At 44.0% G+C, this 71,543-nt stretch overlaps 4 protein-coding genes across 8 annotated transcripts; 1 reads left to right on the plus strand and 3 right to left on the minus strand.

Annotated features, from left to right (window-relative positions):
- Positions 1-9,567: 9,567 nt before the first annotated feature.
- LOC134871794 (zinc finger MYM-type protein 1-like) lies at positions 9,568-12,471 on the minus strand. The gene is made up of 2 exons (XM_063894703.1): positions 10,753-12,471; positions 9,568-10,659 (listed from the first exon to the last, which is right to left on the minus strand). The coding sequence occupies exons 1-2, from the start codon at positions 12,206-12,208 to the stop codon at positions 9,878-9,880; spliced, it is 2,238 nt and encodes a 745-aa protein (XP_063750773.1). The 5' UTR covers positions 12,209-12,471; the 3' UTR covers positions 9,568-9,877.
- A 2,474-nt stretch (positions 12,472-14,945) lies between these two features.
- On the minus strand, positions 14,946-21,602 carry LOC134871797 (vasodilator-stimulated phosphoprotein-like). 4 transcript variants are annotated; one of them, XM_063894710.1, is made up of 13 exons: positions 20,990-21,596; positions 19,565-19,736; positions 18,786-18,966; positions 18,277-18,325; positions 17,693-17,954; positions 17,396-17,499; positions 17,276-17,324; positions 17,120-17,156; positions 16,877-16,919; positions 16,645-16,731; positions 15,985-16,045; positions 15,576-15,633; positions 14,946-15,485 (listed from the first exon to the last, which is right to left on the minus strand). In XM_063894710.1, exons 1-13 carry the CDS (start codon positions 20,992-20,994, stop codon positions 15,439-15,441), a joined length of 1,155 nt encoding a protein of 384 aa, XP_063750780.1. In that variant the 5' UTR covers positions 20,995-21,596; the 3' UTR covers positions 14,946-15,438. The 4 variants fall into 4 exon arrangements, with proteins under 4 accessions (XP_063750780.1, XP_063750778.1, XP_063750782.1 ...); XM_063894708.1 differs by having other exon boundaries at positions 16,877-16,937; positions 20,990-21,593; XM_063894712.1 differs by lacking the exon at positions 16,645-16,731 and having other exon boundaries at positions 20,990-21,602.
- Positions 21,603-34,049: 12,447 nt separating this feature from the next.
- LOC134871795 (uncharacterized) lies at positions 34,050-37,874 on the plus strand. 2 transcript variants are annotated; one of them, XM_063894706.1, is made up of 6 exons: positions 34,050-34,124; positions 34,810-35,391; positions 35,614-35,757; positions 35,907-36,159; positions 36,635-37,320; positions 37,580-37,874. In XM_063894706.1, exons 1-5 carry the CDS (start codon positions 34,083-34,085, stop codon positions 37,297-37,299), a joined length of 1,686 nt encoding a protein of 561 aa, XP_063750776.1. In that variant the 5' UTR covers positions 34,050-34,082; the 3' UTR covers positions 37,300-37,320; positions 37,580-37,874. The 2 variants fall into 2 exon arrangements, with proteins under 2 accessions (XP_063750776.1, XP_063750775.1); XM_063894705.1 differs by having other exon boundaries at positions 36,635-37,874.
- Positions 37,875-55,442: 17,568 nt separating this feature from the next.
- On the minus strand, positions 55,443-60,049 carry LOC134871646 (putative SCAN domain-containing protein SCAND2P). Its single transcript, XM_063894436.1, has 2 exons — positions 58,989-60,049; positions 55,443-55,609 (listed from the first exon to the last, which is right to left on the minus strand). Exons 1-2 carry the CDS (start codon positions 60,042-60,044, stop codon positions 55,607-55,609), a joined length of 1,059 nt encoding a protein of 352 aa, XP_063750506.1. The 5' UTR covers positions 60,045-60,049; the 3' UTR covers positions 55,443-55,606.
- Positions 60,050-71,543: the final 11,494 nt, after the last annotated feature.

Genomic DNA, 71,543 nt, shown 5'->3' on the forward strand with positions numbered 1-71,543 from the left:
GCCATCTCTGATAATGAACAAAGCAGCATGCATAGACGCGACTAGGCCAAATTACTGCCTGATGAAAATTTGACTATTTCAAAGTGTGCTCGTTTTTTGCGGATGTAGGTAACAATATTTAACAATGTATATATTTTTTCATTTGATTGGTTCAACTGCCACCCGCCCGAATTTAATTAAAATATTATTTTTCGTCACGTAATCCGCCCGATCCGTGGTTTAGCCGCGGACTCCGCCCCAGCTAACAGTTAGGTCGCCGCTACATTGCGGCTACGTAACTTTATGAACAAACATACGTTGCCGCCACGTAAGTTCTAACGTTGCCGATACGTGCGGGTGAAAGACACAATAACGTTGCCGCAACATATCTTGGCGACGTTGCTCGTCCATAAATACAAATTTAATACACCACATATTCCCCCCTTCGAGACTACACAGAGTCTCGAAACTAAAAGAATAAACCATACATGAATACAATTCTGATATAGATAACAATTCCTCCAGTACATGCTTTCTACAGCATCATTTTAACACTACTACAATTTTATGGAGTGGGGAAGCGAAAAACCCGTCCAGCAGCCATCTTCCCAAGTTACCCTCAAACAATCTAGACAGGAAAATTCTCCCACGGCCCCTCTGCCTTAGGCGACCACACAAAGTACTCCAGACTTATCAAAAGGAGGAACTCTAATTATTTATAACAATATGTGTAGGATGTAACTTAAGCAAATACATATGGAAACCTCAGAAACCAAAATCAAAACAATGTCCAAATTCGGGCTGGTCGACCCATCGCACCTTCCAATGGACCTTTCCCTGCCTACACCCAATTTCCCTAGGCGTTAAAGAAACAGAAAACATCTGAGGTCCCAATATATCTACTCAATATCAGATAACATCATTCCTCACACATTGGTACAGAGACAATATTATGGACGTTTAAGTATAACTCATACAAATATATGTAAGAAAAAGACACAATAGTGGTTCACACTGCAGCTCCTCTGCAGCAGCGTTGACGACTCTCAGTGTAGTGTCGCTCATATGTCGAATCTGAACACTTTGTCACAGCGTCCTTGTTCAGAATCCTTCAGTCCATTTTAATTGTCCATTTTGAGTGTCTGGATCCCTCCAGTGTAAATTCCCCCTTGTCCTTATGGAAGGAAAGAAAAACAAAAACCAGTATCTTTGCAGAAAACAACAGATGCAAAGTAAAACATCAAACACTGATTATAATGTCAGATTCACGATATCATATTATTATAGGTTATGATTATCATATTCCCCCTAAACCTAAAACCCCTAATATAACTACCAAATGACAACACTCTAAAAGATATAAATGTCATGATTATATCAGAATCGGATGTTCAATATGGATATTTCTCCAGTAACTTCCCTTCCATCCACACTTCCGCCTCATCGGCATCTATACTAGCCATCTGAGATGGATCACCAGGCATCACAACACCAACCCATCTCAGTATCATAGCCTTTGCAAAGGTCAATAACAGCGTACAGAAACAAAACATCGCACATAATGATATGAGAACTGCCACCATGACTTGAACCAATACTGCTCCTAGCGGTCCGAATTTGTCCTGCAACCAAGCGTTTGCAGACCATCCTGCTCCTTGTGATGGGCCAAACGCATCCCTTATGCTTCAATGCGTCTATCACACTAGTCATATTGTCCAAATTATCTGGAATTAACGTGTAACAAGTGTCTCCGGTTAAATTCAACGCCACACATAGGCCACCTTGTTTGGCCAAAATATAGTCCAGCGCCATATCATGCTTTAACAATGTCAGCCTATGGCTCTTTTGAGTATTGGATAAGAAGTCAAACCCCCTTATGGTTTCATTAGCAAACCCCTGCAAGGTATAATGATATTATCAATGTGATCCGCCAAAAATGTCACACCATACCATGGAAGTAGACCTAACCCTGATGAGCTATATGGTCCATATAAACACTCTTCTTCATGCTTCCTAGACCAACCACTTCGGCTAGTTTACTCCACACTGGTTGAGGAAGCCCCTTCAGTATTTTGGCTCGTAAAATTGACTGCTCCATTCGACCCAGATCCGGGTCATTTCCAGTAATGTTTGTCCACTTTTGAATGTGTCATGATCCTTGTTTCGTGTCTGTTGTGTTTTATTTTTAAATGTTTTCCCCTCTTGTGTCACTCGTTAAGCTTCACTTCCTGTCTGTGTTTCCCCTGTGCCTGATTGTGTCATTGTGTTCACCTGTTGCCCCTGTCTTTCTCCTCCCCCTTCCGGCTGTCTCTTGTCTTGTGATTACCCATGTGTATTTAGTCCCTGTTTCCCTTTTGTCTGTTGTGTGGTCGTCGTCATTTCTTCCCTGAGCTTGTCCATGTTACCTGCCTGTTCCTGTCGCCCTTCATGTCTGGAGCTGTGTTTTTCATGTCCTGTGTTCCCCTTGATTCGTGATTTCATCAACAGCTTTTGACCCTTACCTGCTTCCCCTGGATTTACTGCACGTGGGTCCTGTTTCCCCAACCCTGACAGAATGGCTCTTGACACATAGGCCCTTGGATTTTCTTCTTGCCCCAGTGGTTCAATAAGAACATTGTCGGGGTGTACATTTGTTGGAAATGTATCTCTCAGTGCTCTCCACATTCGAGCTCTATTTGCCGAAAACAGCTCTGGATCATTCACAGCAGTTCCCACATATCGGTTAAGTACATCTCTCTGTAGAATCTCTTCCATAGCTAGAACCCCAAGAAGATAAGCTAACAATCTCTTGATATCTCCCATGGCAAATTGTGTTCCCACCATGAGCTCATCCATCTTTGAAGTCCACGGATGTGCTCCCTCTTGAAGAGTAGGTAACTTCTCCATTATATCTGACATATCCGTATTCTGCCAAGGCTTATACTCCAGATTCTGTCCACGAACCATTACTGGAAGCATCTTCTTAAGTGTTCCTTTTCTTGGGCGAAGTGAATATCTTGCATTTGATTCTCGGGATTGTTTTCCTTGCAGCTCTTCCTTCTCCATCCGCAGTTCTTCTATGCGGCATATCAACCTTCTTTTACGTTCTGATGTAGTGGCTAACTCCAAAGACGCTACACTTTCGTCGATCATTTCTTCGATCTGTTTAATAACCTTCTTTCTGTCTTCCTTCCTTGTAGTACTGGATGTTGATCAAATCCTATGGACGTCGAGGGCTCCTCGCCCCCTGAATATTCATTGTTGTCTCCAATCTCACATTCACTATATTCATCATCTCTCGAGTCCTCTTCTGTCTCTGTGTTATCTCCTCTCTTTTCCGCTTTAGCCAGCATCCGCCTGACTGCAGGTTCATATCCGCCCCTAGCCTCTCCTTGATCACTCTGGTCATCATCCTCGGAGTTCCTTCTCCTGATCCTCAGTTATCCCCCCAGTTTCCAAACGGGTCGTTTTCGTCTTACTTTTGGCACTTGGATACATTCTTATAGTTGTTTTTGCTCGTCCCGTTTCTATTACTTGGTCATCTTCATCTCGGATGCTATGACCACCCCTTTGACTGATCACTGGGAGCTGGGGATAGATTTCCTCAATGTTCGCCTCCTTCTTATAAGGTGGAGGGCTCTTGATTGGTTCTGTATGCGAAAAAGGTGTATTAATTTTCGCCGCCAATTTTTGTATTTCCTTTGCATTTTTCCGAATTACTTCCGTGCCTCTATCATTCTTAACTTTTGTTGCTTTTAACCGCTTCTGTCCCTCGTTTTCAAACAACTGAAGAATGCAAAGCTCTATTTGTCTCTTTTCTTTACGTTGTCTCCCTTTCTTGCCCTTCTTTTGGTCAGTTTTGTAGGTAGAAACGAGCACCTGCATTGTTTTGATTACATCGAGGTTAAGCGTCCCTTCCACTGGCCATGGTTGTTCAATATCAGGCCAACGTTTGTGCCATTTCTCAGACATCTTTTCAATACCTTTAATTAAAGGATTATTCTTCTGTACTACATCCCCAGGAGTAATTACATTTGGATTGGTAATTTTAATGTTCTTTTTCTTCATTTTGCCGAGTGTTTTACGTTCCCAAATCCTAAATTAAACCAAATTGCTGAGACTTCTAAACTACTTAAAGCTATTTAAATCACTTCTCCCTCTCTTTTTATTTATTTTATTATCAATTTTTCCATAAATCAACCACTCAATCAAACCAATCAATCAATCAATCTACCAAATTAAGCAATCAATCAATTAATCAATAAACCAAATCAATCAACCCAATTAATCAATCAGTCCAATCAATCAACCCAATCAATCGACAAAATCAATCAACCAATCAACAAAAATCAACTAATCAATCGACAAAATCAATCAACCAATCAATCAAAATCAATCAATTAATCTTAGGTGTTGTGCACTCAATTCATTACTCGATTGTAGTTGTTGACATATGTGTGTATGATTGACTGAGATGTATTCTGTACTACTTACCTGTTCCACACCATAAGGGGGTGCTATTGATTTTATATGAGATGAATATGATTGGTGACGTCACACCCCCTATATATATATATATATATATATATATATGTTCTGCGCGTGATTTTTCTCTTGGCCCGCACCCAATATGATGAAGGCTGGAAGAGCAGTTCCTTTGTTTGCTATATAATAAATATGCCCTAAAGGCTGAAGGAAGAATTCGCCTCTTCTACCTTTCTAGTGTTGCACTATTGGACTCCTGCTGTGTGTTGGCAGTACTCCTGCAACAAAGGAAAGTGTGGCGACGAACACGTTAGCTAGTTAGCTAAAAGTGTGGTAGCTAGTTTAGTGCGGTAGAACCGGGGAGCTAAGCTAAAGCTGAGAAGAATGGCAAACCAAAAGGCAAATTGGCCGACGTTCGACGGTAGGGCCGAAGAATATGAGCTCTGGGAAGAACGGATGCTGTGTTGCATGCACCGTGTTGGATTAAAAGAGACTATTCTGAATGAGCCTGGTGGACCGCTGACCGTTGAGGAACGAGGCAAGGATAATGAACTGAATGTGGACGCATACTGCGCGTTGGCGCCATTGCTGGATAACGTGAGTTTGGGACTGATATTCAGAGACACTAAAAACAAGGGACGTGAGAGTCTGCAAGTGCTGAGAGAGCACTACATTGGTAAAGGTAGGCCACGGATTGTTTCTATGTACATTACATTGACCTCGCTGAAGAAAGCGGATACAGAGACTGTAACTGAGTACATTATCCGGGCAGAGCAGATCTTTACAGTGCTCAGAGGTGCTGGCGAGGCACCGAGTGAGGGACTGATGATGGCAATGATTATGAGGGGACTTCCAGAAAATTACAAGCCGTTTACGCTGATGGTCACCCATGGTTCAGCGGAGATGAAACTGGTGGAGTTCAAGGCTAAGCTGCGAAACTTCGAGGCGTCGGAGGATGCAGAGCCAGTAGCCGAGATGGCGGGAGAAAGGGTGCTGAAAGCCCGCGCAGCACTGAAGAAAAGGAGCGGTGCGGAGAAAAGGGACATCGAAAACATGAATGCACGAGGAAAGTTTGGTGCGGTTCCTGCAAAAGCACAAGCCACAGCGACAAAGCCTGCAGGAAGAAAGAGCGTGCACAAAGCTCTAGGTGCGCTCGCGCTGAAGATGGCAGCGGCGGCGGTCGTGCAGCGAGTGGTGGAGGACGGATCGGCGCGCGGGGACCCGCGGGAGACGACGTCACATTCCGGGCAGAGACCGAGGACACCTGCAAGCCAGCGCAGCAGCGGCAAAGGAGGGAAAAGGGTTGGTCATCGACACAGGCGCGACATCCTACATGCTGAACGACAGAAGCCGGTTCAAGACCTTCGACAGCACATTCAAACCAGAGGGCCACAGCATGGAGCTGGCCGACGGGAGGCGAACGTTCGGGTTGGCGGAAGGCAGAGGGAACACGCAGGTGTGTCTCATCGACAGCGAAGGACGCAGATGTACAGTGACTCTTAAGAACGCCCTGTACATCCCTTCATTCCCACAAGAACTCTTCTCTGTGAAATGTGCCACTGCACATGGTGCCAAGGTACTCTTCGAGGAAGGTAACAATGTTCTTGTGGCGTCTAACGGCGCAAGGTTTAACATTCAAGTGTGTAACAGAATGTATTACTTGCAAACAGAGTGTGATGAAGATGATGTGTGCAATGTTAGCCATGATATCCAAACCTGGCACGAAATTATGGGGCATTGTAACTATGATGACATACTGAAACTGCAGGATGTAACTAGCCTAGCAAGCTAAACCCCTACAGCAAAAAGCTGTACCGGGGTCTAGTCTAGCTCGAAGGCAGTGTGGGCGGGATCAACGGTTGTCTGTCAAGTTGCCTCTGCACTCAACGCCACGCAATAGGATGGCGAACAACCAATCAGAGCTATGAAGAAGGATTACGTAGTCCGCGCGACGGGAAGTACATGGTGGAGTGTAGTCACTAGTAAACCGAACTTTGTGAAACATGGAACTGAGTGATTGTTGCCGTTTTTGCAAAAAAAACTTGAGAATATCTGGCGTGCTTTCAAATTCGGTACTTATCTTCGACAGACAGAAAGAAGACAAAACGATATCCGTTATCTGCTCGTCTCGCAAAGTAAATTGAATATTCAAATGTTCAAGAGTCGCTGCCAAAGCCAAATCGAAAGACGCTAGGAATTCGCTAGGATTAGCCATTGGGATCAGCCAGTTTACCTCTCTCTAAAACTACACACTGAAACGTTGCACCTCTGTCGTCACTAGGTAGCCCGGCCCCCAATCTCGCTCCTCACGATTTGATTGGTCCGAACCACCGTGGCCCGAGCAGCCTTGCTAACTGACGAGGGTTGACTAGCAGCAAATTCAATTTGCGGTCGCTAGGGGCGTCTAGATTTCTAGGCTAGGATGTAACCGTAGGCATGCACATTAAAGGTGCAAAGCGTAAGCCTGACAAAGAATGTCATGTGTGCATAGAGGGGAAGTTTACTCAGACGAGAAACAGAAATGCAACTGACAAGGTGCAAACACCACTTGAGTTGGTAAACACTGATCTAGCTGGTCCAGTGACAAATGGTTCAATTGATGGTTACAGGTATATGCAATCTTTTACAGATGTGTGCACAGGAGTAGTTTTCACTTACTTTCTGAAAGCGAAGAGTGATGCCGTACAGGCTACTGAAAAGTTTCTGGCTGACGTAGCGCCTTATGGCAGTGTGAAGTGCATCCGGTCAGACAACAGGACCGAGTTTACTAGCAGAGAGTTTAAGTCACTACTAAGTAAGAACAGAATAAGACATGAGACGCCCTGTCCTTACTCCCCACACCAGAACGGGATAGCTGAGAGGGAGGGGCGCACTCTCTTCGAGATGGCTAGGTGTAAGCTTATTGACAGCAAATTACCTAAGACCCTATGGCATTATGCTGTTCAGGAAGCAGCCTACACCAGAAACCGATGCTTTAACAAGCACATTGGTACAACACCGTACACAGCATTGACAGGGAAGAAATGTGATCTAGCTAAGATGCACAAATTCGGGTCAGAGTGTTACGCGTACCAACAAGACATGGGTAAACTAGATCCGAGGTGTAAGAAGGGGCTCTTCGTAGGGCACGACAAAGGCAGCCCCGCTTTTCTAGTTTACCACCCCACCAAGGGAAAAGTGCAGAAGCACAGATTGGTCAAATTTATCACAAAGACCACATGTGACAGTGAGACTCAGACTCAGGACTTAGGATTTGACCCCATTGAAAATAGTGAGAAGACAGACACATCACAGCCCAGTGCTACGAGCACAGACGTACAGACTGACAGTCCACAATCCCCAGGAGATGGTGGTGAGGAGCATACATATGTATTAATACATAGTCCAGCAGTGGCTCAGTCAGTAGGGGCTTGGACTGGGAATCGTAGGGTCGCCGGTTCAAGTCCCCGAACAGACATGAAATATGGAAAGTGGACTGCTACTTGGAGAGGTCCCAGTTCACCTCCTAGGCCCTGCTGTGGTGCCCTTGAGCAAGGCACCGGACACCTCCAATCCCCCCTCCCCACTGCTCCTAGTACTAGGATGGGTTAAATGCAGAGGACCAATTTCACTGTGTGTGCTCTGCTGTGTGCATGTATGTGACTAATAAAGAGGGTTTCATACTCCGATTCTATCTAATACGTAGCTTTTACGGATTAAATAACATTCCGACCATAATAACACAAAACGAAAGTATCAATACGCATCCATAATAGGGCATCTTTGTACTGAATTTATAGATTATGCCTTTCTTAAGTGCAACAGGTGAGGAAAGCGGCAGACAACACAGGAACGACATGTGCGGAGAACTCGGCAGTACTCTAGCTTTCAATACAAACTCACTTCCTGCTCCCGCGATACGCCACTAGATGGCGGTAATTCTCGCAAATCAATAGACTTCTCTTAAAGGCACATTACAATAAACCTCACATGCGAAATATACAAACAAAACAAAACTGAGGGACAGAATAATAACTTTGAAGCTTGTAAAGGCATACTTACAAGCGGAGAACGGAGTAACGTAACGTCACAGTGGGCATAACAACAGCCAGTGTTTCTTGTGAGGGTTTCCCCGGGAAACAAACACAATACACACAAATACAAAAATACACGCACACACATGTATACACTCACACACTCGCGAGCTTCCCCCAGACCAGTAATCCAAAGGAAAATATTTCCCCTCCGTACTACTTGTAGGAAATGTTCTTTTATTCGAAGCCCAGGCATAGGCGCCGATTTATGTTTCTGCCGGTGGGTGCTCTAAAAAGTTTAAAGCCCGACCCTCGACGCCCAAGATAAACCTTATGCAAAAAACATAGCCTACGTGACTTTTTGCCCTATGGATTTGGAAAAAGTAGTCAAACGCATGGATTTCAGCGCCATGTATTCTTCTGTAGCCTAACAATATAAATGGGTAAAACACCATAAGAGCTCTCTTACGGGTCCATTAAACCATACAATTTGTTAACTTTGTGCATGTGCATCCATCCGTAACCAGATCTGAAGTCGTAATGACAAGTTCACGTTCCCACGGTGACATAAACACATTTTCGATACCTTTATCAAAATAAAAGTCTTTTGCATCTAAGACGGAAGGTGGCATAAGCCTCTATGAATTATTCAAATAATAAATGATCATTTAGGCACATATCAAATTAGGCACAAATGAATGTAAATAATACTACTTCCATAGGGTTATTTAGGCTACAGGTTGTTTATGTCAAACAATGTCAGAGTAGGTCTGAAAAGCCAGGTTTAATTTTGGCCGGTAAAAATATGATGGTAATATGCTGGTAATTATTTTCATCTACCAGTCATGTTGGCTGGTAAGCCAAAAAGTTAATGTCGAGCCCTGGATGCAGAGTTTGAGGATTCAAACACACGAGGGGGTGAGTGCAATCAATAATCTTTACTGAAAAGGTTCGGTAAACAGGTAGGCAGTTCAAAAACAAATAAAACAATATCCAGTATGGGAAAGGCAGTAGAGGAGTCCGATGGTCACAGTCACAGTCCAGGTTCGATGCACGGCAGGCAGGTCAGATATAGAAGTACCGGCGAGGAAGAGACAAAAGAGTCGTCGTTGAGGCAGGCAGGATGGTTCGATGCACAGGTAGATGATCTGAAGTAATAATCAATTCCACCAAGATGATTTAGTAAAACGACTCGCATTAACTAAGGCCAAGTGCACAATCCAACGCAAATTCGACACCACCGTGGCTGTGAGACACGTACGCCGCCAGCCAAACAAGTTATAATCGGCCATCTAATGCTGTTGTTACACACACAAAGCATACAGGTCCACGCAGTAAAATGCAGTCAATTAACCATCAACACATAGGCCCACACAGCTACTAAATATCAAAATTGGATTTGTTTTCACTCACCATTGACGCTACTTCTTTATGAGGAAAGTGGCACTCCTCGCAGCAGTGCGCTTGATGAATTCGTCTGCGATTACATCCAGATTCCTATTTCTTGATACATCCTTGTGAGTGTTCAATACAGCAATATGGGTCAGTCTTGCTTGCCCCATCGTGGACCTCAAATAAGTTTTAAGTCGCCGCAGGCCTGAAAATGACCTCTCTGAACTGCAGGATGTTACTGGGACAGTCAGTGCGAGTTTCACTAGTTTGGTCATCTCTGGCAACATGATTCTCAGGTGCTCTCCCTGATTGCCTTTTAGGAAGTCCACTACATCTTGAAAAGAAGCTAGGCGAACTCCTCGTTGCTTTGCTAAGTCAATGCACATATCACGATGCAGCCTGAGCCTTTTCTCATCCAAATCATCCCTATAGAACTCCATGATGCTTTTGCAGTCACCCTTCCCGATCAGAAAATCCTCAACATCTTGCATGCGTTCGAATACAGAAGGACTAAACCTGCAGTCCAGGCATGTTGACGCTGTATCCATGATCTCAAAGAATTGCTGTCGGTACATTGTTTCTGGTGTTTGAAAGCAGTGCGGCAAACCTCCATCTTCCAGTCGGCGGGGTATTTTTCTTGGCCTTGGCACAGCTGGGCTCTCCAAATTCAAGTCATGTGCTGCTGCAGTTGTGTTTTCCCAAAATCCTTGGAATCCTTCTTCACGAAGACACTTTATGTCTTCTCTGAGCGTGTCAACCATCTGCCTAGCTTTCTGTAGGTGCAAACTCCTCTTTTGGAGTGCAGCATTGACTGTTTCCATGCGAGAGAAGAATTTCAGCATGAGTTTCAAAGAGAAAAAAGTGCTAAATTTCTGCAGGTGCAAAAGAAAACCGTAGGCTTTACCTCCTGCGTCACCTTTTTCGTTCAGAGACAGGTCCTCCAGAAATTCCAGTAGCGCGCTGTAGTTGGAAGCAATGGCTTGTAACGAGGCCGTTGTCATGGTCCAGCGCGTCGGGCATAACGGTTTCAAAGATGATGCGTCTTTGCCTTGAAACTCTTGGAACCAGGTGAGTCGCTTTGGGGAATTTCTGATGAGTGTTACCATGTCACGAATAAGTACCATGAAGTTCCGACATGGTGGAATGTTTTGGGCGACATCATGCACAACCAAATTCATAACATGAGCAGTGCAATGGATGTACTGTGCTCGGGGCTCCAGCTCCCGCATGCGAGCCTGTAGACCTGTTCTAATGCCAGACACATTTGACGCACCGTCATAGCATTGTCCTCTGCATTTACTGACTGGCAGTGAGAATCTAACCAAAACGTCTTTTAAAAGCTGAAAAAGGGTTTCTGCTGTCGTTTTTGATGTCTGATAAAATCCAAGAAAAAGTTCCTCTGGTTCCAGATCTTCAGTCACAAAACGGAAGCAGATAGACACCTGCTCTTTGACCGTAATATCGGCGGTCTCATCCATAATCACAGAGAAAAACTCAGCAGACTTAATTTCTCCAATTAGCGTTCTCATCACATCATGGGCCATAATTTCAGTCATCTCGTTGAGGATGTCATGAGATAGCCACTTGCTCTCCTTCCGAGCCAGCCATGACTGTAACTCCGGGATATCTTCTGCACGTAAGTTTAGCAACTGTATCAAATTGGAAGCCTGGTCTGTTTTTCCTCGAATGGCCAATCCCTGACACGAGAGATATTGAATAGACGATAGGACAGCCAACAAAGCTATTCTGGCATCAGACATCTGCTTTAGTTTTCCAGCAGAAATAGAAGCGGCAACATTAACACCTGCATTAGCAGCAGCAACAATGCTAGCAGCAATGCGATGCAAATTTGACTTTTCATGAGATCTGAATCGTTCCAGTGCTTTAGACCAGCTGGAAAAGCCATCCTGTACAAAACCTTTGAACGATTCTTGATCGTGTGTTGTTGATGGAAGCGGAGCATTCATTTTTTTAGCAGTTGTGCAAACTTCACAAAATACCTTGTCTTTGGTGGTGGCATATGCTATCCACGGGAATTTCGTCTTCCAACTAGCCTGAAATGACCGTCCTTTTTTCCGCACACCTTCACTGCTTTGGTTATCTTCGTTAGGCCTACCGTTAGTTGACTGGGCACTTGTGGAAGTTTGAGCATCGCTTGATGTTTTTTTGGGGGGTTTTATCAGAAATCTCTCCATTTCGTAAGCCAGCTGCGCTCTACATTGGCGGTTAAACGGTTTAAATCTTCGTGGGTGCTCGGCAATCTCCGTGTGTGCGGTTAAATCTCCGTGGGTGCTCGGCAATCTCCGTGGGTGCTCGGGCCCCGAAGCACCCACGGTATCGGCGCCTATGCCGATAACCATGATCCTTTCCAGAGCCTTGCAGTTGGTCAACAATGAAATCAATCCCGGCGTCCAAGTCGAACCTATACCGGTGCAGCGACCTGGCTCTTAATAGTCTGTGGAGATGCCTCTCGCTAATAATAAATCCCTGCAATGCCAGGCTTTTCAAAATGTCTTTATATTGCATTCCCAGCCTAAAATACAACTCTACCATACTATCCCTGTCCATTGTGTGACAATATAGCCTATGTTTTATTATTTCGTGCACGTTATAGCCTACCTATTTCGTGGCCACAAATTAGTATTTCGTGGGAACGAATTAATATTTCGTGGCCACAAATTACCTATTTCGTGGCCACGAATTACTATTGGTTATTTTATTTTTTTCCCATGTCATATCTGGGGCTCCGTAAATAGGAACGAATCCGAGAGAAGAAAATGAGCGGGAGTCAGGAAATTATTGATCCTCGTTTTTATTTATTTTATCTGTTTCTGAGCCTATGCTCTTTAATGTTGTGGATCGTTGCAATTTTTCTTTGTTGCATTATATTGAAACTTTGTTGATATCTTCATGCGTGTTCTGGTTATTTGCGCATGATTAAACATGAGTCTTTATATGGCGATAAAACAAAGCTTTGTTGCGGTTTTTTTTTTGCATTTTTTTGGGGAGTGTGTCAACCCAGTTTGGACGTAGAAGGGGGTGCGCAGCAAAAAAAGTTTGGGAACCGCTGATCTAGTTGATTCAGACCTGTGTTTAGCCTGTTAGCATAAACACCTGCCACACATTTGTGATCATTACATAAGAAGGTAATAGGTCTCCAGTGATCCAATCAAATATTATTTTTATTTGGTTTTGGAATTAAGGTGATAAGGCCATGCAATCCGTTCACAGATTGCTGACATGCAATCTGTGAACGGATTAGCCATCCAGCCCTGGTGATTTCCCACCACACATTTGCAGTATTGCATCCAATTCTTACATTTTTAGCCGGTCGTCTATATATTTTTAAAAAATCATCCATTCTTTTTTTGCATTCTGTAATTTCACCAAAAAAGATATCACAGTTTTATTTAGCAAATCTTGAGTAATATAAATTGCTATAGAAAACTTTAATTTCGTCTTTGAGCTGGTCTTGATTTTCTATAATGTCATCATTAATACGCGCGATGTTGCTCCCGGGCCCAGAATAGCGCAGGATCAGACCTGGCTGTCACCAATCCTGTTCACCCTCTACACCTCTGACCTCCGCTTCAACTCCAGCTCATGCCATCTACAGAAGTTCTCTGATGACTCCTCCGTAGTCAGCTGCATCACAGATGACAATGAGGAGGAGTACAGGGCCCTGGTGAAGAACTTCCTAGTGTGACAACAACCACCTCCAGCTCAACATCAGCAAGACTAAGGAGCTGGTGGTGGACTTCAGGCGGAGCACGAAGAGGTCTGTCACCCCCATCACCATCAGGGGGGAGGAGGTGGAGGTGGTGAACACCTACAAGTTCCTGGGAGTGCACTTGAACAATAAACTGGACCGGAGTGACAACACTGATGCTCTCTTCAGGAAGGGACAGAGCAAGCGGTTCTTCCTGAGGAGGCTCAGGTCCTTCAACGTGTGCATGAGGCTGCTGCAGACGTTCTACCAGTCTGTGGGGGCCACTGCTCTTATTTGTCTTGGTGTGCTGGGGTGGAAACACCAACAAAAGGGATGCTGACAGGCTGAACAAGCTTGTGAGGAAGGCTAGCTCTGTGGTTGGAGTTAAACTGGACAATCTGGAGGAGGTGGCTGAGGGGAGGACGAGGAGGAAACTGGACAGTATCCTGGATAACCCCTCCCACCCCCTCCATGCAGAGCTAGTGAAGATGAGGAGTACGTTCAGCCACAGACTCATCCCCCCTCGGCACAGCACTAAGCACCTGGGAAACCCCTTTGTGCCTGTAGCCATCAGGCTGCACAACAAGGGGTTAACCATGTGACTCACTGACAATAAACGGACTGCACATAAAGCTGCACTCTTGCACAATAACTTTGACCTGCACTCTCTTTCTGCACACATACATGTGTATATTTTTAACAATATGAACTTCTAATGTATATATGCCCATGCATCACTAATCATTCTCTGTTCTAACAGTTTGTTTTAAAACCGTTACTTATCTGTATATATATTTTTAAGTTTTCCATTTTTAAGTTTTAATTTAAAAATGTGTTTCATGGATGCTTTTCTGTTGGCATGACACAGGACTGATGATAGTGCTCACCTTTTCTTTTCCGGACAAGCTTTTTTCCAGATGCCCCAAATAATCTGAAAGAGGATTCATCAGAGAAAGGACTTTCCCTCAGTCCTCAGCAGATCAAACCCTGTACCTTTTTGCAGAATATCAGTCTGTCCCTTAAGTTTTTCCTTAAGAGAAGTGGCTTCTTTGCAGCCATTCTTGAAAGCAGTCCATCCTCTAAAAGTCTTCTCCTCACTGTGGGTGCAGATGCACTCCCACCTGTCTGCTGCCATTCCTGAGCGGGCTCTGCACTGGTGGTGCCCTGATCCTGGACCTGAATCCACTTTAGGAGATGGTCCTGGCAGTTGCTGGACTTTCTTGGTCGCCCTGAAGCCTTCTTCACAACAATTGAACCTCTCTCCTTTTTTATGATTAAGTTCATTTTCATACCAAAGAAGGACTTTGAAATGAATTGCAATTCATCTGATCACTCTTCATAACATTCTGGAGTATATGCAAATTACCATCATAAAAACTGAGATAGCAGACTTTGTGAACATTTGTATTTGTGTCATTCTCAAAACTTTTAGCCACAACTGTATATATATATATATATGATCTCTTTAAAATGTTAGTTTTTTCTTACACTCACTACTTTATAAAGGGAACTGCTTTCCGTTTTATTCTTCAACAGCTGACAGCTGTGTTACTCATTTTTATTTGATTGACTTCATTGTTTTTGACCCAAAACATAGGATAAACTATTAAAAACAATATAATGCATTTTGAATAAATCTAAAAAATAAAATTGTCAATACAGTATGTCTTAATCCTTTGTGTTAAATATCAAAAATTGTCTTGGCCTTTAAAATCCAGTATTGGTCATGCTCCAAACTCTACCACAGAGACATTTGGAAAGACACAACGATTAATAGAGATGATGAATTGGCATTGATATTTTTTTTTATCATGTTAAAATATATTAATTGCAAGCATTGAATGCCAAACATTCACATATTTGGTATAGTTTTTGGATATTTTAATCTTCAACCTTTGGCTCTGCATGTTGCAGCTCCTGCATCAGAGCTGGAAGAGAAACAGAAGTCATATCAAGGAATTACACACAATATTTATGTAAATATTAATAGCTTAGACAACGACTGATGGCATGCCTACCTGTGATAATATCCTCCTTCACTTTTTGAAGTTCTTTTTTCACTTCTTCAATAATTTCCTTCAAACACACAGATGTAATAACTTAAGACCATGGTATTAAAAGATGTGTGCTTGAGAAATCCTAGTAATAAAAATCATCAGTATATCAGTAAACAGCCTTAAAACTATATTCGTTAACATGCCACAAGATTTGGCATCCTGTACAAAAAGTTATGTTTGTTAGCAAATCCTGGTGGTTTTTGGTAAAATGTAGAATTTTACAATATAACACTGTTTTTAGTATTTATTTATTATAAAGATGTCAACACATTTCCTTGATTAAATGAAAGTTAATATGCTGTGAACAGACATTAGAACAGTTTTAAGTTTGGTTGCAGGATATTATTGTATTTTCAATAGAGCAACCAACCTGTTTGATTCCTTCAATTTCATCTCCGTAGCCATCCGAGTTCTTTTTCCCCACCTTCATTCTAAAACATAGAGACGCATTTATAACCTAAGCCAAAACACTTTATCAAAAGAACAGACACTGAGAAGCGGAACACTTTCAATCAGAAAGCACGAAAGCACTTCAAGCAGCAGGTAGAGCCACCACTTCATTTGAACGTTATACATAATTAATATAAATATAATCCCATAATTTGACTTGAGTTATGAGTTTGAGTAATGAGTTCTAATTCTACAAACATGATATTAAGACATTACTTGGTTAGACTAATGCTAATACTAATTATCGCTCTGGTGTTCTGATGAGCCTCCCGTAGTTTATGTTCATGCTGTCAATAAAGAAATATAGTAATGCAGTGCAGGCACTAACCTGGAACATATTGTGAAGCAGAAAACTGTCACCAGACGGCTCAGAAACAAGTTTGAGTCTCATGCTATAATAACTTCACACAGAAAACACTAGATACAGAAGGATGCTTTTTTTGTTGTAGTGAGTCATTTGCAAGCAAAATGTTTTTCGCCAGCTCATTCTGTAGTTATCTTACAAAGCACAGAGTGAGAGCAGTAGCAGTTTGGCAGAGGAGAGAACACTAGTGGCATAGAGGGTCAGATAGACTGATACCTGGACCCTGGGGTACTGGCTGAGTTAGAGGAGGGATTAGTGGAGGAGCGGCTGGAGTCCTTTTGATTGTTACTCAAGGAGTGGAGCCTGCAAATACATGCAGATCCTTTAAGGCTGATTGGGTCTTTCATTTGTAAGGATAGCTCAAGTAGTCTAAAGGTGATTGGTAAACATGACGTGAGGTAAAGATGAGTCATGTGGATAATGAGAACCTAATGAATCAGTGCCTTACCTTGGAATTGTAGCATGTTTTTCTTTCAACTTTCCACCGATTTCTGATGAAAGATGTATTACTACAGTGCATGGCCAAAAGATAAAAGAAAATGTGATATTTATGTGATGGATTTATTATTATTATTGAGCATATGCATGAAAAAACAATTGATTAGCACATATATAGACACAATTCTAACAGTGTAACCCTATGTATTTCTGTCAAATCTTTTGTTGGGGGGGGGGGTCTGGCACTACTCACCTCCCGGTTCTGAGAACTTTGGGGAGTCAGTATCCTCCTGCAGTCAAGCACAGAAATGAAAAAAATAGTTCTTACAAACAAACGTATGTTTTAAAGTGTACGGCTCCTTCTACAACCCTTATAGAATAGAGAGGATATGATGGACAGGAGACTCACATTCTCAGGGTCTATGTTCTTTGCAGCAGGACTATCAGCAGCTTTCCTCCTATTTAAGAGAATTGTATTATCATCACTTAAAAGATGCCTGTCTGTTATGTCTCCTCAATAAGAACTTACCTCCGAGCAAGGATAGCACTCATTTCTCCCATTATACCAGCTCCTCCACCTCCACCAGAGGAGGATGCTGATGTTGGGGGTGGAACTGCTGCTCCTCCCTCATCCTGGATACACAAAAACACCTTCAGTCATGTTCTGGACTTTGGTCCTTGATCAGTTACTCTAGTCTGTCAACTTCAAAAAACAGAATCATCCATCATTTATGCCAAGCTGCGTTTTTTGATACGGTGTGAAACATTACCTTCCTCGTGGTCATTGCATTGGTGGAGTACTTCGAGAGAGATGCATGTTCTTTACCTTCACTGTTTTACGCAGTTTGGCTCCTGACAGAGCTGCCGCCAGATTGTTTACACCTCCACCACCTCCACTTCCGCCTGAAGGGGGAGGGGGTGGTGCAGGTGGGAGCACACCCCCAGCAGGAGGTGGTGGTGGTGGGCCAGGAGGTGGTGGGGGTCCAGGGGGGGCGGGTGGAATGGCGGCCGGGGCAAGAGGAGCAGCAGGGGCAGCAGGGGCAGCTGCAGCTGTGGAGGTCTCCGTCTCCTGCCTCTGACACTCAGCTCTGGACAGACATGGAAACATTCTGATGTTGGTGTCCAAACCCAGCAGCTTCTAAAACGACTTCATATTTAAGTTTGGCTTCTTACTCATCTGAGTTGAATCCATAACAATATAATTTAGTTCTGGGAGGATAAGGTGATTTTAGAACAAACGCGTACAGTGTCAGCTTGAGGATTATCAGTTTATCATAGTGAACTGAATATCTCCCTGACTGGGGTTTGATAGAAGAAAGAAATCTTACATAAACTTCATATTTTTGGGAAAATGTTCTCAAAAAGCATGACGACAATCACTGATGGTATATGATTTATAGTGAACAGTACCCTGCATGCCTGTCCATCTCCTGTGCAGAGGGTCCAGTCTGAGCCGGGCCTGAGCAGAAACATTGTTATGTGTAACGAAAAAGTGTTTGCTTCTAAATCAACAGAATTCAAAAGAATAGATGAAAACAAGGTTGTAGTAGAGAGAGAAAACAACCTAACTAATAATCATACGTTCATTTTGATAATATACATTCATCATATTCAAAGTAGTGGTTTCCTTTCTTGTGTAAAAAAATCAAGCAGGCTTACAGTTTTTCTCACTCACTGGAATAAATAAATTATTATTTTAATTGAGTTCAACACTCAACATGTTGCTTGGGAAGGAAAGTGCTTTCAAGCAATATGTCAACACACAGCAGCAGGATTATAGCAAAATGCAAAAGAATAAACAAATGCAGTGATGATTTGTTTGTTATTTACATGCTCTACACATGGCAGCGGCACACATCAGCGCATGATTGCTAAAGAAGCACTCTGCACTTCCTGCTGAACTCTTCCTGTTGCCTTACCTGTGCCTGCTGGGGAATGAAGAGCCTGTAATGCATGCATCATGGAGTCGGCAAAAAGAGCAGCATCTTCTTCACTGCCGAAGTTCAACCCCCACACCTGTTTGGAATCCCGCCACTGATGGAAGTTTGTTGTGGCTTGGTTGTACTTTATCCCTTTGACAATAGGACAGTTGATCACCACCTGGCATGGAGAGGAAGGATTTGAGACCTAGGTGGCTCAGTTTGTCACAAACACCTTACACACTAAAGAGCATTAAAAATTCATTTGATTCAGATGTATGATGTATCTGTGAGTGTATACTGTTTATGCTTGCAGCATTACACCTCAAAGTTTAAGTTATGTTATTATTCTCAACAATCCACTAGATAGTAGTGATGCTGTATTGGACAAAGGGAGCACATTAAGGAATTTCCCATCTGATCAAAGATCATCAGATTTACCCTCCAGACTGAGTCTTTAAGCACCCTTTGCCAGTATGTCATGTCTGGTGTGAGATGTGAGAGCAGGCTGAAGAAGCCACATCTCAGCAACACTAAATACCACAAAATACTGGAACTTGTTATTTCTATTGAATAGCTGCTGGCATATTTATTGGATAGACCAAATTCAATGATCAGTTCAGGGGAGGTGAGACTATTGTTGAAGCTGCATTTAAGCAGGAGACTAAGCACACTTCCACTTTCACTTGGTGAAACTGAGCTAAACTAGAATTACAGCCGAGTTTGTTATTCTAATGTCTTCCAAGTGAAGTGAGTTCTTCCCTCAGTGTGTGTTGTACCTGCTGGTCAGCCTGCAGTTTGCGGCCCACCACTCTGAAGGTATTAGCCACAGGGTGATGATAGATGTGGACTCGGCTGAAGGAAGGAGGCTCAGATCCCGCTGGCACCCATCGCTTGTTGACCTCATCATACAGCATGACTGTTGCTCTTACTTGGCAGATACTTGACTCACTGTGGGGAGGATAAATTATGAAAACATATGATAAGATGCTCATACTCATTAGTAAAGAACAAAAGGATGCTGAAGGTGGAGGGAAGCAAATGTGTAGCAGGGTAGTAATGGACACTTGGTATTTAAGATGTAACTCACGAATATTAATATTTAGCCTCTAATCTGTGTGGAGGACGCTGCCCTGTGCATGGTGTAACTTGCCTCTCACTCAATATGTAAGGTTATATATAATGAGCAATTCTAATTCGAACACCAGACAAGAACATTATGTTGGGCACATTTTTTAAAAAAGTTCAAGGTTTAAAAGAGCTGCTGACATAGTATAGTATAGTCAAAGTATAATACATAATGTAACCTGTATTAAAAAACCGAACTGAAATGTATTTTAAAAAATCTAATCAGCAAATAACTATCAAATCAATGCAGTTTAATAACAAACTGCATCTGTTAGAAATGTGTTACAGGGAAAGACACAACATTTATAATTTTACAAAAAAGTAAATCATACCACAGTTGAACTGTTTCTTTAAAAGCACATCTGTGATTTTGTCCATCATACAATATTCCTTATACACTTATTTCTTGACATTACAGTCTGAATCACTATGACTATAAGTTATTTTGAGTTAACATGTTTTTGCAAGGTTTGTGGCCTGTGGGAAATATTTATTTCCTGCCAAAATGTTTTTTATGATTTTGACAACTTCCTGTGTTCAGCACAATAGCACCTAATATGGTCTACTCGTTTTTACTTCTCAGTGACTAAGATAAGATAACATAGGAGCGTTAGTCATACCTTACCGAGAGAATCAAATGTTAAAGCATCTCAAAACAGAGTCAAATGAGAAAGGAAACAGTGATTGAATGATCTATACAAATGAAACATGATTAAAAAAAAAACAGGCATTAATACACCTTTCACCCCATCCACTGATTATTGCACATATGCAAGAGCACTGCACTATATTATTATATAAATATCATTATAAATGTGTATATTAATATAAATGCATGTGATACAGTTATTGCTAAGGATGGATGTCATTTGCTCCTTAGTGGTGGGTGACAGATACATACTAGATTAGCAGTAATTGTTAAACACTTGTTGGAAAGAAGAGTGTTTTAAGCATACAGTTGATAGGAATCTTCTGGTCTGGAGGTTTTTAGCTAAGCAGGATGCATTCAAGAGCAAAAACCTAACACAAAAGCACAGCACCGATTGGACTAACATTATCACAGTTTAAAGACTTACCCCATAGTGTAGCTGTAGTCAGGATCCAAAGTTTAATTTGCTTTTCAACAATTTATTCTAATGAAATGTAACCCTCCCTCTCAAACCTGCACACCTCAATTTCTCTCTCTTGAGCTTCTGCCTTTGTATTTTCATTTCCTAGACAATTCTTTTTTCGCTTCCTGTTCTCGTCTTCGTCACATTTTTTTATTGTTATTTTCATATATCCTCCTTTATCTGTCTGCCTCTTACATAGCTCTGCTTTCTTCCTTTCCTTCATTTAGTTCTGTTTTTAACGTATGATCATTCTTGTGACTCAAAAGTATTCAGCCATCATGTTTTTGATTATTCAAAGCGAAAGAAAACAGATGAAGTTGTGTTTAAGCGGAAGTGTTCAAATGTACAGGATATGGTGTTCATGTTATTCTGTAATGGTTAAGTAATAATAAAACTGTCACAGTACTGCTAGCACTTCTCTTCCTCCTGGTCCTGTGGGTGCAATTAAAGAACAACTGCTGTTAATTCAATGAGAAAAGGGAAATGTTCACGTGTGTGTGTGTGTGTGTGTGTGTGCTTGAGTGTGCGGTGTGAGTCAAACTAACACATTGTCAATGATTAGCTGTGTCACTTTAATAGACGTCTCTTGCGATCTAAGTGTTCATTTCCTCTTACCTAACGATCACTCGGCTGTTCCTCTTTTTCCTAACACCAGGCTGAACGTAATGTGCAGCACTTCACATTATCAATACATTTTAGGTTAACATTATAATCCACGCAATTTTACAGAAGTGAACACATTCACTACCAGTATTTCCCTGTTATTGATAAACAGCAATACCAAAATCGTTTAAGAAAATATCCTCTGAATAAGCTTCTTATTTTTGTGCAAGTGTTTGTGAAAACAGATCAATAGGGTCCCTGACACAACAGCAGTTTTAGAACAATTTAAGCCTGCAGGTTTACGTTCACACACCAGGCCAGTCATTTATATGAAAGGGTTTGTTTTCCCACTTTTAAAGGACATTTTGACAGTGAAGCAACACATAGGAAAGGTTGCTAGTGAAGGGTAGACGATACAGTCCATGGGTATGTTTAGCAGCAGCCGTGGTGTAGTCTATGTGGTAGCCAACTTCTGCTCCAACCTGTAAGAAATTAGAAAAACAGCTTTAATTACTTTATTTTTTACATTTCACTTTAACATGTTTCAAGTTTGGTTAAAGCTGAATGTTCACTCGTGGAATCAGCAATAAGTCAAAAGGTCTAAATGCAGTTGCAGAAACACAAACATTATAATTAGAAATAATACTAAACTTGCACCTTAATTCAACAAACCTTTTATACATTACTGGGCATCATCCAGTATGATAGAACATATCTGACGATTTTTGTCTCCCCTATCCGCACAGCTGCTTTTGCCTTAAAAAGTAGCGCTCCACCATGAGTGAATGACTCAGCCAGCCATGCAGGTGCAGTGGGCAGTCTCCATGTGCCCATCGTTGCCTGTGGCGCTGTGAGTGCAGGACTAAGGGACAGACAGAAAATGGTTTGACTACAGCTTTAAAACTCCCACATTTACAAACAGAGGGAGAAATAGTTAGTAAGTAGTTAAAATGTGACATTTTAATAGCTATGTAGGCGAAACCCCTGTGATGTGCTGTTACACAGTGAGAGGCTACATAGAATGATAGCTACTCAGGATCCTGGCATAACTGTCTGCAGGGTGAGATTGCCCTCTGCTGACTACTTAGTGTAAGTGTAAAAAACACAAACACTAAAAACACTCTTTATAACATGAAATGTCGCATTGCTATACAGAAATATAGCGATAAAATAACAATACATGATAGTCCGTTTTGTTATCATTTAGTTCGCATAACATTAGCTATCCTACCTTTGTTTGGATGATGGAAAAGTTGTCATTACGCCTGCAGATCAGAAGGTCTAGTAGCCACCCGTTTGTAAATTAGACATGGACCTCCAAAGATTTAAAGTTTTTAAATAGTTGACAGGCGTAGGCACCAAACATCAGAAAGGCGCCGATATCAGTAACGGTGATCGTTGATAAGCTGTCAATATCTTTTGGCCATTCCTCTTTTAAGTCGGTGTCATTTATTTATTTTTATTTTGCGACATACCGCTATTTTTGCTCTGTCGAGGGCCCTTAACCAGTGTATTGTAGTCATTGCTTTATTTATTTAAACTCATAACTTTCGTTATTCTTTTTACAGTATGAAAAAATGTATTTCTAACTTGGAGTCTGTGCTGAAGTTCAGCGCTGTTTAGGAGTCCAGCCTGTCTGGATCTCCTAGAGGAAACGTAAAACAAACAGATATATATGTAAAGTAACATGTGTTGGTTACAGACTTCTTTACATGCAAACAAGACAAGTTAATGTTACAAAAAAATACAAACACAAAAATATACAAAAAATGACACAATTTTACAGAGCCCTAAAAATAGACCTCATAAACCGTTCTGAGGTGTAGCAGCCATGTAAATATTGCACAGTTAATTAACTGTGTACCGTAATTTCCGGACTATAAGCCGCTACTTTTTGCACAAGCTTTGAACCCTGGGGTTTATAGTCCGGTGCGACTTTTCTCTGGATTTTTCATGAGTTTTGTGATATCGTAAGAGGTTTTGTTTTGGTTTGTTCCGCTGTTGTACGGCAGTCCTTTGCCTGGCGGAAGGGCATATGATCAGACACACAGTCACTGGGGGAAAGAGTGGTATGTTGGTCACATGTCCGTCCGCCAGGCAAAGTAGTGCCGTACGAATTAGCGCGAAAAAGAGACTAGATTAGCAAGAGCAAGACGAGTATTACAGGAGCAAAGGAAGCTTTCATTCACAAACCCTCATTATGGCAAACAAAAGAAATGCATATGATGCAGCTTTTAAATTAAAGGCAGTCGATTTGGCTCTCAACGAGGGAAATAGAGCTGCTGCACGTACCCTTGGTATAAACAAATCAATGGTGAGACGTTGGAGACACCAGCGTGAGGAACTGGCTAAGTCCAAAAAGACGAAAAAAGCTTTCAGAGGTAATAAAAGCAGATGGCCCAAACTTGAAGACTTTATTGAAGACTTTATTGATTACTGGGTGAACACACAGAGAGCAAACGGGCGAAGTGTTTCAACTGCAGATCCGACTGAAAGCCAAAACAGTTGCCACCGAAATGAAGATAGAAAATTTCAGAGGTGGACCATGCTGGTGTCACAGATTTATGAAACGAAAAGGACTGTCCATCAGGGCGCGGACGACTGTGTGTCAGCAACTCCCTCCCGACTACGCGGAAAAAATAACAAACTTCCGCAAATTCACACTAAGAAAGATAAACGAATATTCCATCGAACCGGACAAGATCATAAATATGGATGAAGTGCCTTTGACGTTTGACCTGCCTCTCACTAGGACTGTTAACAAGCAAGGTGAATCATTTATCACGGTGAGAACCACTGGCCATGAGAGAACGAATTTCACTTGTGTTCTGGGCTGCACAGCATCCGGGTTAAAACTTCCGCCAATGGTGATTTTTAAGCGGATGACTATGCCAAGAGAAGAGATCCCGAGCGGCATCTCTGTTAAAGTCAACGAGAAAGGGTGGATGATGGAAAGCGTAATGAAGGAGTGGCTGCAAGAGTGCTATGGGAAGCGACCTGGAGGATTCTTTCGCCGAAAAAAAGCATTGCTCGTTTTGGAGAGCATGAGGGCCCATATCACAGATTCTGTGAAAGCAGCCATTAAGAGCACAAACTCGATTCCAGCTGTGATTCCTGGAGGCACAACGAAGCAACTGCAGCCACTCGACATCAGTGTGAATCGTGCGTTCAAAGTAGCACTACGCGTTCAGTGGGAGGATTCAGTGGGTTCAGGCGTGGATGACGAGCGGTGATAAATCATTCACCAAAACTGATTGCATGCGAAAAGCAAGTTTTGCCCAAGTCTGCCAGTGGATCCTGACAGCGTGGAGAAGTGTCAAAACATCCACGATCACCAACGGATTTCGAAGGGCTGGGCTGCTGCGTGATGAAAAGGAGGACACCGCCACGACCCTTCAGAGGATGTTCGATTCCGACACTGACAACGAGGAGTTCTTTGGTTTTGAAAGCGACAACGAAGGAGAGACTGGGAGAGTGGATGACGAAGCCACCCTGAGCCTGTTCGTTTCCGACACTGAAGAAGAAGACTTTGGTGGTTTTAGTGCGCAGGAAGAAGACAAAGATGGCGATGAATGACTGTCTTTTCTTCTTGTTAAAGCCGTGTTACTGCACCTTAGCCCATTATATTTTTCTGGTGTGCTGTAGGTTATTGTTATACAGTACATTTGTTACTTGTTTGAACAGCACAGTACATGTTTCGTACTTGTAATTACCGGTACTTGTACATATACGTAAAAAGTTGTGCAAATATGTAGTACCGTTAACTTGTTTTTCAAAATGTTAATAAAAGGGATGTGTTCCCAAACAGCCATCTCTTTCCTGACAATCCCCTTTGTGCATATTCTCTTACATATGGTAATTAAACATTAAAACACCTGCAGCTTTTAGTCCGGTGCGGCTAATGTATGAACAAAACAGGATTTCCCACTAATTTTAGCTTGTGCGGCTAATATTCAGGTGCGCCTTGTAGTCCGGAAAATAAGGTACATACATATATATATTGCACATTATATCGCGCATGGTGTGGGGTGTTATAGTCTGTGTTGTTATGTGTGGGGGTTCTTCCGGGGGCCATGATGGTTGTACAGTCTGACTGCTGCAGGAAGGAAGGACCTGCAGTATCTCTCGGTGAGACAACGCAGGTGCAGCAGCCTGTCGCTGAAAGAGCTGCACAGTGCGGACAGGGTGACCTGGATGGGGTGGGACATATTGTCCAGCTGGGAGGACAGCTTGGCTGCCATTCTCCTGTCTCCCACCACCTCCACAGTGTCCAGAGGACTCCCCAGGACAGAGCTGGCCTTTAGTCTGTTCAGTCTCTTCCTGTCAGCAGCCGAGATGCTGCAGCCCCAGCAGGCCACACCATAAAAGATGGCTGATGCCACCACAAAGTCAAAGAAGGTCTGAAGGAGTGCCCCCTGCACCCCAAAAGACCTCAGTCTCCTCAGCAGAAAGAGTCTGCTCTGTCCCTTGTAGAGAGCAGCAGAGTTGTCGGACCAGTAGGATTTCACAATCTCTATGTCCACTCCCTGGATGTTCACTGTTGTGGGGGGGCGGTGGCACCGTCTGAAAACCACTGCTAGGTCCTGGGTCCAGCAGTGGCTCAGTAAGTAGGGGCTTGGACTGGGAATCATGGGGTCGCCGGTTCAAGTCCCCGAACAGACTTAAAATACGGAAAGTTGACTGCTACTTGGAGGTTGCACATAGTCCTCAGTCTAAAATATTTAACTTGTTTATGGAGGCACTCAAATTTAAGACTGGTAAATTAACACTGAAAACTCCTGGTTTTTTTTTTGCATTACTGTAAGTCATAATGGGATGTTTGCTCAAATTGATTGCATGTGGCACAGCCTACCTAGAAAAAAATTCCACCAGCCGACCAACGCATCTGAGATAATTTAGATTAAAGTTAACTATCGAAACACTCAGAGTCCTTTAACTCTCTCTCTCTCTCTCCCTCCTTTAAAACTTTTTTAGTTTCTTCCTTCAATCTAGGAAATGTATGAATCACAGTCTTCAAGTTGGAGTGCTTGAATTCACCCGCGACAATGAAGGCTGCCTCCGGGTGTATTCTCAATCCCACGCTAATTGTAAAATGCCGGTGTTCCAGTTTAACTGGATTCCGGTTCAGCTGGTGGCGTTTGTTTACGTTTTCCACTCCTTTAGCGTCATATGATGCTGTACGGGCCGAATCATATGTGGTTGCCAGGTTAGTCATTTTCACCTTACTTGTGTGTCTGAAGTGTGACCAGACAATATAAAATAAAAACCTTGGCGAAAAAACATAAGCATCACTTCATGTAAATGTGGAGATCACCTACAGACAACAACACAAAATATGCTGGCCAAGAAACAGAAAATATATATACAACATTCCAACTCCTTAGACTTCACCTTAAAGTAAACTTTCTCGGGGGGAGACTGAGTAATGTGATGCCTCTGTAATTGGCACACACCCTCTGATCCCCCTTTTTAAAAAAGAGGAACCACCACCCCGGTCTGCCACTCCTTCGGTACTGTTTCCGACTTCCAAGCAATGTTGATGAGACGTGTCAACCATGACAGTCCCTCAACACCCAGAGCCTTCAGCATTTCTGGGCGGATCTCATCCACTCCCCGGGCTTTGCCACTGTGGAGCTGTTTAACTACCTCAGTGACTTCCCCCTGTGAGATTGGAATTGATCCCCCTTCATACTCCAGCTCCGCCTCTAACATAGGGGGCGGAGTTGTCGGATTCAGGAGTTCCTCAAAGTGTTCCTTCCACCGCCCTAACACACTATCAGTTGAGGTCAACAGCGTCCCATCCTTACTGTACACAGCTTGGATGGTTCCCTGCTTCCCCCTCTTGAGGTGTCGGACGGTTTTCCAGAACAACTTTGGTGCCAACCGAAAGTCCTTCTCCATGGCTTCGCCAAACTTCTCCCACACCCGCTGCTTTGCCTCGGCCATGGCTGAGGCTGCTGCCCTTCGGGCCCGTCGATACCTTGCAACTGCATCAGGAGTACCCAGGAATAACATATCCCGGAAGGCCTCCTTCTTCAGTCGGAAGGCTTCCCTGACCACCGGTGTCCACCAGGAGGTTCGAGGGTTACCGCCCCTTGAGGCACCTAAGACCTTGAGACCACAGCTCCCCGCCGCAGCTTCGGCAATGGAGGCTTTGAACACCGCCCACTCTGGTTCAATGTCCCCAGCCTCCACAGGGATGCCTGAAAAGCTCCGCCGGGGGTGTGAGTTGAAGGCCTCCTGGACTTGGGACTCCTCCAGACGTTCCCAGTTCACTCGCACTACACATTTGGGCTTACAGAGGCTTCCCCTGCCACTCGAGCCAACTCACCACCAGATGGTGATCAGTTGAAAAATCCGCCCCTCTCTTCACCCGAGTGTCCAAAACATGCAGCCTCAGGTCCGATGACACTGAGCATCCTTATGTTCGAACATGGTGTTTGTTATGGCCAATCCATGACTAGCACAGAAGTCCAGTAACAACCCCACTCGGTTCAGATCGGGGGGGCCGTTCCTCCCAATCACACCCCTCCAAGTGTCTCCATCATTGCCCACGTGTGCGTTGAAGTCTCCCAGCAAGACTAAGGAGTCCCCTTCAGGAGCCCCATACAGGACTTCTTTCAGGGTCTCCAAGAAGGCCGAATACTCTGAACTGCTGTTTGGTGCATAAGCACACACAACAGTCAGAGTTTCCCCCCCCATGACCCGCAGGCGTAGGGAAGCGACCCTCTCGTCCACTGGGGTAAACTCCAACAAAGCGGCACTCAACCGGGGGCTTGTGAGTATCCCCACACCCGCTCGGCGCCTCACACCTTGGGCAACTCTGGAGAAGAATAGAGTCCAACCCGTATCCAGAAGTAAGGTTCCAGAGCCGACGCTGTGCGTAGAGGTGAGCCCCACCTGATCCAACTGGTAACGCTCCACCTCCCGCACAAGCTCCGGCTCCTTCCCCCCCCGAGAGGTGACATTCCATGTCCCCCAAGCCAGCTTCTGTCGCCTGAGTCTGGTCCGTCGAGACCCTCTGCTTTCACTGCCACCCTTCTGGCAGCACACCCGACCCCATCGCTGTTTCCCGTAGGTGGTGGGCCCGCGGGACTGAGAAGCGGAGGTGTTGCCCACGTTGCTTTTTCGGGCTTTGCCCGGCCGGGCTCCGTGGCAAGCTCGGCCACCAGACGCTCGCTGACGAGTCATCCTTCTGGGCCTGGCTCCAGAAGGGGACCCCGGGCTTCCTCCGGGCCGGGTATCCTCGCTTTCAAGTTTGTTTTTCATGAGGTCTTTTTGAACCAATCTTAGTCTGGCCCCTTACCTGAGACCAATTTGCCATGGGAGACCCTACCAGGAACACAAGGTTCCAGACAACACAGCCCCTAGGTTCATCGGGGCACACAAACCTCTCCACCACGATAAGGTGCTGGTTCTCGGAAAGGTTTTATTTACATTTTTTACAATTTTTTGTTTAATTGTACTTTCATTTTTTAGTTTCCACAATCTTACATATCAATATGTATTTTCATTTCCCGCGTGGTTCCTTTCATTCTTCTCAGACATTTCCAATAACAAATAACTCCTCCTCCACCAACAAAACAAACTTTTCATGTAAATTAATGAAATAAACAAAACATAATCAAAAATCGACAAAATAAAACAAAACATCTTTACGAAAATAAACAATGTATTTTTCTTTGTTCAGAATGATTCCCCCATTTTCCTTTCAAAACCACAACAAAATAAACATTCCATCATCATTTTCCAAAATTACAGACCAGAATGTCTTCTTCCATTGATAATAAGGAGCTTCCATTTATAAAGTCTTCCTCAAAAGTGTCTTTCCCCATGTGGCTATGAAGCATAGTTAGGTCCCTTCTTGTGGTCCTTACAAAATGCTCCAGACATTATTTTTCATCCCATCATAATGGGCAGTGTTCCTCCTCAGTTTTACGGCATGGCTCAGAACATAATTAAGCAGAGACACATTGCATTCATCCTTCTTCACAATTGCACCAAACAACCACAACTCCTTCCATTCCATTTCTCTCACATACCATTCATTCCAACATCTGCTAACTAACTCTTTCATCCTTCCAAAATACTCAACAAGCTCTCTGCATTCAACAAACTCATGCATACAGGTTTCAACCTGGTCCTTACATACATAACATTCTCTCTTAACTGTTGGATCAAATTGACTAATGATCAGGTTATTAAACACCCTATTGTGCCTTAACATCAAGTCAAAGTGATCCCATTCAATACTGTTCCACTTTACACTCACATTTCTCCACATTCTCCTGCCAGGCAAACCATTCACTACTCTCGTCCACACACTCTCTGATGCAGGCCTTCTAATCACATCCCCTCTTAACCATTTATACATATACTTTGTTTTTAAATCAACCAACTTCACATTCACATCTCCCTTCCCCGCGAACAACTCCACCTCACTTTCATCCTCTATGTTACATTCACTCTCAATCATTTTTAACCATTCACTCGGCATTCCCACTTTTATCTTCTCGAGCATACTTTCCGCTGTCCCTAAATCCATTATCTGATCTATTTTCCTTAACCTCATCTACTATCACCTGTGCCCTCATAAATCCTGGTACATACTCTAACACTAAGTCCCTAACCCTCCTCAACCCCGCTCTCCACATCGGCAGGTTGAACAAGGAACACTGCTCATGAGTGATCCTTGGATTCAGGAAGAGGGGCTGCTCCCACACCTGCTTCACATGCATTCATACCTAACCACATCCAGAAACTCGCCCCATGCATTCAAGACCTTCCTTTGATAATCACTCATACCACCCAACATTCCTTTGTTATATTTCATGAAAATCCCACTTTCCCCACACCCTCCACAATTTTTGATTATCTCACCCAGAAATAGCTTCCATATTTGGTCATTTTTGTTTATTAAAAACTTTGTCATTACTTTTATCCTCATTGTTTTTATTTTCCTTCTTACATTTATTAGTTTCAGTCCCCCGTCCCTACACTCATTGTCTAAAACCTCCCTAGCTATCCTAACCCCTCTCCCATCCCATATAAAGTTACTCACTAACCTATCTATCTCTTTTACTACTCTCTCCAGCACATCTAAGACTGTCATTATATAAACTACTCTACTCATTACTAAACCATTAACCACCACTATCTTACCCCTTAATTTAAGTTCCCTTAACTTCCAAAAATGCAATGTCTTGGCTACCCTAGATTTATGCCTAGCACCCTAAAATATTCTTTGTTCTCCTTCAATCCTATATCAAATCTACTATCCCTCACCTGTCCTATATACATAACCTCAGACTTATCTATATTAACCCTGGCTCCGGATGCCCTACCATACAATTGAACTGTCCTCAATACTTCCCTAACACTCTCCTTATCTTTAACCGTTATTGTTGTATCATCTGCGTACTGGTACCCTAAACTAACCCTCCCTCCTGGCATCTCCACTCCTCTTATGTACCTATTCCCCATCAGCAGAGTCGCTAGGGGGCTCCGCTGATAGGGCATACAACATTGCCGAGAGAGGACATCCTTGCCAGACTGACCTCCCTAACCTAAACACATTTGTTACCACCCTATTAACCTTAACACAACTAACTGCACTGCTATAAATCCTCCTTACCCACCCTATTAATCTTTTCCCAAATCCTGCCTTCTCTAACACTCTATATAAATAACTATGACTGGCCCTATCAAAAGCTTTATTTAAATCTAAACGTACTACGATCTCCCCTATTCCCTCCTTCATGTGCCTAATTGTGTCCCTAATACTACCAATTGTATCACTAATATCTCACCCTCTTAATCCTATTGGCTAACACCCGTGTCAACATTTTATAATCCGTGTTTAACATACTAAGTGACCTATAATTTTCTAATCTCTTCCTATCACCTTTCTTGTACAATAAGCTAATCACTCCCGTTGATATTCCAGCCGGCAATTCGTCCCTCTCTTCTAGCTCTGTGAATAGTTTGAGGAGCATTGGTGCCAGCCCCTCCCTAAACTCTATAAAAAACTCAGAAGTGAGCCCATCTATCCCTGGACTCTTATTCCTACCTAGCCCCGCTAATGCTATCTCTATCTCCCCTAAACCTATCTCCCCCTCACACAGTCTTCTACCTTCATCACTCAATCTATTCTCCATGCTGTCTATCACCTGTTCTAAGCTCTCTCTATCAAACTCGTCTACCTCAAATAATTCCTTATAAAACTCCTCAACTCTCTCTGCTATCCCTACAAAATCTGTAATAACCTCACCATCCTTTCCTAATATCTCCTCAATATAGTTCTTTCCCTGTTTCCTCTTCTCTAACCCCAAGAAAAACGCTGTACTTTTCTCCCCCTCAATTGCATATATAGCCCTGCTCCTCACTATAGCCCCTCTACATTTTCTCTGCTCTATCTCCCCTAACTCACCTTTCAAACAGCTGTACTCCTCTACATCTCTCCCTATTTCTATATCTACCCGTTGTGCCTCTAGAATGAACTCTTCCCTAACTCGCTTCTCTCTCTCTCTTTCTATCTTGTTCCTGTTTCTGCTATCTCATGCTCACCCTCTTCACATCATTTTCGAATCCCTCCCAACACATCCCCACATCCTCTCCATTTACGCTTCCCCATTTTTCCATACATTCTCTCCCTTTACCCTTGTATCCATCCTCATTCAACAAGCAGGCATTTAAGCACCACACCCCTCCTCCCTTTCCATGGACAACTGTTCCCAGGCAGAAGTCCATGATGTTATGATCACTCATGGCAGTGCTCCTATATCCAATTCTGCCGATTTTTCCCCCTATGCTACTCCACACTAAATCTATTCTACTCTGCTTCAAAATCCCTCCCACCATTTGATTCCTTGAAAAAACCCGGGCCCTACTATTTCTTTCCCTCCACACATCCTTCATCCCATTTGCCTCCATTATTGCTTGTAGAACACCACGTGATGAATCATTCCTATACCTCATATTCATTGACACATCCATCCTTCCACACCATACGTTAGAATCACCGACAATCATACAGTTCCCCCCACATTTTCCATCCAATCCCTCAAAAAACTCCCTCCTCCCCCTTTCCTCATTCGTTGCATATACATTCAGTAATCTAAACGTCTCTCCCATACACTCGAACAGTATCCCAATCATTCTCCCACCACCATCATCCTCAACCTTCCTTGCATTCATTACCACCCCAGTTTTAATTAATATTGCCACCCCTCAGCTCTTTTATTGCGCTGTCTCTTCCCTGAACTAGAGCTCCGTTGACACAGAGCCCCTCCATTAACTTCTTCTTTCCATTTGTATCCGCCATTGTCACTTCATACGTTCTTTCACCTTTTATTCTGCATCCCCACACGGTTCTGCAATCCTTCTTCAATCCTTTCAGAAGGTCCCTCACACAGGGTACCCGCGAGGTCTTAAAAACGTGAAAAAGTCTTAAATTTAGTATTCGTAAATTAAGGCCTTGAAAAGGTATTGAATTTTGTTCACAGGTCTTAAATTTTGTTCAAAAAGTCTTAATTTTCATCCACCTCCTTATTTGATACGGCGCCACAACATGTATTTTTTTGTTCGTTGTTACAGCGAATCTTAGAACACCCAAACGTTGCATTTTAGTAGGTTACATCCTAAATATCAGGCAACCTGTACCGATTCATTGTAAACTGATTGAGACGCTGACACCCCCCTCTGCATTGCATTGTGTTCTCTTTGGTACAGTCTTTGAGTTCGCGCGAAGTGAAATCCGAAAAAAATGTGTTGACATTAAAGTAGGCTACTCTATTTGCTAGAGATGGGCAAATGTCGGTTCAATCCGTCGTGGGTACACGACCCTAAGTATAACTGGGTTCAGCCTGTGCCAGGGAATGTGTGGGAGGCACAGTGTACTTTATGCAGAAAAACCTTCAAACTTGGGACCATGGGGCATATAGCCTTGAACTCCCATATGAAGAGTGCTAAGCACACAAAATTGGTTGAAGTGCGTTCGAGCCAGGCACCGATAGCAACTTTCTGTGTGCCACCTTCAGTCCAGTCTACCTCCGTGGCTAGCGCTACACCACTGCAGCAGGTACCACTGTCAGGGTTACTGTGCGGGTCAACACCAACTCTGCAGGCAGAGGTAATATGGACTCTTAGGACAGTATACGAACACCACTCCTACTCCTCCAATGAGGGAATCACCGATGTATTCAAATGCATGTTCCCTGACTCTCAAATCGCGGCAACATTTTCATGCGGGAGCAACAAGACAGCGTATCTTACGAAGTTCGGTCTCGTCCCTTTTATCAGTAACGAGCTCACCGAGCAGGTAAACCAGGCTGTTGGTTTTGTGCCAATGTTGGACGAAAGCCTCAACAAAAGCACAAAAACCAAACAGCTTGACATCCACCTCCGCTACTGGGACGGTGACCGTGTTCGATCACGATATTTTGGCTCGCAGTTCATGGGCCATGCAAAGGCGGTGGACCTTCTCAGTAATTTCAAGGTAAGTTGCTACAGATAACATTTCTGAAGAATACTTAATAAAAGATAATTCAATATGTAACCTAAAGGTAAAACAGGGATGTTTTGAAATTAAAGTCCATATAGGCAGAGCATATCCGTGCTACAGTGAGGCTCTGCACAAGAGATAAGCTAGGCTACTTTATGAAATGGTAAACAGGGCTGTACAATTATTCCCATGCTAACTTCAGAGCCCGCGCTAATGCGCTACTGCCATCTAGAGGAAATCGTTTTTGTCAATATTGAGTCATCACGTTTTCTTAGTTGCTTACCGTGCATTACCTAGATAAGAATTGCGATTCTTAAAACAACTGAGCTGAACAAGTTATTAGCAATTTGTCTAGTATAGTTTTGTTAGTAACTTTTCACACAGTCTGGCAACAAACTGCAGGAATAGCAGTACTGTGGAATAATGAATAGGCCTTCTATAATCTTACACAGTAATATGTAGTCTATTACTGTTAAGACTGACAAAATGTAAAACAAATTTAAAAAATCTGTTGCCCTTTCATATGAAAATGTATATAGTGTAAACTGTTATATCAGCAACTTGTTCAATCCAATATTCCCCTACCCAAAGCATGATACAAATGGTTATAGAGCACTTTTATATTGTATGACAGAATACTGCAAAGGTGTTTGAATTTTGTTTCTGATATTTCTTGTAGGAGTGTTTACGTGACCTTGATTTGAGGAGGATGGTCTCTTTGTCCATGGACGGACCCAACGTCAATTGGCGTTTTCTTGAGATGCTGCAGACGGAGCATGCTGAGCATTTTGGGGGTGCCCAGTTGGTTGTAGTGGGAAGTTGTGGGCTACACACTCTACATAATGCTGTCAAATGTGGATTCACTGAGTGGCATATGGAGAAGTTCTTAAGAGCTCTTCATACTATTTTTCACAATGTGCCAGCAAGAAGGGAGGATTTTTGCAATCTTACAAAGTCCAAAACCTTTGCTTTGCCTTTCTGTGGTCACCGCTGGATCGAGAACCTCCCAGTAGTGCAGAGAGCCATTGAGATCTGGCCTGACATGAAGAAATATGTTGATGCTGTTACAACCAAGAAGCTCCCAAACCCTGGAACGTCTTCTTATGACACCATCGAGGTGGCAACCAAAGACCCTCTTATTTTGGCAAAGCTGCATTTTTTCATGGCAGTTTCACGAAGTGTGACACCCTTCTTGACAAAGTATCAAACGGATGAACCTGTGCTTCCATTCTTTGCCAATGACTTGGCTGAATTACTGAAGGTAAGCTGAATCTTTTAAGTGAATCTGTGTGAATATATGTCTTTTTATTTAACATCATCTCTTTTCATTACAATAAGACTACTGCTGGTTGATTTGGGCCAATATGTGACCACAGACTACATCTGTATAATCAATTTCAAATAGCTCAAGTGTATTGTGACAATGATGCTACTGTGTCCCAAAGACATTTTCATTCTCGGATATGTTTTCCCTGTTTTGTAGAATTTGCTGAGGCGATTCATCAAGCGAGAGCTACTGACTGATGTCACACCTCAGCACTTGGTACGGCTTGATGTCACTGACAAGCAGTCGAGGGTGCATCCAAAGGCAGTGGACATCGGCATTGGTGCAGAGACTGCCATAAAGGTATTCTGGAAATAATCATGGCCGACAAGTAGGCGTTTCACAAAATTGCAATTTGGTGGTTAAAGGGAAAGAGCAAGGAGAGTTGTGTTGTAAACAGTTGTGTTGTAATCAGGGACAGTTCACTTCAGCTAGTCCTTATTCATCCTTAGGAACTCCAACAGCGGAGTAAATCCTCAGAGGAACTTTCCATCCTACATTTTCAAAACCAATGCATGGAGTGTCTATCCAAAATGGTCCAGAAGATTCAGGAGAGGAGCCCTTTGAAGTTTCCGATTGTTAGACAATTAACTTGTCTGAACCCAGCCTTTATGTACAGCAACCCTGAACTGTGTCAGAAACAGATGAAGAGCATAGTCAGGAAGTTTCTACAAGACAGACAGTTGGATGGAGGAGTTGCTGCTGGTACATATTCATACATTATTTTATTGATGAGGTCTAAACATAAGCATACAATTTACTAATGTAATACCTGTACGTAAGGGATAAAGAACATCATGGTATTCTTGTATCAAAAAATACTGCATGTTCAAAGTGGTAGCACAGGCGTTACACCTCAAAGTGCATTATTTGTTTTATCTACGAATGCAGTTCGTTATCCTGATTATGCCATTGTTGTCATGCCATTATAAGTTAGAATAATGCTGTGCAGTGCATAGCACTAAGTGTATTGTAACACTCTTTAATGTGACAGTTCATTGAAGCTTCCCAATGCGGCCGATGGTCAAAAAATAGGAACTACGTAATAAGAATCATAACATAATGCATATGCTAACACAGCACAATAGGACATTAGATCAAGCAGTCGTATGAATAATAATATATTACTGATATTGTAGCTATACATTTATTTGAATGCTCTTTCATCCACTCTTCTTAGGTGATCTGATCACCCAGAAGTTCTCAGAGATGCTGTCCCTGGAGGTCCGAACTGAAGAATTTCAGTCCTTCCAGCCATTCAAGAAAAGACTGGATGTCTTTCTAAGCAACATCATCAGTGAGACCTACCCACAACTTTGGTCCTTTATCCAGAAGCTTCTACTTCTATCACACGGGCAGGCAACAGTTGAGCGGGGCTTTTCGGTGAACAAAGAAATTGAAACTGCTAACATTCACGAAGACACCGTTGTAGCGCAGAGAATCGTCTGTGACTACATCTCTCTCCATGGAGGGGTTACCAAGGTCCCCCTCACGCCAGCCCTGCTTTCCTCTGTCTCATCTTCCAGAGCAAGATATAGAATTCATCTTGAGACGGAGAGAAAAAAGAGAGAATCTCAAGCAGAGTCAGAAAAACGAAAGGCCATTGAGGAGAACCTGGAGCAACTGAGAAAGCACAGAAGATCCATCAAGGAGGTAGCCGAACATCTGCTCAGGGATGCTGATAAGTTGGCAGACCAGGCTGAAGCCAAGCAAGCAGGCAGCAAGATGGCGGAGCTAATAGCAAAATCGAATGCCTTTAGAAGGAGCCACAAGGAAAAGATGGCTGAACTCATTAAACTGGACGAACAGATTGCTGCCAAAAGAGCTGAGCTCCAAAAGCTGTAGGATCTATTGAAATGCACACAGGCACACCCACAGACGAATGCAGGCACACGCACACACAAACACACACACACACGTACACCCCTCACAGTTATTGTTTTAAATTATTCTGTCTTAGGACTTAAATACAGTGTAGATTGCAACAACCGCACACAGGCACACCCACAGACGAATGCAGGCACACGCACACACAAACACACACACACACACACGTACACCCCTCACAGTTATTGTTTTAAATGGTTCACTTAGATACAATGTAGATTGCAACAACCGCACACAGGCACACCCACAGACGAATGCAGGCACACGCACACACAAACACACACACACGTACACCCCTCACAGTTATTGTTTTAAATGGTTCTTAAATTAATGACTTAAATACAGTGTAGACAGGCTGTAGGTTACTTTGGGAAAAAACATCCATACAAAGGCGCACCCACAGACGTGTGCATGTGCATACATGCACTCCTCACACAGTTATTGTGTTTAAATATGGTGAATGTTATGTTGAAGCAGATCTTTGAAAGCTGTTGTCCTCAGAGCATATTGTTCATTAAAGTTATTTATTTGATTGATTGATTGATTGATTGATTTTCAATTTTTTCATTAATACGCATACCAGGGAAGGTGCAACGTTGGTCTTAAATTTTATTGAAAGTGGTCTTAAAAAGGTCTTAAAAAGTCTTAAATTTAAGACTAAAAATCCTGGGGGAACCCTGCTCACAGACACTTTGTCTCTCGCCGCGTCCACAACTACCTCCACCGTCAGTTCCCTTGAAAACTTCTCTACTTCTTCCTTCCTTATTAGCAGAGTAGTTTTTTCCGGTACTTCTGTTGTTATCTCAACTTTTTGTCCATTTACATTGTATTTACGGCCTTATTTTTCACATAATCACTATTTGTTATTAGTTGCTGCGTCACCATCTCCGTCACCCTCACCTCACCCATACGCTGAACACCAGCAACCCCTTTCCCTTATCCCTCCTTTTTTTTTTCACCCCCTCCTGATTTTCTGTATAGTCCGTTTGTTTTACCGTTTTTGTTGTCCTTTCCTGTGTCATTCACTGTGTTTCCGTCCCTCTCCACAGTCCTCGTCTCCTTTGGTATATCCGTATTCATTTCCTTATGTCAAGTCCGTGGGTCGATAACCAAGGGTCCATCCAAAAAACACGTAAAAACACACACAGGGAAACCCCTAGACAGCAAAGCTGCTAGACAGCAAAGCTGCTAGGGGTGGGGGAGACAAACACGAAAACAATTGGGCATTACAGAAAAAGTACGAAAAACTGAAAGTGAAAAAAGCACAAGGGCTCGAATATTGCTTTGTTTTTTAGCCTTAAAAAATGCATATAGTGACCATTACAAAGCACAATCAACGCTATGAAAATAGCCGCTGTGAGATACGAACCCATGCTTTCAAAAGGTATCAATCCACTGCCTTGTAGGAAATTTTCTTTTATTCGAAGCCCAGGAGTCGATTTAAAAGAAAACAAAGTGAAGCTCCTCATGAAAGTTTAAAAGGAGTATTTAATAATAGGATGCAGGAGTAGGTTTTACAAAAGTTTCACAGCTGTGGCTCAATAGCCCGGTACACCCGTCCACAGGCCGCTGAATGAGTGGAGCTCATCAGTAGTTACTGTCTCGCGGTCTGGAACAAAAGAGAGATCAATTTCACAATACCATGGCCGTAGCCACATTAGAGGTAAGGGAGGTCCGGACCTCGCTTATTTCATCCGAGGTTTTTTTTTTTTTTTTTTTTTTTGAACGTCAAAAATGCCCAACTGAATCAAACATTAAAAACCTCTCATTAAACCTCTGTGAAACGTGCTTTGCAGATTGTGGTTAACATCCATGGGCTTTGTTTTCGGTTTCCTGTGTGCACTTTCGGCTTTTTGCGTTTACGTGTGCAGAACTAAGAAAAAAAATAACACAAAGCGCGCGTGCGACGCGAGGATAAGAATGTTCAGCCGACATGAAGTCAGTGTGTGAATGATAGCAGTAACGACAGTAACTTCTAGCCTGTGTCAACGTCAAGAAACCATTTGGTAAGTGAAAGTAGGCTACTATTTTACCCTGTACCGTTAAAATAGTGTCCAAATGAGCAAAATATCCGTTTTAAATATCCGTTTTGGGACTGTCCACGACTTCAACGGATATTTTAGCTCATTTGTTGGCTACTTTGGCATTAGACCCATACTGTAGGATCAGCCAAAGCTTCCTTTTCAGGTAGATTAATAAGCATCTAGTCTTATTGACTTTATTGGGTTAGGCTATGGGTTAAATTTGGAGGGGGCACCTTTAGATATTAATGTTCAGTTAATCTAGCACGTTTTCAGCTCATATTAATTTTAATATACCCATTCCACAGAAAACAAGTCACAAAGAGCAGGCCAACCATGTCCAAGAGATTAAAACAAAACACAATGGATGCATTTCTGTCAAAGAAAAAGAAAGAAAAGGACAGAGATGGAGATAGTAAACGATGATGCATGTGCATCAGAAAGTGGAAGTGGACCGGGAGAATATCCTTCGACGGTGGGATGCCTCTGGTCATAGGAGGATTCAGCTTGCATTTGATTAAAAAGTTGATTGTTGAGATTTTAGGTGATGCCATTTGTACTTTTAGGGGCTGTAATTTGCAATGATTTATTTCTACTTGAATATTATTTTTATTTTGGAATCATTCATCATTCAGTTCATCAAGTTCAAAGTTACCCCCTATATTCTTTAAAAACATGGTGGTGTACTATTGCTATACATTTTTTTTTAAATATAGTACAGTACATTTTTTGGGGGGAAAATGCTGGTTTATACAATTAAAAGACATTTAAACAATAAAACTCTTGTGTGACTTGTAATTTAATAAATACATAAAATATATATATATATTATACATATACATAAATGTATATCTAAAAAACAATATAATTTAAAATATTTATATATATATTTTTTTTAAATCGCCATCATGGACCTCACTTATTCCAAAATGCTGGCTACGGCCCTGCACAATACAAACATGTTTTATAGAACCATCCCTTTCCGGCCATACAATAAACAACTTCAAAATAAGACTGGTCAACTCTACCATAATACCAAGTTGTAATAAGTGATTAATAATATACTAGGAGTAGTTTATAGAGCATTTCATTTATATAATAATAAGAAATTATAAGGCACTTCTTTTAGACAAACTCATCTTCCTCAGGTTCTGAATAAGGGTCATCTTGCTCTTCAATTAACACATGTAACTCTTCTCTCAAGAGAAATTGACCTTGATTTTGCTCATTAGAGAGGACCATGGTGATCAATCGGTTCGCTAAAGGGCGAATACATGGAATGCAACAACATCCACATAGTACCAAGATTGTAGCCATTCCTGCAATGGATAGCATTGCACTCATTATCGGAGTCTTATAATTACTGAACATTCTGTCTAACATTCCTACAAAGGGGTCCTCTACTCCACTATTGTCTGCTAGCTCGATGATCAGGGCGGTAAAGTCCTTTTAACGCTCTGGTTACTGATCCATCTGGGGAATTGTCATTTGGGATGGGATGAAAACACAGCACAATATTCCAAATAGTCTGCTTCTGTGCAACTGTTCGTGCAGTCCATTTACTGCATCACGGGTGTAATTTATGAATCCCTGCCGGTTATAGCAAATGTAATTAGTCCATTCAACATTCTTCTTGATTGTAGGCCAGAGAAATATCGATTCGAACCCTGCGGTTATCTGATTTCTTGCTTTAAACTCATCTTGATCTCCCCGGGGCACCCCAATATAGTCAAAATAAACTGAAGAAATAAAACTCCCTCTTGGAATTGACATTTTCATTCTGCTGGTCTTGGGGTGCTGTGCAAGCTTTGTTAGCGGTCTAGCTGTCATTGGTACTGCATGGAAAGGCATCACTAACTGCACCAGTGCAGATGTTCCAGGCCAGTCATGTGGAAGGACCGGACACAAAGTTTTAGTACCATAGTACCACCAAACATCTGCCCTGGGGTATTGCATGTTAGCCACAGCAATTCCTGAAAGAAGGCCCTGGCTGGTTACTGCTGTTGTGTAATTTCACCTCCGTAACGTTTCCATATGAGTGTCTTTCGTGTGGTTCTTCACAATACAATCATAAAGTCCCTCATAGGGAGTGAAAACAGTTGGAATGTCGTTTTCTTTTATGATGGGGTACATTAATACAATATCAGTACAGCCTGCTTTGTTCATAGAGTTTGCACATGCACAATTGTCCTCTTGGGTCGTTGTAAGCATTTAGAGGGACAAGCACAGTACCAAAACTGGGCCTTGCAGCAGCACATGCCATACAGTCTGACATCCTACTTTGTTCTACCGAATACACAACCAAATCTAACCATGCATTAGTGTCTTCATACCCTATTTCCACCGCTATAACCTTCTGCACAGTCGATGTACTCAAATATGTCACCAGTCTATTATTATCGTGTGAATAAGCCTGCGCTGTTCCTGTATTAGGGACTGCAATCAGGGAAGAATTCGAATCTGCCGTTTCTTCGGGGGTAAGATCAGGGACTACCTCCGCTTGGGGTTTGGCTATTTCTACCAAAACCGAACCCACAGGTTTTTTTACAGGAACCTCAACTCCTAATATTAGATGCAATGTAGTTGTTTCTCCCCTTGCTTTGAATAAATTAATGAGTGTGTCTTTAAAGAAGTCCATCATAGGATCACGTGGTTGTTGTCCCCATGATAGTGCCCTTCAGTTAAGGATATCTGAGTCTGAAACGTCCCCTGTTTCCCTGTACATGGAGAAGTGGTTTCCCCTTTAGCCCTAGAATTCCAGTACACTATGTCCCGTTGGGGGCACCAGGTGTTATCATTTGGTGTTCCCTAGGGGAAAATACAACCGTACACCTCATGTCCTGTCCAGTCTAGCTGACCTTTTCCACAATTCACCACGTCGCATAAATCCAGACTGACAGTGACAGCTTCCCCTCGTGAAACCAAGATTACTAACTTCCCGTCTCCTTGGTCGGCTAATTTTTGAGGTCTGAGGAGAAGGGAAGGTTCCTGTAATACAGCTTGAGCATAGTTAATTAGATAATTTTTTCCTGACAATTTTCCATGCTGCTGTACTCCCCACCAAATCAAAAAGAACCCAGTGAGCATAATTAACTGTGATGATTTAGCTTTAGACCCTAGAGGGTCCCAATTTTGCTTTGGCTTGTTCAATGGTTGTGAACCTATTTTACTCATATTCATGATGATAACCGGATTTAGACAAATGAGATGTAAAACAACGTAATAGAAATAACAAAAGTAAGATGTCAAAAATAATAGGGCCTTCCTTTCCTTCTGGCCTGATCTGGAAAACTGGCAGGCCAGGGCGTAGTTGATCCAGAACAACATAGAGTTGGTGCTGCCAATGGGGTGCCAACTTGCCCTGCCCTCTGCGGCGGAAATTTCGCAACAGCACCCGCTCTCCGGGTAGCAAGGGGAGGTGCTTTGCTTTCTGATCATACCTGTCCTTGTCTTGCAGTCTGTTTGCTTTGGTCTTTGTTGCCACTTGTTTATAGACTCTCTGCAAGGTCAGGTTATGTTGGTGAACCCAGCCTACCAGGTCATGTCTCTGGGTCAGTGGTGGTGCACCCACAGCAGTTTCAACAGGCAGACGGGCATGTCGGCCAAACATTACAAAATGTGGGGTCATTCCAGTCGTCTCATGAGTGGTATTGTTATACATCTGGAGCAGAGAAGGCACATGGTCTTGCCAGTGTACTTGGTCTTCCAAGCTCAATGATCCTAGAAGGGACAGCAGAGTCTTGTTAAATCTTTCACAGGCCCCGTTTCCTTGGGGCCTGTAGGGTGTGGTTCGGACCTTTGAACACCCATAAAGGCTGCACAGCTGTGCCACTAGGTTTGACTCAAAGGCTGCACCTTGGTCAGACAGGATACGTTCCGGGCAACTCCATGGTTGGATGAGGTGTCGCCAGAGAACACGAGCTGTGGTGGCTGCCGTCTGGTCCTTTGTAGGGATGGCCCATCCATACTTTGTGAAAAGGTCAGTCATAACCAATAGATAAGGGTAAGTGTCACCAGGCCGGCCAAGAGACTGTTGGGTGCAGCTTGCACAATTGGATGCCCATGTCTGTAGGTCAGTTCCCATCCCTGCCCAGTAGAAAATCTTCCTCAGCAGGGCATCGATCTTGGCTACGCCCATGTGCCCTGAGGCTTGGTGATACTTGTCCCACAGCTCCTTCGTTTTGTTCGCGGGCACCACAATTTGGGAGAGGTTCAGCCCAATATGGCGTTCTTGGGTTCTCCGCACCTTCTTGGATGTGTAACCGGCTCCATTCTCGCAAGACGCGTTTTACTGCAGGCTGACTGGCTTTCCTTTCCTCAGCTAGTAGGGAAGTTTCCTCTTGCCACCCACTCCTTCACTTGAACCAGTGCTTGGTCTCCGTCTTGACAGTGCTTCCAATGATCTTCAGTTTCAGGGGTGCCCTCCGATTCCACCGCTGCTGCCTCTGCTTGGCCCTGCTGGGTGGGTTCTGCATCTTGTGATAACCTGGACAAAAGATCAGCATTCTTGTTTGCAGAGCCAGGGCGATATTTCAATTCAAAGTCAAAGTTTGCCAGCTGGGCTGCCCACTGCTGTTCAGTGGCACCCAAGTGTGCTGTATTCAGATGGACAAGTGGGTTATTGTCTGTAAAAGCAAGGAATTTGTTGCCCCACAAATAATCTTTAAACTTTTCAGTGACAGCCCACTTGAGGGCCAAAAACTCCAGTTTGAATAAACTGTAGTTTTGGTCGTTCCTTTCAGTGGGGTGTAAGCTTCTGCTGGCATAAGCAATTACCCTCTCCCTGCCATCCTGTACTTGTGATAGCACTGCCCCCAATCCTCCTAGGCTAGCATCAGTGTAGAGATGGAATGGCTTTGCAAAATCGGCATATGCCAAAACTGGGGCACTCAGCAAAGCAATCTTCAGAGCATCAAATGCCACTTGGCAGTCTGTAGTCCAATCAACAGCATTCTTACCTTGTCGCATACTGGCAGAACCTACTAGGAGAGCGTTAAGGGGTGCAGCGATTTTGGAGAAACCCTTCATAAATCTACGGTAATATCCCACAAATACAAGGAATGACCGTACCTGTTTGACGGTAGAAGGGGTTGTCCAGTTCTATACAGCAGTGGTCTTTTCAGGGTCTGTGGATACTCCATCCTTTGAGATGACGTGTCCAAGGTAGTTGACCTTTTCCCGAAACAAGTGGCACTTATGAGGCTGTAACTTCAGGCCATGGATAGACAACTTTTCGAAGACCTGCTCCAGGTGTTCAATGTGGGTATCGAAATCAGGGGAGTATACTACTATGTCATCTAAATAGATCAGTAGGGACTCGTTTACCTGTCCTCCCAAGCAGCGCTGCATTAGTCTTTGGAAAGTGGCAGGGGCATTACAAAGCCCAAAAGGCATCTTCTGGAACTCGTAGAGGCCCATGGGAGTGGTGAAGGCCGTCTTCTCCCGATCCCTTGGATCCACTTCCACCTGCCAAAATCCACTGGCGAGCTCTAGAGTGGAGTACCAAGCGGCCTGTTTTAGACTTGTGAGGGATTCTTCAATTCTGGGCAGGGGGTAGGCGTCTTTGTGAGTGAGGGCATTGAGCTTTCTGTAATCAACACAGAAGCGCCAGGATCCATCTTTCTTTTTCACCACTACGATGGGTGCTGCCCAAGGGCTAGAGCTTTCCTTAATAACATCTGTGTCCAACATGTTTTGGATAAGGCTCCTCAACTCAGGGTAGAGGCTTGGTGGGATTGGTCTGTAGCGCTCCCGGCTAGATGGTGCAGAGACTGTGGGGATGGAGTGGAGGACAGCATTTGTTTGGCCAAAATCCTCATCCCCTGCTGCAAAGACATCCCTCCATTGTTGCAACAGGGAGTCCATTTTCTGCTGTTGTTCGGTCGACAATCCCTCTCCTTTTAGCAAGTTCACTGGATGCTGGCCTTCACAGGTGACCCGGTTCACCTGGACATACACCTCTATTACACCTGGGTCTGAGGTTTTCAGCACAAGGTCCCTTTCTCCCCGAATCTGGCTCGGTTCAACCTGGAAGATATTAGCAAGCGGGCGCCGTTGGGGTATTACGACTGGGTAAGGATTTAGGTTACATAACCTTATGGGGAGCCGTCCTTTCACCACCCAGGCGACGGTGCGGGCTACCTGCCACTCGTCATCTCTTTCTGGTCCTTCCACTAGGGCACAAAAATCTGACTTGGTCTTCGCCCCATACAGCTGTGTCCAGAGCACCATCTCGCTCTTTGGAGGCACAACCACTGATTCTTGGCGGGTCAACCTGGCCCCTCCCACCGGTACGCCTGAAGAATCTGTTTGTGACACCTTTTTCCCACTCTCCTTTAGCTTGTTTGGACATGGTGGCTCTGAATGCAGTCAGCCCGGGGTGGACTCCCTGAAACAGTTCTTTCCAGCGGTGTGAAATCACATTAATCCCTAGTATACCTCTTTCAGCCTTCAGACACTCATCTTTGACAATGATGACTCCTTTACCTTGCACAGTGACTCCTCCCACTGAGAAATCCAGGATGGCGTACTCGGTGTAGGGGATCTGTAGTCCATTGGCTGCCTTGAGAGTTAGCCAGTGCAGGTCTTGTGGGCTCTTTTTTGTTCTCCACTCAACAATTTCTGAAAGAAGGTTTCGCTAAACAGCGTAACTTGTGAGCCGGTATCGAGCAAGCAGGGTAATTTTACTCCTGAGACTAGTATTTCAACCCCTGGACACTCCCCAACCATAGAGGGCCTATCTGTTTTGTTTCCCTTATTCCCCTCCCCAACCACTTGGCTCTCAGTTTGCCTCTGCAAATAGGTTGGCCACGTTGGTCCCACTCAAACCTTTGTTGCCTGGGTGAGGGTGTGTTATGTCCTCTCTGAACTAGTCTGCTAGGGGGTGGGGTGGAGTCTCTGTGCCCAACTGGGGCATTTTGAGGGGAGAATAGCCTCGTTGCACGGTAACCGTAAATTCTACTTCCGCTGCTACTGTATGCGCTTCTAAACTTCCGGTGTGATATCGGTGAACGTCAAACATGGCGAGTTTCTACACTAGATGCCTGCAGGATCTCCCAAACATTTCCATCTCAGATGTCCACCGACTTGTTCGGATGGGCAGTTCTACACCGAAGAGCAAACGTGATAAGGGATACAAAATGTACCTATCCAGTTATATCGACAATTATGAAGGTAAGTTGTAACTATGGCACAATATTATTGTAGCTACATAGCTAACATTAGCGCTTACATAGTGATATTACTGTGGTAATAGCTTTACTTACTTTTATAATTTAACGTGGTCTTTGCTCGACTTTTCAATGTTAGAAAGATATGCTGCAGGTGTAGCCCCTCGATCTGCTGTTCCAGCTCCAAAATCCTCCGACGCAAGGCTTCGTTGTCCTCAACCAAGTCACTTGCTCGTATCACCATTTGTGGCAACACCGAGTAGTCGTGGTCAGTAGCTACAGCCGCGATTTCCATCTCGTTGTCAGAGACATCGGGACTCTCCACATCTGGCCGCGGGCGCCTCTCCCAAACACTCGGTCTAGGTGCCGATAGCTCAAACCCGTTCCAAGAAAACAGAACAGGGACTGATCCCTTTTGGAGTTTTCTTAGTCCCCCGGCTGTCACGACAAAATCTGTGCTTTTAAAGTGCCTACTGCAGACCTTTGAATGTTTCGTCGGACTGAAATTATCCCTTCGGATTCTCCTCAGCCACTCGGCCCGTACCGCTGGGTCAACGGGAAATGAATGAAAGGAAAGTAGCTTATTGTACCTCGAAGAATTCGTACACTGAGGTACACAACAGTGCAGTGCCGATGTCCCCACCCTTTGAAAGGTCAGTCTTTTTTCTTTCTTTTATTGTGAACACACTCATTGTACACTTCTAAATAGTAAAAGCCGGTTACCGGTATCCAGCTGTCAAACGCTATCATAACACGGAAGTGTTCGACCGGAAGTTTAGACGCGCATACAAGTAACAGCGGAAGTAGAATTTACGGTTACCGTGCAACGAGGCTATTGGCGTCTGATCTCTTCTGGGAGGGTTTCTTTAATGATAGACAGTTGGTCTTTCATTTCATTCCTGAGTTCAGCTCTCACTGTGTCTCTCCATTCTTCGAGGCTAGGTGATGCCATGGCCGACCGTGGCTGTGGTACTGAAACACGTGATGCACATGCAGTCTCCATCCTTAGTTCAGTTTCTAGAGCTCTAACTTCACTACACACCTCACGGAAGGACATTGTAGGATTTATACGCACCTGCCTTTGAAGTTCCTGCTGTACCATACCGGACCTCAAACCAAGGACAAGCTGGTCTCGAATAGTCAACTCATCCTGAGCGGAGCCAGCTGGTTCCACTTCTATCCATTTGTGGAATAATTCACGGAGCCGAAGAAGGAAAGAAGCAGCAGTCTCCTCTTCCTGTTGGTAACATTTGAAAAACTTTGTCCGAAGCTGGGCTACTGGGCTTACACGTCCATACAGTCTCTTTAACTCCTGCAGCATGGCTATGCTACTTGAGAGTTTGGTGGGGTCAAGAAGCCGCATCTCCCTTTTTGCATTACCCTCAAGTGCCCCAAAAATAAAATCTATTTTCTGTTCCTCATTTAATCCCTGTGCCCTCAGCATCGCCTGAACCTGCCCATGCCATTCTGAAAAACACATTTCACCTCTGTCACCATTAAACTTTGGGATCCATGGAACACCCATAAACCAAGGCATCATCATTGCATTTACCACAGGCTGACTATTTCCTAGCCTGCCCCCATTTTCTGATGACACACTGGGCCTTTCAACGTCATGTTCATCATCTGCCATTTTACACTGTATGGTGTGGAAAAGGAATCCTGCCGACAACGCCACTAATGTAATGGCCTACTAAGGCCTATTAACATCAAATTTATATTAAAAGATTTGGATTCCTGGCCACACCAACACAGTGAGAAGCAGACGCGCAGCTTGTGAACAGGCGAGGCAGGCAACTGCTTGGGGCCCCGAGCCGCTAGGGGGCCCCCCAAGAGCTGGCATGTTAAGCCAACAACTAGTTACCTTATGAAAGCACACCAAACGGCACATACGCATTTAACACTGATGTTACAAGCGCTTAACTTGTATAGTAACAAACTACGTTAATTACTATTTGGCTGCGAACTTAAACGTGCTACTCTCCAACTGCACATGCGCAGCGTTGCTAGGCAACGTCACGTAAATAAAGGGAGTCTTTCGTACACATATTCCGATTGGATGGAATGTTGATTGACATTGGCTTTGCCGAGTCAGAAACCCAACTTCCCGCCCGGTTTCGAAAATGAACGTAAGTGAATGGGTGACGTCTCTAGGTCAGTTATCCCACTTCACGTTAACCCGTGTGATGCCATCGTTCATTAAATTGGAAACTAAGCTGGAGGAAAATGAAGAGGAGCTATCCATCTGGTTGTGAGAAGAAGAAGAACAAAAAAGATGAAGAAAAAAGAAAGAAAGACGGTGGTAAGTGGAGCAGATAATGATCTAAGCATAACATCAACAGTAAATGACTACTGTTATTGAACTACTGACTAGTGTTATTTATTGTTGAACTAACAGGGGGACAGACTAGCAGCTAGTGTTAAGCTAGCTACTATGAATGCTATGATAGCAATGAATAATGAAAGCTATGACCAAGGAGAACAATTACAAATCTCTTTCATATCTCTCCTCAGGATCTTTACTTAAATTTATGACCACAAGTAAAACAGATCAAGTGCCCCTACCAAATGCTGACGATGAAAACCGTAAGTCCAGTGTTCCACTTTAATTGTTAACTGTTGACTGTAACTGTTTAATTGTTAATTGTAAAGATTATTTATGACAATATAGTAGTGCTGGGCGGTATACCGGTTCGCACCGAATACCGGTTTATATTTGGGTCAGTGACGTGGCGCATTGATTTGCACTTCCAGGAGCAATAAATATTATATATTAATATAAAATAAGTTTAAAATTCTATATAAGCTTTAATCTCGTATTATTTGTCCTCCTCACTGTTCATAATTATGTGAAAAAATCAAAATTAGGTAACTTTTAGACTATTAAAGTGGTCAATTGTCATATGGTCAAACAGCATTCACTTAAACTTATTTAAGACAACTGCATTAAAAATGATTAAAAATGATCAAAGATTATCAACTTTTTAATTTGGCATATTTTTTCAAGTCTTAAGATAAGCATATTAAAGTATCAGTGAGATAGAGTTTCAAGAAATGTCATTAGTATCTAAAACAAATTGTTCCGCAAAGACACATTTTCCCTATGTCATATGGTCAAACAAAGTTTGGAAGCCATTTTGGACCTGCATATTAATGACTCAAGTCATGTGACATGGGATGTCATCACTCAGAGGACCCCTGAAGACCACCCAAGTTGAAGGTGAGTTTAAGATTTTGCTCCTGAATTTCAGTTATTTTCACCGTTTCCAGTGCGGTACCATGTGTCGCAGATTTGGGTGTCATATGGTCAAACGCCAAAAAAGGGAATAAATAGTTTAAATTTGGAAATATTATTGATTTACATGTGAAATATAAAGTATAAAAGCCAAGGTCAAGGATGAAGTTATAAGTAGGTGGCCAAGCAACTGCCTGTTATCAATGACAAAGCATGAAACTGTCATAAGGTCAAACAATAAATGTCATATGGACAAACGGTTTGACCTTATGACATGTTGTTGTACCATATGACACTGGGCATTTAACTGAATTATTTAGTTATTTCTTAATGGTTTTACTACATATATAGTTTGTACAACTAATATGAATTAATATTAATATATATAATATATTTCTGCCTATTTTTAACTTTTTTTCACATTTTTACAGATGCCTCTTTCTAGTAAGGAGAGGTATGCACGTTTCCGTGCAAAGCTAATGGCAGATCCTGCTGCTAGAGAGGAAAACCTAGCCAGGAGGAGGGAAAGGTATAACTGTGAGAGTGTATGATGTCAGGAATGCCAGTATTGGCCAGTTATGTCTAGGGTTGGGTACCGAAATCCGGTACCAATATGGCACCGGTTCCTATATGACCGGTACCTACCGGACCGAAACGCAACGTTAATTTCGGTGCTTCCTTTCGGTGCCTGAGCTGATTGAAGTACTGCCACTGGTGGCCTAAAACGGACGATACAGCCAACATAAGCATCACATCACTGAGCTAGTTAACGTTACACTACTGATGACTCCGTCCTGACAGTAGGTCACGATAGCCTAACGTTGTATGTATCTATGAATGAATATATATATCAATTAATGTACCTATGTATACCCGCAGGCAACGGCAGAGGAAACAAGCTGGAGAGGGTAATCATTACCATACCGTCAAAGAACTGACAACAGTTGCACATGCAAAGAAGAAGGAACAGTGGAGGCTCCATCAGAAAAAATGCAGAGAGAAAAAGAGGCAGGTGGAGGCATTGATGAATTTGACACCGGTGTCTGAAGACTCTTTTGTGGACGAACACCATGACCATCCTGAGCCATTCCAACACTTCTCACCACCTGGGCCATCCCAACACTCCACACCACCGGGGCCATCCCAACAATGTTCAACCCCTCATAAACCCCCAAAGAAGACCACCTCCAGCAGTCGAACAGGGCAACGTACAAAGAAACTGAGGGAGGAGATAGCACAGCTGAAAAGGGACCTTGTCAAAGAAAAGAGAAGAGCAGATAGATGTAGAGATGTAGAACAGGTTGATGATAACAAAACGCAGAAAAGAAATAAAAAACAGATCAACAAAGATTTTCAGGAAGGGGCCAGCAAGAAGACGGAGTGTGGTGGAGTTCCTCACTAGGGATGAAAACAGCCGTCTCCTACCTGGAAAAAAGGACACGGTTTCAAAGGACAGGGTTAAGGAACAGCGTCGTGTGTTGTCGAAGTCGCTTAAAGAGCTCCACAAGGAGTACAATGCAGAGGTAGGAGAGGGATGTGTAGTGTCTTACCGGCAGTTTGTTCGTCTCCGTCCATTTTATGTAACTGAGCCAAAGGCTAATGACAGAAACACATGTGCTTGCTTAGATCATGAAAATGTTAGCCTCCTACTGGAGAAACTACACCAGAGTGGCCTTGTAGCCAGTAAAAGTACCACTGAAGCACTTGGCAACATTGTGTGCGATATGAAAAGCCGGGAGTGTATGCATAGGCTGTGTACGAAGTGCTGCTACACTGAGATGGAGCCACTCCTACCAGATGAATCCGGCCAGGTGTCGTGGAGTCAGTGGCAGAGGGAGAAGGTCTGCACTGATGGAAAAACCTATTCACATTTTGTGAAGAAAACTCTGACTGGGACGTGGGCGGATCTCGTGAAGAGTTTCAATGAAAAACTTGACAGATTGGCCAAGCATCAGTATACGTGGATTCATCAGGTGGAGAAATGCAGAGAAGTCAAGAACAGTCTAAAACACCATGAGGCTGTAGTCCACATGGACTTTTCAGAGAACTACGCCTGTAAGCTGAATGTTGAGGTCCAGCACTTCCACTGGGGGGGGAGTCGAAAACAGGCCACTGTCCATACATGCATGGCTTACACGGAAGAGGGGTCACAAGCTTATGCCACAATATCTGACTCCTTAAGACATGACGAGCGGGCAGTATGGGCACATTTGAAGCCTGTGCTGGATGACATCCAACGCAATCCAAGAATCACCACTGTGCACTTCATGAGTGATGGCCCACTAACGCAATATAGGAATAGGAAAAATTTCTATCTGATGTGCACCTTGCCTTTTATTCGTGGCATTAAGGAGATGACATGGAACTTTTCAGAGAAGGCACATGGAAAGGGGGCGCCAGATGGTGTTGGTGGCTCAATAAAAAGGATTGCCGATGCATTTGTGCTTCAAGGAGGTGATATCCAACACCCTGAAGAATTGTTTTCCTTTCTGGAAAAGTCAAATTCGAGTGTCAAGTTCCATTGGGTATCAGAGGCTGACATCGCCAGGGTGGATGAGGCAGTGCCAGATGTTTTGCCAGTAGTCAGAGGCACTTTGGGTATTCATCAGGTGACAACAAACACCCCAGGCAAGATCTCCTGCAGAGAACTGTCCTGTTTTTGCCATCGTATGGGACTTTCCTGTGAATGTGAATCACCCTCAGTCCTAAATTATAATACTGAAAAAGCTGCACCCTCTGCCACCATTCCGACCCAAGATGACGTGGTTGGAAAGATGGTTATAGTGTCTTATGACAAAAAGCCTTTTGTTGGGCAGGTACTGAAGGTCGTCGGAGAAGAAGTCGAGGTCTCCTGTATGCAGCAGTCTGGGACGAAGAATTGCTTTGTATGGCCCCAAATCCGAGATGTGGTGTTCTACTTCCAAACAGATGTCATTGCTGTCATCTCAGAACCAGAGCCATCAACCAGTCGAAGCTCAAGATTGTCACTTGAGGACTGGGAAAGATTCATATTGGTGTGAAAAGTTGAGCAATGACCAGCCCTTTGTGGTAGTTGTGTGTGTACGTGTCAGTGTGTGTGCGTGCATGTGAGTGCATGGGTGGGGGGCGGAGGATGTTTGTTTATATTAATGAAAGATAAAGTTACTGTTTCAACGATGTTACTGTAATGTTTTGTTAAACGTTTTTTTTGTAGCCAAGGGAAAATCACAAATCAGTTTGAGGAATCTATCGATATGAAACATGAGCTTTGATTGTATTGTTATATTGTGTTATTGTACATTTTATGATATTAGGTTGTTCATAACCTTTTGATGGCAGATATGAATGTAACTGTTCTTTTCTTTAACTGAGTAATGAATTTTTCACAATTTCTCAACTATTAATAAAAGGTTCACTTGTTCTTTGAAACTATTCTGAATTGACCTACATCAATTTAATACATTCAAAATGCAAAGAAACATTGACATTGCATGTCATACGGTCAAACAAAATATGTCATATGGTAAAACACTGAATTTTATAATAAATCAAATTAATAATTTGTTATTCTACATGGTTAATGAATGTAATGGAGGAGAGATAGTATGATATATAAATATATATAACCTTTGACCATTTTTGATGAATTTATAGCAAAAAAATAGAACAAATGTTAAAAGGTGAGACGCCGTAGTCATTAAAAAACTAAATATCTAGTATTTGTTGTGTAAGTGTTTATATTTTGAATTAGTTATAGAATACTAACATATCAACTATTACATTTTTGGTGTTTTTTAACTGTGACATGAATATCAAATTTTATTTATTTAAAAAAATAATAACGTTTCACCGTATGACATTTTCAAGGACTGTATACAATGAAACGCATTAAAATTCCATATATTGTTATTTTTAACAAAGGGCACTTATAAAAACTGAAAATATACATATAGATTTACACAAAAAAATCAATATTGGACTTCTCTTATCATTTTAATTTGTTTACTGTTTTGAAATTCTAAAACGTCACTGACCCATTTTCGTTATGATATGAATTTGTAATAAACCGCCATACCGGTGCATTTGATTACACAACGTTCGGAACGCTGTGCCGATCGACACTGTTTCAGTCAGGACCCTTTTCACTGTTGCGCATCTAATCACGCATGGTGCGACTGCGAGGGGAGGTAAACAGTGACTGGAGTGGTGTAACGTGGAGTGGAGTAACGTAACTGTGAATGGATAGGATAACCATGGAAAGTTCGGAAATCGACGCTGCAGAACATGCTGACACAGAAGAACTTGTGCCAAAAAAAGGAGCCGTGTCTGTTGTTTGGAAGTTTTTTGGTTTTAAAAAATCCGACGTCGACCAAACATCCATTTTATGCAAGTGTTGTCGGGCTAAAGTTGTCGCCGGAGGCGGCAACACGAGCAATTTGCTCCACCACCTAAGCCGCAAGCATGTCGTGGAATATCAAGAATGCATGAAGCTAAGGTCAGCACCCTCCACATCAGCAGGTAACACGGGGAAAGCTAAATAAGTCGAGCCAAATGACACTTCGAGACGCGTTTGCTAGAGGGACTGCCTACGATAAAAAGAGCAAACGGTGGGTCGAGATCACAAATTCGATCAATATCCACATAGCCAAAGACATGGTTCCGCTGAGTACTGTCGAAAAGGAAGGCTTCACGAAGATGATCCACACGCTGGATCCTAGGTATGAAATACCGAGCAGAAAATATTTTAGCCAAGTAGCTATCCCCAACTTAACAAATTTCCCTCGGATTGCCAAGCTTGCTCGGCAGTATTTATGCATCCCTGCCACCAGTGCTCCATCTGAGAGAGTGTTTAGCACTGGTGGCAATATTGTCACTTGCCACAGGGCTGCACTCAAACCAGATGCTGTGGACCGTCTGGTTTTCCTGGCTCAAAATTTGTAAATGCTGAAATGTGTGATTATTGTTTGCATTATACAGGATAATCCTGTGAGCTAAGTTGTACTATATATTTATTTTATATGTTCAATACTGGTTTTGAAGCAATACTTTTGAAGGAAGTTATAACTTATGCAAGTTGCATCATTTTATTTGACTATTTTATTTGTTTGACGTCCTCAAAGCAATTCAAGTCAATTCTTTTCTAATTTACTTGAATACAGTACCTGGGAACCAATGCAAGTTGCACACCTTTTTGTATTTATTATGCCAGTTACCTTTGCACGCTGTTCAGTTCACTTTGTTTTACTATTTATTTGAATGTGAATATACCTCAAACATAATACAGAAGTATAATTATTTTAAGTTGCACAATTGTTTTGTATTGATTTTTTATAAAGATGTTTGAAATTTGCACAGTAAAAGTTCTCTATTTTGACTGCAATTGTCTTTGCATTCCAATTCCCTACTTCAATAGAATCATGAGTAGCTCTTCTTTGTAAACAGCATCATTTTCTGGGGCCATGCGAACCTTTACTAGTGTGGAGTTATTCTACAGTATTCATGACAGAACATAAGAAACATCCTAAGTCTATCTACTGCAGTAATTCGTTCTCAACCAGTAGAAAATACCGCCATATACCGTGAAACCGTTCAAATTTTGAAAAATACCGTGATATACATTTTTGGCCATACCGCCCAGCACTACAATATAGAACTACAAAATTTAGTTTTTTGTCACATCAGTTCCAGCAACATCTATGTGAGCGGGATGGCTCAGGTAACAGGTAAGAGACGGAAGCGTTCGGCGTTGGGCAAAAACAATGCGTTTATTGGTTGAGAATTGTTCACACAACAGGCAGCTCCGCGGTACTTTCCGAGCGGGGAAGGCCAGGACGGGGTGTGTCGTCTTCCCAGGACCCAGCCTACTGCAAGACAGCCCAGAACCAGGTTACCAACATGCTTTATATTAAACGCCTGATTACCTGATTCCGATCAGCTGTCTGGTCTCCGGCCGAGCCACTCCCCTCACCCCAGCAGCCGGCGCTCTAACCACACCCGGCTGCCACATACCCCCACCGCCCGACTCAGGCCGGGATCCCGCCGGCCGACAGCCGACCTCCCCCCCCCCCCCTCCGCCGAGCGGGAGAGGAAATCGGCCACGACCATCCGGTTACCCGGCCTGTGGATCACCTTGAAGTTAAACGGCTGTAACGCCAGATACCAACGAGTGATCCGGGCGTTGGCATCCTTCATGCGGTGGAGCCACTGGAGCGGGGCATGGTCCGAATAGAGGGTGAAAGGGCGCCCCAGGAGGTAGTAACGCAGGGCGCCGACCGCCCACCGTATGGCGAGGCACTCCTTTTCCACCGTACTGTAGTTCACCTCCCTCTGAGCCAGCTTACGGCTAATGTACAGTACGGGGCGGTCGACCCCCTCTACCTGCTGGGACAAAACGGCCCCCACCCCACTGTTCGAGGCGTCGGTCTGCAAAACAAAAGGTAGAGAGAAGTTAGGGGTGAACAGAAGCGGCTTTCCACAGAGGGCTTTCTTAACCCTCTCAAACGCCAGCTGACATTGCTCCGTCCACTGGACCGGATCTGAAGCACCCTTTCGGGTCAGGTCGGTCAGAGGGCTGGTCAGCTCCGAAAAGGCGGGGATGAACCGCCTGTAGTAACCGGCCAGCCCCACGAACCTCCTGACCTCTTTTTTCGTCTTGGGCACCGGACAGGCAGAAATGGCGGCAGTTTTCTCTATCTGTGGCCGCACCTGCCCGCCGCCCAAGTGGTACCCCAGATACCGTACCTCCCTCCGCCCAACCGCACACTTCTTTGGGTTGGCCGTGAGCCCCGCCTGCCTCAGGGACTCGAGCACTGCCCCCACCTGCTGCATATGCTGCCCCCATGTCTCACTGTGGATGATGACATCATCCAAGTAAGCAGCAGCATATGCAGAGTGGGGACGCAGCACTCGGTCCATGAGCCGTTGGAAGGTGGCTGGAGCCCCGAACAACCCGAAAGGAAGTGTGACAAACTGGTACAAACCGTACGGAGTGGAGAAGGCCGTTTTTTCCTTCGACTCTGGAGAAAGGGGAATCTGCCAGTAGCCCTTGGTTAAATCCAGTGTCGTATAAAAACGAGCAGTGCCTAGCCGGTCCAGGAGTTCGTCGACCCGGGGCATTGGATAAGCATCGAATTTGGACACCTCGTTAACCCTGCGGTAGTCCACACAGAACCGGATTGACCCGTCCGGCTTATGTACCAGCACGACAGGGCAACACCAGTCACTGGTGGACTCTTCTATTACTCCCATCTCTAGCATAGCCTGAAGCTCCGCCTGAACAATTTTCCTCTTGTGTTCAGGCAGCCGATAGGGCCGTGAACGAATGGCCACGCCCGGGGGCGTTTCTATGCGGTGGTTTATGAGAGAGGTACGCCCTGGCAGCGGGGAGAACACGTCGGCAAACCGCCCTTGCAACGCGGCAACGTCTGCCACCTGACCGGGTGAGAGATGGTCGCCGCAACAGACCGGGGCTAATTCGGTGTTAATAATGACCTCCGGTCCCAACTCATCTCTCTCTATCACCGTGGTGGCCAGAGAAGCAGACGCCACTTCCCTCCATGTTTTAAGGAGGTTTACGTGGTAGATCTGTGTTGCTCCCCCCCTGTCAGAACGCACCAGCTCATAATCTACGTCCCCCACTCGTCGTGTGACCACGAAGGGCCCTTGCCACTTGGCGAGTAATTTGGAGCTGGAAGTTGGGAGTAACACAAGTACTTTATCTCCCGGTGAAAATTGTCTCAGTTTCGACCCTCTGTTGTACAGGCGCTGCTGACGTTCCTGAGCCTGCAGCAAATTCTCCCGTGATAACTGCCCCAGTGAATGGAGTTTTGCTCGCAGGTCCACAACGTACTGAATTTCGTTTTTACTTGTGCTCGGACCCTCCTCCCAGTTTTCTTTAAATAGGTCCAAAACACCCCGTGGCTTCCTGCCAAACAGCAGTTCAAAGGGAGAAAATCCCGTGGAGGACTGAGGCACCTCCCGCACTGCAAACAACAGAGGGTCTAGCCATTTATCCCAATTACGGCTATCCTCGTGAACGAACTTACGAACCATGTTCTTTAGCGTTTTGTTAAACCGCTCCACCAGGCCATCGGTCTGTGGATGGTAAACACTAGTCCGGATCGAGCGGACGCCCAACAGTTCATACAGCTCGCGTAGTGTGCGTGACATAAATGACGTGCCCTGGTCAGTCAGGATCTCTTTCGGGATCCCGACTCGGGAGATTATATGAAACAGTGCCTGTGCAACGCTCTTTGCAGAGATATTGCGCAACGGCACTGCCTCGGGATATCGTGTTGCATAATCCACTAGGACGAGTACAAAGCGATATCCCCGTGCACTCCGGTCTAATGGCCCGATGAGGTCCATACCAACTCTCTCAAAAGGCACCTCAATTAATGGGAGTGGGCGCAGAGGCGCTTTTGGGGTGGCCGGCGGATTAACCAGCTGACATTCGCTGCAGGATGCACACCACCGCTTCACATCCGCGCGAATGCCCGGCCAATAAAATCGGGCCATGATCCGGTGTAGTGTCTTATCGTACCCTAGGTGACCTGACATGGGGTTGTGATGAGCCGCCTGGAAAATCATTTCCCGACGGCTTTGTGGTACCAACAACTGGGTATTGATCTCTCCTGTCTGTGTGTCACGGCTCACACGATACAGCCTGTCCCTAATCACAACAAAGTGGGGGTGTGCGAGTGCTGTGTTTGGGTGGAGCTGGGAGCCATCAATACTCACCACCTGATCGAAAGCGTGCTGAAGGGTCCCGTCCCTAGACTGTTCGAGGGGGAAATCCTCAACCGGGAACACCGGCGGGGGCAGAGGGGCCTCCCCGGCACCCTCCGGTGGTAGAGGGACCTCCCCGGCCCCCTCCGTGTCTGTTCCCCCTTCGTCGCCGTCAGCAGCTTCGCCACTAAACACAGCACACCACTCACATTTCCCTGACTCCCGTGAACGCACCCCCATAGCCCTCGCTAGCTTAGCAAACCCCGGCCAATTTGTTCCCAAGATCAGAGGGTGCGTGAGGCGAGTACTAACTCCAGCCCTGACTCTATGCTTTTTTCCCCTAAAAGATATTTCCAGAGTCACCTCCGGGTACTGGTGAATATCCCCATGCACACACCTCACCTTCACCCACGATGCTTCCACCAATGCCCCCGGCCGAACCAAGCGCTGATGGATCATCGTCTGATTACAGCCCGTGTCCATCAGAGCCTGGTGGGTACCCCCCTGTATACATACCGGTATACGGTACGTCCCTTCTAAACCGGGGGAGGCAACTGGCGGTCCCGCAACCCGGACCAACTGTCCGACCTCCATCATGGGACACTCCCGCCGGAAGTGGCCGGGCCGCCCGCACCGCCAGCACTCCTGCCCTGGCGCCTGAGGAGCCCCCCGTGGTGCCGGACGACCAGAGGCGGAGGCTGGATCCTGGGGAGAGAGAGAGAGAGAGAGATGAGGTAGGGCTTGGGTGGGAAGGGGCCGGGTCGTGGGTTGAGGGGAACGCGGTGCAGCGGCTGCTGTCGGGAACCTCCTCCTTGGGGCTGGAACGGGTCGGTCCGCGGGGACGACAGGTTGTCGGGGCTCCTCCTTCATGCTCCGCCGGGGAAGCGAAAGGTGGTCCTCCGCGAGGACGACGGCTGCCTCCAGGCTGGCAGGGCGGTGACACTGGACCCAATTCGCCGTTGACGATGGCAGCCCGGCGACAAACTGCTCCAGTGCCACCTGCTCCATGACGTCCTCGGCGGAGCGCATCCCCGGCTGAAGCCAGCGCCTCGCCGCATCGAGGAGCTGCTTCGCGTAGGAGAAGGGGCGGCCAGCGTCCTCGAAGGGAAGGGCCCTGAACCGGCGGCGGTGTCCCTCTGGTGTGCTGCCGAGCCGGTCCAGGATGGCCCTCCGCAACTGCTTGTACTCATGTCGATCGGACGCTGGCAGGCTGTGGGCGGCTAGCTGCGCTGCCCCGGCCAGCAGGGGAAGAAGCCGCACAGCCCACTCCTCCTCCGGCCACCCGCACGCCGCCGCAGTGCCCTCGAATATGTCCAGATAAGCCTCTGGGTCGTCGTCGGCTGACATCTTCTGGAGGGCAATCTGCGGCGGCCGGGCGGGGTTGGTCACCGGCTCGGCCTCCCGGGCGGCCGGACGCTGCAGCAGCTCCCGCAGGAGAGCACGGTCCTCCCGCTGGCTGGAGGCGATTACGAGGAGAGCCTCGCTCTGCTGCCGTTGTAGGGCCGTTGTGCTCTCCTGCATGAGGGCGAGACGCTGGAGGGCCTGGCCCAGCGGGCTTTCTCCTTCCGTCATCTGAGGGGTTCACGTCCCTGTTAAGGCGCCACTGTGAGCGGGATGGCTCAGGTAACAGGTAAGAGACGGAAGCGTTCGGCGTTGGGCAAAAACAATGCGTTTATTGGTTGAGAATTGTTCACACAACAGGCAGCTCCGCGGTACTTTCCGAGCGGGGAAGGCCAGGACGGGGTGTGTCGTCTTCCCAGGACCCAGCCTACTGCAAGACAGCCCAGAACCAGGTTACCAACATGCTTTATATTAAACGCCTGATTACCTGATTCCGATCAGCTGTCTGGTCTCCGGCCGAGCCACTCCCCTCACCCCAGCAGCCGGCGCTCTAACCACACCCGGCTGCCACAATCTACCTCCAGTGGGATAGTGGACACTCCACCTGGTGGTTTTCATGAGCACGAAGAGACACCACAGGCACATCGAGTGCCCATCCCAAGATATGATGCTGATGACTGTGAGTTCAATACATTTGACTTCAATTGATAACATGTGACATGCTCTGAAAAGATTCTTTAAGATAATATATACCCTGTTGTTTTTTGTCATATCAGTTCCAGCAACATCTACCTCCAGTGGGATAGTTGACACTCCGCCTGGTGGTTGTCATGAGCAAGAAGAGACACCAGAGGCACATCGAGTGCCCATCCCAGGTTATGATACAGATGACTGAGTTTAATAAATCAATACATTTTACTTCAGTTGATAACATATACCATGCCCTGTAAAGATTCTTTATGACAATGTATACCTTGTTTTTTTTTTTCATTCAGTTCCGGCAACGTCCACCTCCAGCAGGACTGCAACTCCTACCCCTCATGACACATCACCTGCTTCTACAACAGCTTTGACCACATCAGAAGACCCTGCAGAATGGTCAAGTGTTCTAAGCCATACTGCAGTGTGTGCATTAGTCACAAATAGGCCTAAGCAGATCAAAGATTTGGTTTTCCCACAGAATTCTGAGAAAAATCCACGTAGATTCACAAAGGAAAACTACGAAATGGTAATGAGAAATGGGGAAAAGATACAGCGAACATGGCTTCTTTATTCAGTTAGCACAGACTCTGTCTTCTGTTTTGCGTGCAAAGTTTGTGGTAAACAGGACAATGCACTTACAAAAGGAGGTTTCAGAAATTGGAGGAATCTGGCTGGACATCTAAAGGAACATGAATATTCCAAAACACACATTACCTGTATGACAACTTGGCATGAACTCCAGATGAGGCTCAAAACTAAAACAGCCATTGATCAGATCAACAAGGATTTGATACATCTTGAGATGCAGCACTGGAGAGGTGTCATACGCAGAGTGATTGCCATAATATGCCACCTAGCTGAAAGGAACCTCGCTTTGAGGGGGCATACAAATGTGCTATATGACCCACATAATGGTAATTTCTTGTCACAGGTGGAATTAATGGCACAATTTGATCCAATCATGAATGAACATTTGAGGAGGATCCAAAACAAGGAAACAAAGGTGCACTACCTCAGCAGTCAAATCCAAAATGAAATCATAGCACTAATTGGAGACAAAGTAATTCATGAGATAGTCAAAAAGGTGAAAAAAGCAAAGTACTTTTATGTCATAATGGACTGTACTCCTGACATTAGCCACACCGAGCAGCTTTCTGTTGTCTTGAGAGTGGTGAACTTCGAGCCATCACTTGGCGCATCTATCTCTGAACATTTCGTAGGATTTGTTGATGTTCAAGACACCACTGGCAAAGGTCTGTGTGACACATTCGTGGAGAAGCTGGACCAGTTCAGCTTGAGCATTGCAGATTGCCGTGGACAATCCTACGATAATGGGAGCAACATGATGGGACATAAACAAGGGGTTCAAGCAAGAATATTGCAAATGAATGAGAAGGCACTGTGTGTCCCATGCAGTAGTCACACTCTTAATCTGGTTGTAGCAGATGCTTGCAAAATCTTCAGTAGTCTCCATCTCCTTTTTTGGTGTTCTCCAGAGACTGTATAATCCTTTTAGCTCCTCTGTGCAACGCTGGGCAGTTTTACAGGAACATGTCAAACAGTTAACAGTAAAATCTTTGTCAGTGACCAGACGGGAGGCCAGGATTGACAGTGTGAAAGTGGTGCGTTACCACCTGCCGGAGATCATACAAGCTTTGTCTGCTCTCCAAAAACTTTCAGTGCAGAAGAAGGACTCAGAGACATTGTCCACAGCAACCAGCATTAAGGATGAACTCCTGACATGGAGTTTTGTAATGTGCACTGTAATCTGGTACAACATATTGTATCAGATCAACCATGTCAGCAAGATTCTCCAGAGCCCCACTGTTTCTCTTGAAACACTTAAAAGAGAAACAAGCACAGTGAGAGTGTATCTGGAGAATTTCAGGGGAAATGGACTTGCTGCCTCTCAGACTGATGCTAGAGAGATAGCAGAAAACCTAGAGATTGATATGAAGTTTCCTGAAAAAAGAAAGCGGAAAACAACCAGGCAGTTCCTGTATGAGGGCAGAGAAGAAACGCAGTCCACTCCAGATGAGCACTTTAACAGAGAGTTTTTTCTGCCCCTAGTGGACACAGCCCTCACTCGTTTGGATGAAAGATTTTCAAAAATGGAGGATGTTTATGCCCTTCATGGTTTTATCTTCTCCAAAGAAAATATGTAAAAAAATATTCAGGGTGGCAAACTTGAAGACAGCTGCAAGAAACTGGAAAACACACTACATGACATTGATTCTGAGGATTTGGTTCTGGAGATCAGGGCTGCTGTCTATGCCTTTCCTGATCATGGATCTGCCTCCCCAAGAGAGATGCTTGATTACATTTACAAGGAACAGCTTCTGGATCTTTTTTGAAACCTCAGCATTGCCTTCCGTCTGCTATTAACTCTTCCAGTCACTGTTGCCTCTGGAGAGAGAAGTTTCTCAGCTTTAAAACAAATCAAAACCTCTCAGGTCAACCATGTCACAAGAGACTTTCAGGACTGGCTCTTATTTCAATAGAGCACAGTGTGCGAAGGTCTGTGGATCTGGAGGACATAGTGTCAGCATTTGCACAAGCCAAGGCCCGTAAGCAGCATTTGTAAAAGACACCGGTTGGAAGGGCCCCCTGGGAATTTTTGCTTGGGGCCCCAACAGACTCTAGAATCGCCACTGGTGAGAAGGACACCAATATGTGTATAAAATTATTTATTTATAATTCAAAGTTACTTTCAAACATTCCATGTATAGATATTTAAATAAGATATGTTTAGAATGATGTTCAAGTTATCTAAACTACTCAAATACAAAATGCAGTTCAGACAAGGGGTTCAACCATACTAAAAAGTCCAATCCGGTTAATACCGAACTCCACTCTGGTTCCCTTTTTGCCGGAAGAAAGTGTCTTTCACTGTTCAAGTCTGGTTAATCCAGTGCCAGAGTTTGCACTTCGCCGGCCTGCCACACCGTCCGTCAGCTTCTGGTCGCAGAGCCCTCGACACACAAATAAGAGGGAGACTCAGGGTACACCAACACAACTCCGATTACTCAAAACCAACAGCCGAGAGCAGGAGAAATAGCTACTTCCCTTAATCTGGAGTCTGCAAGCGTTGGATCGCAAGGGTCGAACGACAGTCTGGTCCAGTGGCGAAGAGGAACTGCGGGGGGTCCGGCCTTTGCGAGTAGCAGTTAAGGGATCCGGTCCGATCTGCGGCGATCTGAGGCAGTACCTGTGAGGAGAAAATAAAACACCCCGTCTAACAGGTAATCGGCGTATTTATGGGGGAGTGGATTTGCCATCTGGCGAATGGGATCGCTGATTTTCACTGGTTTCTGGTGTGTCACTTTGCAGTGTCTGTGTCTTTGTTGTGACAGTTCGTTAGGGAGGTTAAACAAAGCATGCATATGTTTATAAATAAAAAAAAAGTTCATCACTAAATAGCGCACACATCACAACAACATATAAAAAGGTTTAACCATCCATCCCACATGTTGACTTCATTCCATGACATTAACTTTAACTATTCTTATTATCTCCACATTTTCTAACCCCAGGTATCATATCTGTTAAAAAAAAAAAACATTTACAAATTCAATATCATTATCACAGGTGAACTTCTTTCATATGTTCCACTCTGGAATTGTATCTGTCAGCAGCCTCTCGGCAACTGATTCTGCTTGTCCTGTAAAAAATGTAAAGAAAATGGAAACAATATCATCATTTATAAGAAAAATGGAATTGTTAATCATGGAATTTTAATTAAAGCAAACATGTTGCTTCCCCGCCTCTCTAAACATCTTAACAAAGAGGTGTAACAAAAACTGGTCAAGAAAAAGAACTTCAGTTAAGCAAAAGTAAAAAAACACACAAATCATTATTCAGACACTTCAAATCATTGTTGTTTAAACATCAAACGCTCCTGTTAAAGAGCGTCTCTCTCCATCCATCAGTCCCGGAAGAAACAAAATCTCTGGATTTAGTTTGTGTTAGTTCAAAACATGCTCAGTTAGTCTCTGTTCCTCTCTAAACTCATGCAATTGCATTGATCAGATGCAAACATTCATTCTCACTCACACAGTCGGGTCTGGTCAGGTTCATCCCAGAGTCAGTCATCAACAGTGCTGTTGTGAAATAACACTGTCAGTCCAGGTCAAAGGTCATTTGGTCTCAGTCTTCTGGTCACGTCGTGCTCTGCAGAGTCTTTAATTATTCCGTCATATTCTTCATTTACAAAAAGACTCGTACGTTTCCTTTCAATTACTACTATTTTTAAGATATGTCTTATCATTCTATTAGGACAGTGTTGTGGTTATGTAGAGAGACGTCCTGGACGTACGCACATTCCAATTACTCCAGTTACTTATATTAACCTGTCCAATGAATATATTCCAGATGTGTAGGTCACTGCCTTTTGACCTTCTAAGGCGTCAGCTTTATTCCCACAATATATAATGTCAAAACTGTTGAGATATTGCACACATCTGGTGTCGCACCTTGTGTGAAACCTTCTAAAGAATGTTTACCTGCTGGAGCTCTACCTGTGGAGAGCAGGAGGAAGAGACCACGAGGTTCCCGGGCCGGGGTCCTGGTCAGGCTGAGGAAACGTGAAAACAGGCCTCCTCTACCGAGTTTACTTCTGGCAAATGTCCAATCCCTGGATAATAAGCTGGACGAACTCCGTAGCAGGGTGGCATTTCAACGGGACATTAAGACCTGTAATGTTTTGGTTTTCACGGAGACTTGGCTCGACCCCACGATACCGGACGCCGCCATTGCTCCACACGGATTCTCCATTCATCGCCAGGACCGGACAATAAACTCAGGGAAGAGCAAGGGAGGAGGTGTGTGCTTCATGATTAACAACAACTGGTGCTCAGATGTGGAGATCATTTCTTCGGACTGTTCTCCCAGCCTAGAGCACATCATGATCGGATGCCGGCCTTTTTATCTGCCGAGGGAGTTCACATCGGTTGTTCCAACAGCAGTGTATGTTCCGCCGCACGCTGACAACAACACAGCGCTGGAGGAGCTGTATGGGATTATCGACAGGACAGAGACTTCTCGGCCAGATGCCGCATTTATTGTGGCCGGGGATTTTAACAGAGCCAACATGAAGAAAGTCCTGCCGAAATACTATCAGCACGTCAGCTGCCCCACGCGCGGTGGAAATACACTGGACCATGTTTACACTCCTTTCCGGCATGGATATAAAGCCCTCCCCCGCCCCCCCCTTCGGCAAGTCAGACCACATATCTCTTCTTCTGCTCCCCGTTTACCGGCAGAGACTGAAGAGGGACCGACCTGTGACAAGGACAGTGCAGCGTTGGTCCGAGCAGTCTGACTCTGCTCTCCGCCACTGCTTTGGCATCACGGAGTGGTGTGTGTTTGAGGAGGACGATATAAACACACACACTGACGCGGTCATTTGCTACATCGGCAAATGCATCGATGACGTCGTGCCGCGGATTACTGTACGGACATTCCCAAATGAGAAGCCCTGGATAAACGGCGAGGTCCGAGCTAAACTTAAAGCACGGGCCATCGCGCACAGCGGCGGTGATTTGGATGAGTACAGGAATTCCAGGTATGCACTCCGGAGAGCTATTAGCAGTGCAAAAAGACAATACAGGGACAAGGTGGAGTCGAACTACAAGGGCTCCAACGCCAGAAATATGTGGTCTGGACTAAAAACAATAACAGACTACAAAAGGACAACGAGTGGTGCTGAGGAAGTGTCTGCATCTCTCCCAGATGAACTGAACACATTTTATGCACGCTTTGAGAAGCCCCCGGCTGTGGAGGCACAAAAGGCCCAGGATCCCTGCTCACTGGTTTTAACCAGTGCAGATGTGTGTAGATCTCTGAAAAGGATCAACGCACACAGGGCTCCTGGACCTGATGGCATCCCTGGCCGTGCTCTCAAGGTGTGTGCAGTTCAGCTGGGAGATGTGTTCACAGACATTTTCAATAGGTCACTGCTCCAGTCTGTAGTCCCCACATGTTTTAAAGAGTCCATCATTGTCCCTGTCCCCAAAAAGACAAAACCCATCTGCCTCAATGACTACCGCCCAGTTGCACTCACCTCCATCATCATGAAGTGCTTTGAGCGGTTAGTCAAAACTTTTATCACCTCCTCCCTCCCTGACTCACTGGACCCCCTGCAGTTTGCCTACAGAGCAAACAGGTCCACGGATGATGCCATCTCCCTCACCCTCCACACTGCCCTCTCCCACCTGGACCAGAGGAACACTTATGTGAGAATGCTGTTCATTGACTACAGTTCAGCATTCAACACCATTGTGCCCTCCAAGCTCATCATTAAGCTCAGGGACCTTGGGCTCAACAGCGCCCTCTGTGACTGGATCATGAGCTTCCTAACGGGCAGATCCCAGGCAGTGCGGATGGGGAACATCACATCCTCCACCTTGACCCTCAACACCGGAGCCCCTCAGGGTTGTGTGCTCAGCCCTCTCCTCTACTCCCTGTTCACGCACGACTGCGTGGCCACACACAGCTCCAACACCATCATCAAGTTTGCTGACGACACGACCGTCATCGGCCTGATCACAGACGGCGACGAGACGGCGTACAGAGAGGAGGTCAGAGCCCTGACATCTTGGTGCCAGGACAACAACCTCCATCTCAACGTCAGCAAAACAAAGGAGCTGATTGTGGACTACAGGAAGAGGCAGAGAGAGGCACACACACCGATCACCATCGACGGGACTCCTGTGGAGAGAGTCAGCAGCTTCAGGTTCCTCGGGGTAAACATCAGTGAGGACCTGACATGGACACATCACACCAGGGTCATATCCAAGACGGCTCGAAAGCGGCTCTTCTTCCTCCGCAGGCTGCGGAAGTTCAACATGGACTCCAGGATACTCTGCAACTTCTACAGGTGCACCATTGAGAGTATCCTGACTGGCTGCATCACCGCCTGGTATGGCAGTTGCACCGCCCTCAAGCGTAAGACTCTACAGAGGGTGGTGAAAACTGCTCAGCACATCACCAGGACGGAGCTGCCATCCATGGAGGACCTCTACACCCAGCGGTGTAGGAAGAAGGCCGGTAGGATATTAAAGGACCCCAATCACCCCAGCAACAATCTGTTCTGTCTGCTGCCGTCTGGCAGACGGTACCGCAGCATCCGGACCAAGACTACCAGACTCAGAGACAGTTTTATACCACAGGCTATAAGACTGCTGAACTCCTGAGCTCTGTGAATGTCTACTCACATCTTTTTATAGTACACACATACATATATATATATATATATATATATATATATATATATATATATATTATACACATCTGCCATACATATCTGTTTATAGTACACATGTCTATATATTATACATATCTGCCATATACATCTGCTATACATAATATATGCATCTGTCCATACCTCCTCATTCAACAGTGTAAAGTGTTTAAATACTTTCAATGTATTCCACATATGTATATATTTCACATCCTCAAATCTTTATTGTTGTTATTGTAAATATTCTTCTCTCTTTTTGCACTATTTTATTTATCTTATTTGCACCACGTATGTGGAGTTGTTGGAGGAGCACGCGACATAAGATTTTCATTGCCAACATATACGTTGTATCTGCTGTGCATATGACAAATAAAACCTTGAAACCTTGAAAACTTGAAACCTCTAAAGAATCTCAGTCCCTGCTTACTTCAATATACTTTGCTTAGATTACATTAAAAAAAACTGCTTCCCTCATGTTAAATTAAGTAATTACTAAGTCATCACTTCCTTTTTAAACTACTTGATCTTTATAACCTAATTCATACAAAAATAGCTAATAGATCTTATTTCCAATACTCTTCACATACTCACTATCTTAAATCAAAACATATTAGGATCTGTATGACTCTGCTCTTAATATCCTCCATTATTAATTATCAATTCTACTCTTCTTGAAAAATATTTCAAGTCTTTAATCGGGAAAATAATGTGTGAAATATGAGACCTCTGACATGTTATAATTACAACTTCAATCTATAAGAATTTTTAAAATGGGAGTGACTTTAATAATGGTTTCAATTCACGTGGTTAATTATATTTGACATGGTCTGTTATCTAATGTTGGAGTTATCACTATGACAAGTTTGTTTCATTTAAATATCATATCTGAGATCAAGTGTGTACTAAATCTATCCCTCCTTCTGTAGATCAAAACTCCCACAATTTAACTTTACCAAAGTCACACCCCAATAAAGGCTCTGAAATAATAATAGATTAACATGATTAAAATGTTCCTACCCTGTTCTCCTGACTCCTGAACAGTTTCTACCAAAAGTGTAGTGGATCTGGCTTATCTCTATAATTTCCCCCTTTTCCAATAATGTGTTTCAGATTTATTTACTCATTCACTTTAAAAACTTCCCTTTTCCAATTATCATTTACCAATCTATAAAATCTTATGTAATAAAACATTTTTATTTTTGATCTTAAACTGAAAAGCCAATTCAAATTCTTTAAATGTGTTCCACTTATGTGTGTGTGTGAGTGAATATGTTTGCAGAACCTCACCCATTCAGCTCCCATTCCTACCACCTCTGCTCTCTGGCTTGATGAACCCGACGTCCGTACATTCTGCCTATTGACCTTTTCGCCCCTTCCTCTGCGTCTGGTTATTGACAGTCTGACTTTTTGAACCTGCATTCCACATCAAGCTTCTCTCCTTGTATGGATTTTCATTTCAGCATTAGTCTGCTCGATCACCGTCTCTGGATGTCTTTCATGGGGGGCGGAACCCCGTTTTCATGTGTCTAATTATTGTCCATCAGAATCTGTGCTCTGAATCAACCCTTGTTGCTCTGGACCTCTGTGCTCTTATCAGAGGGACTGGTGATGAGTGGATCTCTGTCAGTCAGCATGATGCGTGTTTGTAGCTGACCCAGGTGGAGATGCAGAGGGATGCAGTTCTAGACAAAGCCCTGCTTTTGCCTTCCTTTTCTGTTGAATAGTGAGGAAATCGCTGCGGGGGTTGGTCTTTCGCATTGATCAGGAGGGTCGGGGGTCTGTCACCAGATTGCAGAGGCTGCAGCTCACTTTAACCTATGAATCTCAACACACTGGTTAAATAAATTCACTTAATTTTCACTTTTTCAACTAAACATGTCTTCTGTCTTGCGTATTAAATGTCATCTACTGTACTCAATTAAATTAAGGTCTTCTAATAACATATTTCTCTAATGCATTTGACTTAACTCCTTTAGGGACCCATTTTCCCACACATTATTTTTTTACGAGCTCTGTTTTCTGGCATTTTTTTTTCTTCTACAATAAAAACATTCCAATGTTTTTTTCAAAAAGTTAAAATCCCTGTAACTTAACCTGTACAACCCAGCAGAGCATGTTAACAGATCACTAAGATGTAAATGATTCAAGTGTAGTCATATGATTCACTCCTGTATTTATTTTCATAATTACTAGTGTTAACACTTTTATATTAATAATCGCTAAACTTCTTTTAAACAGCACTTTCTTATAAGTAATTCCCGTTCTTTACACTGTTTCTCTTCTCTTCTTTAATGCTTACAGACAGATGACTCCTGAGTCTCCTCTCTGTGTGTGAAAAACATCAAAGTCAATTTACATGATAACACCATTTGGACTCACAAGATGTCTCCCCATTCACAAAACTCACACAGGACAATTGGGTGTCGCCAGCACCCCCCTTTATTGTCTTAACCCCCTATCTTACTTAAACAGGCTTTATCTTTATGGTTATTACTCAAAACTACTTCACCCTCTGTTCTGTTCTCTGTCTTATCAGAGAGCTGCCTCTCTTCTCTGTTATCTTAGTACCTTTCATCCTTTAACCTCTGGCAACCCCCCACCATCTGCTTCTTGTTTGTAGGGAATTCACTCTTTCAAATATAATTGTCTTCTTGCCATTTGTGTTTTCTCAATTTTTCTCATTCTTAATTTCAATGTATCTGTCCTAAACTGTAACTCCCATATGGGAAGATTGGTGTTGGATTGAAGATCAACATCAAACTTAGCTCTATTGTTATTCGTACCCATTATCTCTCTGGTTCTTTCGTCTCTTGTGAGATTAACCAATAGGTCCAATAGGCATACCGGATCCGCCAAACAATGTAAAATCACTACAATAATAACAAAGACACGCCTATTTGCAAAACTCTGCGACAGCTGCCAGTGTCCCATCTGCTTTGCTACTTTTCTCATTTTCTTCCTTTCATTTGGCTCTGTTATAGCATCTGATCTTATATTTCTCCTTTCCTTTACATCTGCCATTGAGCCTGGCTCTGGGATCGCCGTAATCTTGGGATTTGTCATCCCCCAACTAATATTTCTATAGGAAATATTACCTTCGTTTTTAAGATGACAATTTAATAAAAACATTAATAAAAACTAAAAAAGTGTAGTGGTATTTGTAATATACTCATGAAAAATGTTTGTGTAAATTTAAATGTTTATAGTCTAATTATAATATTTTTAAAACGTCGAAGTATGTGTCATGTGCAATATCTATCATTAAACACTAGTGTAGGTATTGATCTAACCAATATGTCTTATGTGTATTGCATTTTAACACTGTACGATATGCCCACTAGAGTGTGCTATTGTAATTCTCATTTGTAATAATTCAGTATATCAACTAGAGGGTGCTATTTCGTTCCTAAGATGTCCAATGTATACTATTCAATACCTCCAACAGAGGGTTCTATTTTATTTCTAAAACGATGCTGGAGACACGTATTAATTCGACCAGCAGGGGCGCTGTTTTATTTTATTTATTATTTATTTATTTGTTTATTTGAAAAGGGACAGTGCACATTAATTAACATTCTCAATGTAAACATACACTAAAAACGTAAATGTGCCGGAGTTAGCCAAAGCTAATTTTCGTCCGTAGTCCCCCGGCAGGTCAACACATCATCAACTTACACATTACAAAAGAGTAAAGACAGAATAAATACAAATGGCCTAGAATGAATTAAGACAGCTATTAATGAGTGCAGTTTTGATTGTTTTTAATCCATCTCTTAAGTGTTGTTTTA

Source organism: Eleginops maclovinus, chromosome 11 (genome assembly GCF_036324505.1).
Source record: "Eleginops maclovinus isolate JMC-PN-2008 ecotype Puerto Natales chromosome 11, JC_Emac_rtc_rv5, whole genome shotgun sequence".
NCBI classification, from domain to species: Eukaryota; Metazoa; Chordata; class Actinopteri; order Perciformes; family Eleginopidae; genus Eleginops; species Eleginops maclovinus.

Excerpts from the sequence above, each read along its gene's own strand:
- LOC134871794 (XM_063894703.1), bottom strand. The coding sequence starts at position 12,208 with ATGGTTATCGGCATAGGCGCCGATACCGTGGGTGCTTCGGGGCCCGAG. Across the intron at positions 10,660-10,752 it reads CGAAAAAGGTGACGCAGGAG|TCAATGCTGCACTCCAAAAG; the intron begins GTAAAGCCTACG and ends GCATGGAAACAG.
- LOC134871797 (XM_063894708.1), bottom strand. Across the intron at positions 16,938-17,119 it reads AAAGTTCTCAGAACCGGGAG|TAATACATCTTTCATCAGAA; the intron begins GTGAGTAGTGCC and ends CATGCACTGTAG. Across the intron at positions 15,486-15,575 it reads GAAGGAGGATATTATCACAG|CTCTGATGCAGGAGCTGCAA; the intron begins GTAGGCATGCCA and ends TTTCTCTTCCAG.
- LOC134871795 (XM_063894705.1), top strand. The coding sequence starts at position 34,083 with ATGGGCCATGCAAAGGCGGTGGACCTTCTCAGTAATTTCAAG. Across the intron at positions 35,758-35,906 it reads GTGCAGAGACTGCCATAAAG|GAACTCCAACAGCGGAGTAA; the intron begins GTATTCTGGAAA and ends ATTCATCCTTAG. Across the intron at positions 36,160-36,634 it reads GGATGGAGGAGTTGCTGCTG|GTGATCTGATCACCCAGAAG; the intron begins GTACATATTCAT and ends CACTCTTCTTAG.
- LOC134871646 (XM_063894436.1), bottom strand. The coding sequence starts at position 60,044 with ATGACGGAAGGAGAAAGCCCGCTGGGCCAGGCCCTCCAGCGTCTCGCC.